Below are 72,089 nucleotides of genomic sequence, written 5' to 3'. Positions count from 1 at the left end.
AGAAAGTTCAAGAAGGACATGATCCATTCAACAAATCCTTTTAATAGGACAAAGGAATTATATAACCAAGAATCATGATTAAAATATTTCAATATCATAGATCAAGTCATGATTCGTGATTCATCATAAAGCAAATTAATTTTCAGGCATTTAAAGAATTTTTGAAACATAGAAGAATGATTAATTTAAGCATGTAATGTTTCAATCAAAATCAAGTCATGAATACCAATACTTTTATATTGTGAGTATCAATTCATGAATACCAAAAGATATTATTTGTGATTTCAATTTTGCAAGATCATGATTATGATTTAGACATAACTTATTCAAATCAAATCGTCAACTTGAAACTCATAATCAAGTCATTAAAATTAATTTCGAAATTCACAAAATTGTTGAATCTCGGATTTTGATGATGAAGTCAATTGTCATTTGTTGTCTAATCTATGTGTTGAGATAAGTGTGCAGGATTAACTACGATGAAAGATAGACAAGCAGCAGGAGTTGCGCCGGAGTCAAGTTCATGATCACGTTGGGAGTTCGAGAGTTCGACGGAAGTACGGACGGTCGTCGGAGGTTCTACGGGAACAGATCCGAGAAGTCCAGAAGCTTGCCAAGCGAAGCTCGTCGGAACTCGCCAAGTGGATCGTCGCAAAGTCCAGGAGTTTGCCGGAAGTCCGCAGAAGCATCACCGAGGGTTCATCGGATGATCGACGGAAGTTCGCCGGAAACTCGCCGGAAAAAGCAATTGACGTACCGAAGCAAAGCTGCAGAAATTGTCTTAGATTTAATCGTAGTTAGCACGGTGATTAAGTTAGAAATGGGAGGTGATCCCATTAGCTTAATCCTGGGGCAATTGGGCCCCTGAAGAACTCAAGTTGGGTCGAATGGTTCAACCCATTCGAACCCAAGAAGCTGTGGGAGGTGCAATCGCCCAGGCAGGGAGGTGCCACCGCCCAGGCTAAGTCTCCCAGCGAGACTGGGAGGTGCAACCGCCCAGGGCTCAGTCTCCAAGCGAGACTGGGCGGTGCAACCTCCTCTGTCAAGCGGTAGCACCGCCTGAGCTCAAGTTTCGAGCTCTGCCTGGTGATGCAATCACCGAGCTCAGTCTTCGAGCTCTGGAAGAGAAGTACGACCTCTCTGGCCAGGAGATGCACAGCCTAAGCTCAGTCTTCGAGCTCTGGCAGAGAGGTGCAACCACCTCTGGCAGAGAGGTGCAACCACCTCTGGCAGAAAGGGGCGATCACCTCTGGCAGAGAAGAGAAACTTCTCTGGTCAGGAGATGCACCGCCTGAGCTCGGTCTTCGAGCTCTGGCAGGAAGGTGCAACCACCCCTGACAGAGAAGGTGCAACCGTCTGAGCTCAGTCTTCGAGCTCTGCCAGGCGGTGCCACCTCTCCAGTCGAGAGGTGCAACCGCCTGAGCTCAGACTTCGAGCTCTGCCAGGCGGTGCCACCTCTCCAGTCGAGAGGTGCAACCGCCTGAGCTCAGACTTCGAGCTCTGCCAGGCGGTGCCACCTCTCCAGTCAAGAGGTGCAACCGCCTGATCCCGGAATTTCGGGATTTGATCGTTTTGAGCTCGAAATTTGAATTGGGTTGGGGCCTATAAATACCCCACCCATTCAGCACTGAAAAGAAACAGACCCACACCGAAATCTTGATCTTTTCTGTGATTCTAAGAGCTCAAAAGTGTTGTAAAGCCTTTAAGTCTCCTCCTTTTGTTCTTCAAGTTTTCAGTTGTAAAGTGAGGAGAGAAAGGTCTGTAAAGGTTGTCTCCTGAGCCTGTTAAAAGGAGAGAAACTATAAAAGGGCAGTTTGGCCTTCGCCCATTGAAGGAAGGCCCCTAGTTGACGTCGGCAACCTCGTCGGTGGAGGAAGCCAAAAGTGGAGTAGGTCAAGGCTGACCGAACCACTCTAAATCTCTGGTTTGCGTTTATTTTTGAGCACTTTATCATTACTGCAAACCTCCTCCATTACTACTGCTCTCTGCGCTTTCACGAACAAGTTCTAAGTGCTGTTCTTCCGAATCTGCATTCAGACGTAAATTCGTATTTTCGTACATTACAGTTTACGTTTACGTTTGATTCTGCAGAACTGTCTTCGGTGCTTTTACGAAAGAGTTTCTTTGCAGTTTACACTTACATTTTGATCCTATTGATAACTGCAAACTGTCCTCTACAATTTTACGAACGAGTTTCAACATTTAGACGTAAAACTGCATTTAGACGTAAATCGGCTTTCTTCTCACAATCATCAGTTCTCAGTTCACGTTTACGTCTTGATTTCAACTGCATACTGCTCTCTGCGAGTATACAAACGAGTTTCAAAGTTTAGACGTAAATCTGCGTCTAGACGTAAAACAGCGTTTAGACGTAAATCTGAGTTTAGACGTAAAATTGCGTTTAGACGTAAATCTGAGTTTAGACGTAAACTGCGCTTAGACGTAAAACTGCGCTTAGACGCAAACTGTGTTTAGACGCAAACTGCGCTTAGACGCAAACTGTGTTTAGACGCAAACTGCGCTTAGATGCAATCTGCGCTTAGACGCAAACTGCACTTAGATACAAACTGAGAATTAGCTTTTGCATCATAATAGTTTTTTTTTATTGAACGAACGCAGCTTTTGGTTTTTAATCGCTGTAAGATTTCCGCTGCACTAATTCACCCCCCCCCTCTTAGTGCTCTCGATCCTAACAATTGGTATCAGAGCCCGGTTAACTCTCAAAAGGATTAAAACCCAAGAGAGATGGCTTACGCCGGAAACCAAGAGGGCCATTCTATTACACGTCCACCCATGTTTAATGGGACGGACTACACCTACTGAAAAACCCGAATGAGGATCTTTCTTATTTCTATGGATTTTGAATTATGGAATCTTGTCGAGAATGGTTTTTCAAAGTCTTCTCTTCCAATGATCGATTGGAATGATTTGGAGAAGAAGGCTTTCGCTCTAAATGCAAAGGCTATGAATGCCTTATTTTGTGCACTCGATAAAAACGAGTTTAACCGTGTTTCAACTTGTGAAACTGCATTTGATATTTGGCACACACTCGAAGTGACCCATGAGGGCACAAGTAGAGTAAAAGAGTCAAAAATCAATTTGCTGTTACACTCTTTCGAACTCTTTCGGATGAAACCGAGTGAAACCATTGGCGACATGTTTACCCGTTTCACGGATGTCGTCAACGGTCTAAAAGGACTCGGAAAGAGCTTTTCGGATTTTGAGCTTGTTAGTAAGATACTAAGATCCCTTCCTAAGAGTTGGGATCCTAAAGTCACCGCTATTCAAGAGGCAAAAGATCTGCGAAATTTCCCTCTTGAAGAACTAATCGGGTCACTAATGACCTATGAAATGACTTGTAAAGCTCATGAAGAGCAAGAAGACATCCTTCCAAAGAACAGGAAGGATATGGCACTCAAAACGTCAGAATGCCACTTGAGAGAAAACTCAAGTGATGAGGACTGTGATGATGACTTGGCACTTCTAACAAGAAAGTTTAAAAAGTTCTTTAAAAGAAACAAGTTTAAGAATGATGCAAAAAATAAACTTGAACCCAAAAAGGACCAAGTGATCTGCTATGAATGCAAAAAGCCGGGACACTACAAAAGTGATTGTCCCCAAGTCAAGAAAAGAACAACAAAGAAGAAGGCGCTCCAAGCAACATGGGATGATTCGAGCGCATCTGAGGAAGAGGAGTCCAACACCGAGCAAGTTGCTCATTACGCCTTAATGGCCATCGAAGACGAGGTAACAAATTCAATAGATGCTGATTTATCTTTCGATGAATTATTAAATGCTTTCAATGACTTATTTGACGAATGCAAGAGTATAAGTAGAAAATATAAATTGCTGAAAAAGATGCATGATAGTCTTACTTGTGAGTTTGATAAGTTAAAAGTCGAACATCATGATAGTTTAAATTCATGTATCAAATGTCATGATTTAGAAACTATGCAAAAAGAAAACCTGCTACTCAAGGACACCTTGAAGAAATCCGAGGTTGGTAGCAAGTCATTAAACATGATCCTTGCAAACAAGAGTCGCATTCCAAAAAGGAGCGGGATTGGATTTGTGAGAAATCCTCACCAAAATCCAACCACCTTCATAAAAGGCTCCATCTTACATGTTCAACACCAAACCAAGTGCAACTTTTGTTGCAAATCTGGACACAAGACACATTGTTGTCCATTCAAGAAAATAAGTCCAAACAAATTAATTTGGGTTCCTAAAGGAACCATGATAAACTCTATGCAACATGATAGAAAATGTAGATCTATTTATGAGGCACCCAAAAGCAAATGGGTACCTAAACATCATCCTTTCTTGTAGAAAACTAAACAATCGCAAGCTAGGAGCAAGAAATGGTACCTTGATAGTGGATGCTCAAGGCATATGACCGGAGATCCATCTCAATTCTCTAAGCTCACTAGCATAGACGAAGGATATGTCACCTTCGGAGACAACAACAAGGGTAAAATCATTGGCAAAGGAACCATAGGTAACAAATCCAACCTCTCTATTGAAGATGTTTTACTAGTTGATGGTTTAAAACATAACCTCTTGAGCATTAGTCAATTATGTGATAAAGGATATATTATAAGATTTGAATCTAATGCTTGCATCATTGAAAAACCACACAAAAATATATCTATGATTGCATTAAAACAAAACAACGTATACACTATTGACATCAATGACTTATGTGATGAAATGTGCCTTGCCGTTATGAATGAGGATGCTTGGCTATGGCATAGAAGATTAGGTCATGCTAGCATGAAACTAATCACTCAAGTATCATCTAGAGAACTTGTAAGAGGAATTCCTCATATCAAGTTCATCAAAGATAATGTATGTGATGCTTGCCAATTAGGTAAGCAAATTAAGGGTAGCTTCAAAGCTAAGAATCAAATAAGCACCTCTAGGCCCTTACAATTGATCCATATGGACTTGTTCGGACCAATCTCTACATCGAGTCTAGGAGGTAGCAAATACGCCTTTGTCATTATTGATGACTATAGCAGATATACATGGACCTACTTCTTAAAACAGAAAAATGAATGCTTTAGATATTTTACCAAGTTTTGTAAACTTGTTCAAAATGAAAAGGGATCTATGATTTCGTCAATTAGAAGTGATCATGGTGGAGAATTTCAAAACCATGACTTCTAAGAATTCTGTGAACTCAACGGATATAACCATAATTTCTCTACTCCAAGAAATCCTCAACAAAATGGGGTAGTAGAAAGAAAAAATCGAAATTTACAAGAAATGGCAAGAACAATGTTGAATGAACATAGCCTACCCAAATATTTTTGGGCCGAAGCTGTAAACACTGCATGCTATATTTTAAATAGAGTCCTAGTAAGACCCTTACTCACCAAAACTCCTTATGAGTTATGGAATAACAAAAAACCCAATGTCTCATATTTCAAAGTCTTTGGGTGTAAGTGTTTTATCTTGAATGAAAAGGATAACTTAGGAAAATTCGATGCTAAATCTGATGAAGGAATCTTTCTTGGTTATTCTTCGGTTTCTAAAGCTTTTCGCATCTTCAATAAAAGAACCTTAATTATTGAAGAATCCATCCATGTTGTTTTCAATGAGATTTCAGAAATTAAGAAAAATGATCTTGATGATGATTTTGATTCCTTGAATTTAAACGAAACCCCGTCTCCAACTAGCAACTTGGATGCATCCACTTCCGAAACATCCTTACCCAAGGATTGGAAGTATATAGATGCTCATCCTAAGGAGCTAATCCTAGGAGACACATCAAAGGGGGTTCAAACACGATCTTCTTTTAAAAACTTTTGTGCCAACGCCGCCTTTCTCTCCCAAATTGAACCCAAATGTGTTGATGAAGCCATGAAAGATGATTCATGGATTATCGCAATGCAAGATGAATTAAATCAATTTGAGAGAAATGAGGTGTGGACGCTTGTTCCTAGGCCAAATGACCATTTAGTTATTGGTACTAAATGGGTCTTTAGAAACAAGCAAGATGAAAATGGTATCGTGGTTAGAAACAAGGCTAGATTAGTGGCCAAAGGTTTCAACCAAGAAGAAGGTATCGATTACGAAGAAACCTTCGCACCTGTGGCTCGATTGGAAGCCATAAGGATGCTCCTTGCCTACGCCAGTTCCAATAATTTTAAGTTATTTCAAATGGATGTTAAAAGCGCTTTTCTAAATGGTTTCATTTCCGAAGAAGTTTATGTTGAACAACCCCCTGGATTTGAAAATAATGGCTACCCTAATCATGTGTTTAGACTAACTAAAGCTCTCTATGGTTTAAAACAAGCCCCAAGGGCTTGGTATGAGAGACTTAGTTCTTTTCTCATTGAAAATAATTTCATAAAAGGCAAGGTTGATACTACATTGTTTATCAAGAATTTTGAAAATAATTTTCTCATTGTTCAGATTTATGTTGATGATATCATCTTTGGCTCTACAAATGAATCTCTTTGTGAATCGTTTGGTAAAACTATGAGTCTTGAATTCGAAATGAGCTTAATGGGAGAATTAACATTCTTCTTAGGTTTACAAATCAAACAACTAAGCAATGGCATCTTTATTAGTCAAACTAAATATGCCATGAATTTATTAAAAAGGTTTAACATGAACAACTCAAAGGCCAGTAACACTCCTATGAGCACCTCCACTAAATTAGAAATTGATGAAAGTGGAGAAAGCTTTGATCAAAAAACTTATAGGGGTATGATAGGAAGTTTACTTTACCTCACTGCAACCAGACCAGACATCATGTTCAGTGTAGGACTTTGTGCTAGATTTCAATCAAACCCTAAGATGTCTCATCTCAAAGCAGTTAAAAGAATATTTAGATATCTTAATGGTACCACAAATCTAGGATTATGGTACCCAAAATCAGAAAATTTTGAGTTAATTGCTTATGCTGATGCTGACTTTGCTGGGTGTAGATTAGATAGAAAAAGCACATCAGGATCATGTCAATTTTTAGGACATGCCCTTGTTTCCTGGTCATCAAAGAAACAAAACTCAGTTGCACTATCAACAACCGAAGCTGAATATATTGCAGCAAGTGCATGCTGTGCACAAGTTGTATGGATGAAAAATACCTTAGAAGATTATAAAGTTCATCTCAAAAATATTCCAATTAATTGTGATAACACAAGTGCAATATGCTTAACCAAAAATCCTATACAACACTCAAGAACAAAACATATTGATATTAGACATCACTTTATACGAGATCATGTCACCAATCATGACGTAACCATAGAATTCATTGATACTAAACATCAACTAGCTGACATTTTTACAAAACCTCTAAGTGAAGAACAATTTGATTTCATTAAAAGAGAGTTAGGAATGCTCATGTGTCCGAATAAATAAACTTGTTAGAATTATTTTTCGGACTATATTGAATGATCAGATCACATGAATGCCATTTTCTATGATTATATCTATAACAAAATCTTGTCCAAATGCATCTTAGTTGTTCGAATGCTATAAAACAGATTTATTCGTACACTTTCATGAAAAATGAGTTTTTTGAAATAAATCTGATAAAGTGATTCCTGAATATGTATGTCATTCTGTAATATCTTTACGGGTAAAATGAATTATAACAAAAGGGGGAAGAAGTTTTCAAAGCAATCTATGTAAAATCCCTCTATAAGCTTTCGTCTAAATTGGTCTTCCTTGTATAACAATGCTTTTTGTTGATGACAAAGGGGGAGAAATATATGAATTGATAAACACTGTGATTAGAAATACCTTGAGTGATGCTATAAATAATGTTTGCACAATGCCATCCTTGCATCACCAAGAGATATGTGAAACATGTGCTATAGTTTGCATTATGTCTTGAGTTGATATCCTATTTTGTGAAGTAAATGCAAACTTGCTAGAATGATAATATGTGTGCATCATGTAATAGTCCTTCGAGCTTTAAATGATAATGTTCAATTACATGATGAATAGTCACAAACACTATCATACAAACTTGATGATGAATGTCAAGCTTTGACATCATCCTTGAAGAGATACATCATGATAGGTATCATGATGGGAGTATTGATAAGTTTAACTGATCTAACTTATCAATACGTCTCTTGAATTCTTAGGTCTTGAATTCAAGGTTGACTTATCTCAACTATGGCATATAGACAGGGGGAGTTAAGGATAACTCCATTATCAATTGATTGTCATCATCAAAAAGGGGGAGATTGTTGAATCTCGGATTTTGATGATGAAGTCAATTGTCATTTGTTGTCTAATCTATGTGTTGAGATAAGTGTGCAGGATTAACTACGATGAAAGATAGACAAGCAGCAGGAGTTGCGCCGGAGTCAAGTTCATGATCACGTTGGGAGTTCGAGAGTTCGACGGAAGTACGGACGGTCGTCGGAGGTTCTGCGGGAACAGATCCGAGAAGTCCAGAAGCTTGCCAAGCGAAGCTCGTCGGAACTCGCCAAGTGGATCGTCGCAAAGTCCAGGAGTTTGCCGGAAGTCCGCAGAAGCATCACCGAGGGTTCATCGGATGATCGACGGAAGTTCGCCGGAAACTCGCCGGAAAAAGCAATTGACGTACCGAAGCAAAGCTGCAGAAATTGTCTTAGATTTAATCGTAGTTAGCACGGTGATTAAGTTAGAAATGGGAGGTGATCCCATTAGCTTAATCCTGGGGCAATTGGGCCCCTGAAGAACTCAAGTTGGGTCGAATGGTTCAACCCATTCGAACCCAAGAAGCTGTGGGAGGTGCAACCGCCCAGGCAGGGAGGTGCCACCGCCCAGGCTAAGTCTCCCAGCGAGACTGGGAGGTGCAACCGCTCCAGCCAGGCGGTGCAACCGCCCAGGGCTCAGTCTCCAAGCGAGACTGGGCGATGCAACCTCCTCTGTCAAGCGGTAGCACCGCCTGAGCTCAAGTTTCGAGCTCTGCCTGGTGATGCAATCACCGAGCTCAGTCTTCGAGCTCTGGAAGAGAAGTACGACCTCTCTGGCCAGGAGATGCACAGCCTAAGCTCAGTCTTCGAGCTCTGGCAGAGAGGTGCAACCACCTCTGGCAGAGAGGTGCAACCACCTCTGGCAGAAAGGGGCGATCACCTCTAGCAGAGAAGAGAAACTTCTCTGGTCAGGAGATGCACCGCCTGAGCTCGGTCTTCGAGCTCTGGCAGGAAGGTGCAACCACCCCTGACAGAGAAGGTGCAACCGTCTGAGCTCAGTCTTCGAGCTCTGCCAGGCGGTGCCACCTCTCCAGTCGAGAGGTGCAACCGCCTGAGCTCAGACTTCGAGCTCTGCCAGGCGGTGCCACCTCTCCAGTCAAGAGGTGCAACCGCCTGATCCCGGAATTTCGGGATTTGATCGTTTTGAGCTCGAAATTTGAATTGGGTTGGGGCCTATAAATACCCCACCCATTCAGCACTGAAAAGAAACAGACCCACACCGAAATCTTGATCTTTTCTGTGATTCTAAGAGCTCAAAAGTGTTGTAAAGCCTTTAAGTCTCCTCCTTCTGTTCTTCAAGTTTTCAGTTGTAAAGTGAGGAGAGAAAGGTCTGTAAAGGTTGTCTCCTGAGCCTGTTAAAAGGAGAGAAACTGTAAAAGGGCAGTTTGGCCTTCGCCCATTGAAGGAAGGCCCCTAGTTGACGTCGGCAACCTCGTCGGTGGAGGAAGCCAAAAGTGGAGTAGGTCAAGGCTGACCGAACCACTCTAAATCTCTGGTTTGCGTTTATTTTTGAGCACTTTATCATTACTGCAAACCTCCTCCATTACTACTGCTCTCTGCGCTTTCACGAACAAGTTCTAAGTGCTGTTCTTCCGAATCTGCATTCAGACGTAAATTCGTATTTTCGTACATTACAGTTTACGTTTATGTTTGATTCTGCAGAACTGTCTTCGGTGCTTTTACGAAAGAGTTTCTTTGCAGTTTACACTTACATTTTGATCCTATTGATAACTGCAAACTGTCCTCTACAATTTTACGAACGAGTTTCAACATTTAGACGTAAAACTGCATTTAGACGTAAATCGGCTTTCTTCTCACAATCATCAGTTCTCAGTTCACGTTTACGTCTTGATTTCAACTGCATACTGCTCTCTGCGAGTATACAAACGAGTTTCAAAGTTTAGACGTAAATCTGCGTCTAGACGTAAAACAGCGTTTAGACGTAAATCTGAGTTTAGACGTAAAACTGCGTTTAGACGTAAATCTGAGTTTAGACGTAAACTGCGCTTAGACGTAAAACTGCGCTTAGACGCAAACTGTGTTTAGACGCAAACTGCGCTTAGACGCAAACTGTGTTTAGACGCAAACTGCGCTTAGACGCAATCTGCGCTTAGACGCAAACTGCACTTAGATACAAACTGAGAATTAGCTTTTGCATCATAATAGTTTTTTTTTATTGAACGAACGCAGCTTTTGGTTTTTAATCGCTGTAAGATTTCCGCTGCACTAATTCACCCCCCCCCCTCTTAGTGCTCTCGATCCTAACAAAAATATCATGAAATCAAAAGACAAGTTGCATTTCATTTGAAGAACTCCTTTTTGATAAATGTAGGGAGCATAATGAACGATCTTGATTTATAAAGAGCTTCATGTTATAATTATCAAGATCATGATTTTAATAATTATTCTCTTTAGCAAAGAATCACAAAAGCACTTTATTTTTGCATAAGAAATCTCATTGTATTATGATTTATAAATTCTTTTTCTGCACATGAATCATAGGAGATATGTATGTGAAACAAATCTTTGCAAGCAAAGACACTATCATTCATATTTCAAGATGGAATTTATAAGCAGGAATCATTTCATCAAATCCATTTTAGAAAAATATTTTTCATAAGTGTATGAGAAAATCCGATTGTTAGGATACCAATTGTTAAGTGAATCCTAAAATGAAATTAGTACTTTCATGCATTCGGATAAGATTTTGCTATAGATTTTCAAGTTCAATTATGAAGATAAAACATGCTCATGATCATAAAAATTTATGTATCCAAAACATATAATTTCCAACATGTTATAGTGTAAAATCATCATGGCAATTAAGTGTTTTGAACATTGAATCAAGAATGTCCGAAAAATAATCTTAACACGTTCATGCATTCGAGCACATTTTTGCCATAGTTTTTCAAATATACTTATGAGAATAACACATGCTTATCATCGGCTTAAAATCTCATGCATAAAATTGTTAATCAAAATATTTAATTTCATCATTATGCATTTCTTCAAATCAAACATGATCTTTAATCAAAATTGAGAAATAACAATGGAAATCAACGTAATACACATGATTTCATATTTTCAATCAAGATCATTTTATTTGTTTATCATAAAATATGCAATATTATAATTTTTGAAATTACTTAGTATGATCATAATAATTTTTTTTCTTTTTTAACATGTAATTTTTAAGAAAATTAATTCTAAACTAAAAGAGAAAAATACATCATGAAAGCATCAAGTAATTTCAAAATAAATTAGGGGGATTTTGATTACCTCATCATTGTAGGCTGTTAAGGCATAGTTTGTCGCCTTGCTTTTGTTGACTTTCTCTTCTTCGGAGGAGCTCGATTCATCCCAATTTTTGTTCTTCTTCTTGCGTTTAAAGCAAGTAGTTCGATTCTTTTTGCTTTTTAATTTTCGTTTCATTTGTAGTTTAAGTTCACCATCACTTGAGCTTATGCTCGAGTGGTCTTCAAATGTTCTATGTCCCAAATCCTTCCTGTTCTTTGGAAGGTTGTTTTGTTCATCATTGTCCTCATCACTTGAGTCATCGCTCAAGTGGCATTCATTTGTCCAGAGTTCCAAATCCTTCTTGTTCTTTGGAAGGTGATTGTGTTCAACATGTTCATCATGTGCATTATGCACCATTTCATGAACCAATTAGTTCTTCAAGTGGTAAGTTGTTTAGGTTTTTAGCTTCTTGTATTGCAGTTACTTTTGAATCCCACTTCTTAGAAAGAGAACGCAAAATCTTGTTTACGAGTTCAAAGTCCGAAAAATATTTTCCAAGAGCTCTTAAACTATTGACGACATCCGTGAAATGGGTGTACATGTCACTTATAGTCTCGCTTGGTTGCATTCGAAAAAGCTCGAAATCATGCAATAAAAAGTTAACTTTCGAGTCTTTGACACTACTAGTTCCCTCGTGCGTGATTTCAAGTGTTCGCCAAATGTCAAAAGCTGTTTCGCACGTAGAAATCCGATTGAACTCATTTTTGTCCAAAGCGCAAAATAAGGCATTCATAGCCTTTGCGTTTAAAGAGAAATACTTCTCCAAATCCGACCATTCGTTCGTCGGTTTAGAGGGAAGTTGAAAACTGTTTTCAACGATATTCCATAAATCCAGATTTAGAGAAATCAAGAAAACTCTCATTCGAGTTTTCCAATAAGTATAGTCCAATTCGTTAAAGAACGGTGGACGAAAGACCGAAAAGCCCTCTTGAAGAGCCATTTCTCTCGGGCGTAAATCCGAAATGAGAAATACCCCGCTCTGATACCAATTGTTAGGATCGAGAGCACTAAGAGGGGGGGGGGGTGAATTAGTGCAGCGGAAATCTTTCAGCGATTAAAAACGAAAGCTGCGTTTGTTTGATAGAAACTATTTTGATGCAAAAGCCGATTCTAAGATTACTTATGATTGAGTACAGTTTACGTCTAAACACAGTTTTGCGTCTAAGCGTAGTTTGTGTCTAAATGCGAATTACGTCTAAGCGCAGTTTGCATCTAAGTGCAGTTTGCGTCTTAGGCTCAGATTGCGTCTAAGCGCAGTTTGCGTCTAAGCGCAGTTTGTGTCTAAGCGTAGATTGCGTCGAAGCTCAGATTGCGTCTAAGCGCAGTTTGCGTTTAAGCGCAGTTTGCGTCTTAAGCGCAGATTGTGTCTAAGCACAGTTTGCGTCTAAACATAATCAAGACATAAACGTAAACTGCAAAGAAACTTGTTCGCAGAAATCAGTTTGCAGTTATAAACAGAATCAAGACGTAAACGTAAACTGCAAAGAAACTCGTTCGCAGAAATCAGTTTGCAGTTATAAACAGAATCAAGATGTAAACGTAAACTGCAAAGAAACTCGTTCGTAAAAGCGCAGAAGACAGTTTACAGTTATAAATAGAATCAAAACGTAAGTGTAAACCGTAATGTAGAGATCGTACGAAAACACCGATTTACGTCTGAATGCATATTTGAAAAGAACAGAACTTAGAAACTTGTTCGTAAAAGCGCAGAGAGCAGTAGCTATGTAGGAGGTTTGCAGTAATGATAAAGTGCTCAAAATGAAAGCAAACCAGAGATTTAGAGTGGTTCGGTCAGTCTTGACCTACTCCACTTTTGGCTTCCTCCACCGACGAGGTCACCGACGTCAACTAGAAGCCTTCCTTCAATAGGCGAAGGCCAACTACCCTCTTACAGATTCACTCCTTTTGACGGGCTTAGGAGACAACCCATACAGAAGTTTTCTCTCCTCTCTTTACAACTCAAACTTGAAGAATAGAAAGAGGAGAACTAGCAGTTTTGAGCTCTAAGAAACACAGAAAGATAGCAAGATTTCGAGTGTGTGTTCTGTGCTTTCAGTGCTGAATGGGTGGGGTATTTATAGGCCCCAACCCAGTTCAAATTTGGAGCTCAAAACAATCAAATCCCGGAATTCCGGGATCAGGCGGTTGCACCTCCTGACTGGAGAGGTTGCACCGCCTGGCAGAGCTCGAGGACTGAGCCCAGGCGGTTGCACCTCTCTGTCAGGGGCGGTTGCACCTCCTGAGTCTGGCTCGGAGACTGAGCCCTAGGCGGTGCCACCTCTTGACTAAGGCGGTTGCACCTCTCTGCCAGAGCTCGAAGACTGAGCTCAAGCGATGCCACCTCTCTGTTAGGGAGGTTGCACCGCCCAGTCTTGCTCGAAGACTGAGCTCAGGTGGTGCCACCTCCTGCCTGGGGCGGTTGCACCGCCCAGCTTCGCTGGGAGATCCTCTCCTGGGCGGTGCCACCTCCAACCCTGGCGGTGCCACCTCTTTCACTATTTCAGCTCACTTGGTTTGGCTCCAAACTTGGTCCAAACCAGTCCGAACTTGGGCCTAATTGGCCCCTACTTGGGTTATAGGATTAACACCTAATCCTAACCCTAATTAACGTGCTAACTATGATTTTAAAGACATTTTCTAAGCTATTACAAAGTCCGCAAGTCAAGACTTCTTCTGGCGAGCTTTCGGCAAACTTCTGGCGATCTTCCGATGAACTCTCGGAAACCATTCTGCGGACTCCCGGCAAGCTCCTAGACTTCACGATTTGATCTTAGCGAGTTCCAACGAGCTTCTTCGGCAAGCTCCGATCTTTCTCGGCGAGCTCCGCGAACTTCCAACGAACCTTCCGGCGAGCTTCCGAAAATCCTTCGGCAAGCTCCCAACTCATTCTCGGCTAGTTCCGGTAGCATTCCCGATGAACCTTCGGACTTCCGTCGAACTCTCGAACTTGCAACAAATCCTTCGCGCTTGACTCCGACACTTTGTTTCGCTTTGTGTCTTCATCGTTATCATAGTTAATCCTGCACAATTAATGCAAAACTTCGATCGAGACAATTAATCCTAAGCAATTAACCAAGTTGTCCGGCATGTCATTGGTCCCTCGACGCTTCGTCCGATTCTTCGGCGCATCGTCCTTTCCTGCAGCCTATTGCCCAATCGGCCTGTTGATTCCGCAACTCCGATATCCTTGGCACAATACCCACTCTTCTTGGCCCGATGCCCGAGTCCACGGCCCAAAGCCTTCTTGTTGAATCTCGGATTTTGATGATGAAGTCAATTGTCATTTGTTGTCTAATCTATGTGTTGAGATAAGTGTGCAGGATTATCTACGATGAAAGTTAGACAAGCAGCAGGAGTTGCGCTGGAGTCAAGTTCATGATCACATTGGAAGTTCGAGAGTTCGACGGAAGTTCGGACGGTCGTCGGAGGTTCTGCGAGAACAGATCCGAGAAGTCCAGAAGACTTGCCAAGCGAAGCTCGTCGGAACTTGCCAAGTGGATCGTCACAAAGTCCAGGAGTTTGCCGGAAGTCCGCAGGAGCATCACCGAGGGTTCATCGGATGATCGACGGAAGTTCGCCGGAAACTCGCCAAAAGAAGCAATTGACGCGCAGAAGCAAAGCTGCAGAAATTGTCTTAGATTTAATCGTAGTTAGCACGTTGATTAAGTTGGAAAATGGGAGGTGATCCCATTGGCTTAATCTTGGGGCAATTGGGCCCTTGAAAGACTGAAATTGGGCCGAATGGAACTAACCATTCGGACCCTGATTGCACCAGGAGGTGCAACCGCCTAGGCCAGGAGGTGGCACCGCCTGGGCTAAGCCTCCCAGCGAGACTGGGTGGTGCAACCTCCCCAGCCGGGAGGTGGCACCGCCTGAGCTCAGTCTTCGAGCTAGACTGGGCGGTGCAACCTCCCTGACAGAGAGGTGGCACTGCCTGAGCTCAGTCTTCGAGCAAGACTGGGCGGTGCAACCTCCCTGGCAGAGAGGTGGCACCGCCTGAGCTCGGTCTCGAGCTCTGCCAGGCGGTGCAACCTCTCAAGTCAAGAGGTGCAACCGCCTGATCCCGGAATTCCGGGATTTGATCGTTTTGAGCTCGAAATTTGAATTGGGTTGGGGCCTATAAATACCCCACCCATTCAGCACTGAAAAGATATAGACCTACACCGAAATCTTGATCTTTTTTGTGATTCTAAGAGCTCAAAAGTGTTGTAAAGCCTTTAAGTCTCCTCCTTCTGTTCTTCAAGTTCTTGAGTTGTAAAGTGAGGAGAGAAAGCTCTGTAAAGGTTGTCTCCTGAGCCTGTCAAAAGGAGAGAAACTGTAAAAGGGCAGTTGGCCTTCGCCTATTGAAGGAAGGCCTCTAGTTGACGTCGGTGACCTCGTCGGTGGAGGAAGCCAAAAGTGGAGTAGGTCAAGACTGACCGAACCACTCTAAATCTCTGGTTTGCGTTTATTTTGAGCACTTTATCATTACTGCAAACCTCCTTCATAACTACTGCTTTCTGCGCTTTTACGAACAAGTTCTAAGTGCTGTTCTTTCAAAATCTGCATTCAGACGTAAATCGATGTTTTCGTACATTATAGTTTACGTTTACGTTTTGATTCTGCAAAACTGTCTTCTGCGTCTTCACGAACAAGTTTCTAAGTGCTGATCTTTCCAAATCTGTTTTCAGACGTAAACCAGTGTTTTCGTGCGATATTTACATTGCAGTTTACGTTTACGCCTTGATTCTGCAAAACTGTCTTCTGCGCTTTTACGAATGAGTTTCTAAGTTCAGATCTCTTTGAAACTGCATCTAGACGTAAAATTGCGTTTAGACGTAAAACTGTCCAAATTGTGTTTAGACGTTTTAGACGTAATCTGAGTTTAGACGTAAATCTACGTTTAGACGTAAATCTACGTTTAGACGTAAATCTGCGTTTAGACGTAAAACTACGTTTTAGACGTAAACTGAGTTTGGACGTAAATCTGCGTTTAGACGTAAATCTATGTTTAAACGTAAATCTGCGTTTAGACGTAAAACTACGTTTAGATGCAAACTGCATTTAAACGTAAATTATGTTTAGACGTAAACTACGTTTAGACGTAAACTGCACTTAATCATAAGTTATCTTAGAATCGGATTTTGCTTCAAAATTGATTTTTACCGAACGAACGCAGCTTTTGTTTTTAATCGCTAAAAGATTTCCGCTGCACTAATTCACCCCCCCCCCCCCTCTTAGTGCTCTCGATCCTAACAATTAGTATCAGAGCAAGGTTAACTCTCTAACAAATTAAAACCCAAAGAGATATGGCATATGCCGGAAACCAAGAGGGGCATTCTATTACTCGTCCACCCATGTTCAGTGGGACGGACTACACCTACTGGAAGACCCGAATGAGGATCTTTCTTATTTCTATAGATTTTGAACTGTGGAACCTTGTCGAAAATGGTTTTTCAAAGTCTTCTCTTCCAATGATCGATTGGAATGAATTGGAGAAGAAGGCTTTCGCTCTTAATGCAAAGGCTATGAATGCCTTATTTTGTGCACTTGACAAAAATGAGTTCAACCGTGTTTCAACTTGTGAAACTGCATTTGATATTTGGCACACACTCGAAGTGACCCATGAGGGCACAAGTAGAGTAAAGGAGTCAAAAATCAATTTGCTGTTACATTCTTTCGAACTTTTTCGGATGAAACCGAGTGAAACCATTGGCGACATGTTTACCCGTTTCACGGATGTTGTTAACGGTCTAAAAGGACTCGGAAAGAGCTTTTCGGATTTTGAGCTTGTTAATAAGATACTAAGATCCCTTCCTAAGAGTTGGGATCCTAAAGTCACGGCTATTCAAGAGGCAAAAGATCTGCGAAATTTCCCTCTTGAAGAATTAATCGGGTCATTAATGACCTACGAAATGACTTGTAAAGCTCATGAAGAGCAAGAAGACATCCTTCCAAAGAACAGGAAGGATATGGCACTCAAAACTTCTGAAGATCACTTGAGAGAAAACTCAAGTGATGAGGACTGTGACGACAACTTGGCACTTCTAACTAGAAAATTTAAAAAATTCATTAAAAGAAACAAGTTTAAGAATGATACTAAAAATAAACTTGAACCCAAGAAGGATCAAGTTATTTGCTATGAGTGCAAAAAGCCGGGACACTACAAGAGTGATTGTCCCCAAGCCAAAAAGAGAACAATAAAGAAGAAAGCACTCAAGGCAACATGGGATGATTCGAGCGCATCTGAGGAAGAGGAGTCCAACACCGAGCAAGTTGCTCATTACGCCTTAATGGCTATTGGAGAGGAGAAACCCACACCATCCCAAGCTAGGAGCAAGAGATGGTATCTTGATAGTGGATGCTCAAGGCATATGACCGGAGATCCATCTCAATTCTCTAAGCTCTCTAGCATAGATGAAGGCTATGTTACCTTCGGAGACAACAACAAGGGTAAAATCATTGGCAAAGGAACCATAGGTAACAAATCCAACTTTTTTATTGAAGATGTCTTGTTAGTTGATGGTTTAAAACATAACCTCTTGAGCATTAGTCAATTATGTGATAAAGGATACATTGTCAAATTCGAATCCAATGCTTGTATTATTGAAAAACCCCATAAAAACATGTCTATGATTGCATTAAAACAAAATAACGTATACACTATTGACATCAATGACTTGTGTAATGAAATGTGTTTTTCAGTTTTAAATGAAGATGCTTGGCTATGGCATAGAAGATTAGGTCATGCTAGCATGAAACTAATCACTCAAATATCATCTAAAGAACTTGTAAGAGGAATTCCTCATATCAAGTTCATCAAAGATAATGTATGTGATGCTTGCCAATTAGGTAAACAGATTAAGGGTAGTTTCAAGACTAAAAATCAAATAAGCACCTCTAGGCCCATACAATTGATCCATATGGACTTGTTTGGACCAATCTCTTCATCAAGTCTAGGAGGTAGCAAATATGCCTTTGTCATTGTTGATGACTATAGCAGATATACATGGACCTACTTCTTAAAACAAAAAAATGAATTCTTTAGATATTTTACCAAGTTCTGTAAACTTGTTCAAAATGAGAAAGGTTCTATGATTTCGTCAATAAGAAGCGATCATGGTGGAGAATTTCAAAACCACGATTTCCAAGAATTCTGTGAACTCAATGGATATAACCATAATTTCTCTACTCCAAGAAATCCTCAACAAAATGGGGTAGTAGAAAGAAAAAATCGAAATCTACAAGAAATGGCAAGAACCATGTTGAATGAACACAGCCTACCCAAATACTTTTGGGCCGAAGCCGTAAACACTACATGCTATATTTTGAATAGAGTACTAGTAAGACCCTTACTCACCAAAACTCCTTATGAGTTATGGAATAACAAAAAACCCAATGTTTCATATTTTAAAGTCTTTGGGTGTAAGTGTTTTATCTTAAATGAAAAGGATAACTTAGGAAAATTTGATGCTAAATCCGATGAAGGAATCTTTCTTGGTTATTCTTCGGTTTCTAAAGCTTTTCGTATCTTCAATAAAAGAACCTTAATTATTGAAGAATCCATTCATGTTGTTTTTAATGAGATTTCCGAAATTAAGAAAAATGATCTTGATGATGATGTTAATTTTGATTCCTTAAACTTAAATGAAACCCCTTCTCCAACTAGCAACTTGAATGCATCCACTTCCGAAACATCCGTACCCAAGGATTGGAAGTATGTAGATGCTCATCCTAAGGAGCTAATATTAGGAGACACATCAAAGGGGGTTCAAACACGATCTTCTTTTAAAAATTTTTGTGCCAACGCCGCTTTTCTCTCCCAAATTGAACCCAAATGCGTTGATGAAGCCATGAAAGATGATTCATGGATTATCGCAATGCAAGATGAATTGAATCAGTTTGAGAGAAATGAGGTGTGGACGCTTGTTCCTAGGCCAAATGACCATTTAGTAATTAGTACTATATGGGTTTTTAGAAACAAGCAAGATGAAAATGGTATCGTGGTTAGAAACAAGGCTAGATTAGTGGCCAAAGGTTTCAACCAAGAAGAAGGTATCGATTACAAAGAAACCTTCGCACCTGTGGCTCGATTGGAAGCCATAAGGATGCTCCTTGCCTACGCTAGTAGTAATAATTTTAAGTTATTTCAAATGGACGTTAAAAGCGCTTTTTTAAATGGCTTTATTTCCGAAGAAGTTTATGTTGAACAACCTCCTGGATTTGAAAATAATAGCCTCCCTAATCATGTGTTCAGATTAACTAAAGCTCTCTATGGTTTAAAACAAGCCCCAAGGGCTTGGTATGAGAGACTTAGTTCTTTTCTTATCAAAAATAACTTCACAAAAGGCAAGGTTGATACTACATTATTTATCAAGAATTTTGAAAATAATTTTCTTATTGTTCAGATTTATGTTGATGATATTATCTTTGGCTCTACAAATGAATCTCTTTGTGAATCTTTTGCCAAAACTATGAGTCTTGAATTTGAAATGAGCTTAATGGGAGAATTAACATTCTTCTTAGGTTTACAAATCAAACAACTAAGCAATGGCATCTTTATTAGTCAAACTAAATATGCCATGAGTGTATTAAAAAGGTTCAATATGAACAACTCAAAGGCTAGTAACACTCCTATGAGCACCTCCACTAAGTTAGAAATTCATGAAAGTGGAGAAAGCTTTGATCAAAAAACTTATAGGGGTATGATAGGAAGTTTACTTTACCTCACTGCAACCAGACCAAACATCATGTTCAGTGTAGGACTTTGTGCTAGATTTCAATCAAACCCTAAGATATCTCATCTCAAAGCAGTTAAAAGAATATTTAGATATCTTAATGGTACCACAAATCTAGGATTATGGTACCCAAAATCAGAGAATTTTGAGTTAATTGCTTATGCTGATGCAGACTTTGCTGGTTGTAGATTAGATAGAAAAAGCACATCAGGATCATGTCAATTCTTAGGACATGCCCTTGTTTCCTGGTCATCAAAGAAACAAAACTCGGTTGCACTATCAACAACCGAAGCTGAATATATTGCAGCAAGTGCATGCTGTGCACAAGTTGTATGGATGAAAAACACTTTAGAAGATTACAAAGTTAATCTTAAAGATATTCCCATTAAATATGATAACACGAGTGCAATTTGCTTAACCAAGAATCCAATACAACATTCAAGAACAAAACATATTGATATTAGACATCACTTTATACGAGATCATGTCACTAATCATGACGTAACCATAGAATTCATTGACACTAAACATCAACTAGTTGACATTTTTACAAAACCTCTAAGTGAAGAACAATTTGATTTCATAAGAAGAGAATTAGGAATGTTGATATGTCCGAATAGATAAACTTGCTAAAATTATTTTTCGGATTATATTGCATCACTTGATTGCCATGTTTCTATGTGAAAATCTGCAACAAAATCTTGTCCGAATGCATCTTATTTATTCGAATGGTATAAAACAGATTTTCTCGTACACTTTCATGAATAAATTTGATGAAGTGATATGTATGTACTCCAAAATTCCTCTATAAGCTTTTAAAGCAATCTTTATAAAGGGGGAAGAAGTTTTTAAAGCAATCTTTATAAAGGGGGAAGAAGTTTTTAAAGCAATCTACGAAAAATTCCTCTATAAGCTTGCTAATATTTATTTCCTGGTATCATAATTACTATGCTTTTTGTTGATGACAAAGGGGGAGAAATATATGAATTGATAAACATGGCTATGATTATGCCATCCTTGCATCATCAAAAAATATATGAACATATGAACATGTGCTGAAGTTTGCATTATGCCCTAAATTGATCATGTGAAGAAAATGCAAAACTTGCTAGAATACTTCAAATGTGTGCATCATGTAATAGTGTTTCACAGCTTTATATGATAATGTTTAAACTACATGATGAATAGTTATAAACACAATCATACAAACTTGTTGATGTATGTCAAGCCTTGACATCATCTTTGAAGAGATACATCATGATGAGTATCATGATGGGAGTATTGATAAGTTTAACTGATCTAACTTATCAATACGTCACTTGAATTCTTAGGTCTTGAATTCAAGATTGACTTATCTCAACTATGGCATATAGACAGGGGGAGTTAAGGATAACTCAATTATCAATTGATTGTCATCATCAAAAAGGGGGAGATTGTTGAATCTCGGATTTTGATGATAAAGTCAATTGTCATTTGTTGTCTAATCTATTTGTTGAGATAAGTGTGCAGGATTATCTACGATGAAAGTTAGACAAGCAGCAGGAGTTGCGCCGGAGTCAAGTTCATGATCACATTAGAAGTTCGAGAGTTCGACGAAAGTTCGGACGGTCGTCGGAGGTTCTGCGAGAACAGATCCGAGAAGTCCAAAAGACTTGCCAAGCGAAGCTCGTCGGAACTTGCCAAGTGGATCGTCGCAAAATCCAGGAGTTTGCCGGAAGTCCGCAGGAGCATCACCGAGGGTTCATCGGATGATCGACGGAAGTTCGCCGGAAACTCACCGGAAGAAGTGATTGACGCACCGAAGCAAAACTGCAGAAATTGTCTTAGATTTAATCGTAGTTAGCACATTGATTAAGTTGGAAAATGGGAGGTGATCCCATTGGCTTAATCTTGGGGCAATTGGGCCCCTGAAAGACTGAAATTGGGCCGAATGGAACTAACCATTCGGACCCTGATTGCACCAGGAGGTGCAACCGCCTAGGCCAGGAGGTGGCACCGCCTGGGCTAAGCCTCCCAGCGAGACTGGGCGGTGCAACCTCCCCAGCCGGGAGGTGGCACCGCCTGAGCTCAGTCTTCGAGCTAGACTGGGCGGTGCAACCTCCCTGACAGAGAGGTGGCACCGCCTGAGCTCAGTCTTCGAGCAAGACTGGGCGGTGCAACCTCCCTGGTAGAGAGGTGGCACCGCCTGAGCTCGGTCTTCGAGCTCTGCCAGGCGGTGCAACCTCTCTAGTCAAGAGGTGCAACCGCTTGATCCCGGAATTCCGGGATTTGATTGTTTTGAGCTCGAAATTTGAATTGGGTTGGGGCCTATAAATACCCCACCCATTCAGCACTGAAAAGATACAGACCTACACCGAAATCTTGATCTTTTCTGTGATTCTAAGAGCTTAAAAGTGTTGTAAAGCCTTTAAGTCTCCTCCTTCTGTTCTTCAAGTTCTTGAGTTGTAAAGTGAGGAGAAAAAGGTCTGTAAAGGTTGTCTCCTGAGCCTGTCAAAAGGAGAGAAACTGTAAAAGGGCAGTTGGCCTTCGCCTATTGAAGGAAGGCCTCTAGTTGACGTCGGTGACCTCGTCGGTGGAGGAAGCCAAAAGTGGAGTAGGTCAAGACTGACCGAACCACTCTAAATCTCTGGTTTGCGTTTATTTTGAGCACTTTATCATTACTGCAAACCTCCTTCATAACTACTGCTTTCTGCGCTTCTACGAACAAGTTCTAAGTGCTATTCTTTCAGAATCTGCATTCATACGTAAATCGGTGTTTTCGTACATTATAGTTTACGTTTACGTTTTGATTCTGCAAAACTGTCTTCTGCATCTTCACGAACAAGTTTCTAAGTGCTGATCTTTCCAAATCTGTTTTCAGACGTAAACCAATGTTTTCGTGCGATATTTACATTGCAGTTTACGTTTACGCCTTGATTCTGCAAAACTGTCTTCTGCGCTTTTATGAACGAGTTTCTAAGTTCAGATCTCTTTGAAACTACGTCTAGACGTAAAATTATGTTTAGACGTAAAACTGTCCAAACTATGTTTAGACATTTTAGACGTAATCTGAGTTTAGACGTAAATCTGCGTTTAGACGTAAATCTGCGTTTAGACGTAAATCTGCGTTTAGACGTAAAACTACATTTTAGACGTAAACTGAGTTTGGACGTAAATCTGCGTTTAGACGTAAAACTGCGTTTAGACGCAAACTGCATTTAAACGTAAATTGTGTTTAGACGTAAACTGCACTTAATCATAAGTTATCTTAGAATCGGATTTTGCTTCAAAACTGATTTTTATCGAACGAACGCAGCTTTTGTTTTTAATCGCTAAAAGATTTCCGCTGCACTAATTCACCCCCCCCCCTCTTAGTACTCTCGATCCTAACACTTCTGTCGATACGTCGACCGATCCACCGGCCCGACGTCCAATCTTCTGACATGTTCCTCCGGCATAACATGATTTTCCTGCTTTAATTGTCTCATCCTGATCGAGGCATCCTGCGTCACTCAAAACGCAGATTAAATCATAAACATATATCAAGTAGTTTCATCATCAAAATATGAGATTCAACAATCTCCCCCTTTTTGATGATGACAACCACTTGATGACGGAGTTAAACTTAACTCCCGGAGTTTAAACAAACTCCCCCTATCAATATGCCATATTGATAGAACCTTGAATTCAAACTGAATTCAAGTCATTGCAATATTCATCATGAATACTTGCAACACGTCAACATGAACATATGCATAAACTTATGCATCACATGTCATGTCATCAACATACTTTCATCAACATACTTCTCCCCCTTTGTCATCAACAAAAAGGAGAAGTATCACAATCAAGTGTTTGTGATATTGGTTCAACTTATTGCATGAAAAACATAATATCAAGTTTTATCATCATGCAATTTTGCTAGAAAATATAGCAAGTGTTGAATCATGCTTAGAATATTCAAGCTATCAAGTTTTAGATATGCAAGTTTTATAGCATACAAGATAGCACTTGGTATGAAAATTAGAGATGTTCAAGATAGCAAGTTCTACATCATGCAAGCTAGCAAATTAGAGATGTTCAAGAAGGCAACTCTTGCTTCTTGAAATATGAAAATTTTGTCCACTTTGCTAGATGCGCAAGTTAGCATGTTTTGCTTCTTGAGATAGGCAAGATAGCACCTTTGTTCTTTTTGTTTCTTAAGATGTTCAAGATAGCAATTTCTTCTCTTTTGAGAAGTGAAAATTTGCTTTCTTCTTGAATTGTGCATGCAAGTTATCTCCTCCTTAGTCATTGTCAAAAAGAAGGGAAAATCCTTTCTGTCAATTTCTAAATCATACAAAGGTGAGTAATCATTTTTATTTCAAAATTCCATAATTGAGATAAACCTTGAATTCAAATCAAGGCAATTTTAATCAAGGTTCATATCATATGCAATACATTACGTAGAAAGCATAAGTATTGCATGCATCATTTTAGCAACAAATCGTAGCATTTCATCACATGGTAAGATATCATCAAGTAGAATTACGATGCAAGTTCTTGAAATCTTAACATGATGAAAATTCAAATATGGCACTTATAGTATCAATTCATATATTTCTCCCCCTTTATCATCAACAAAAGGAGAAGTAGCTCTAGCTATTTTAAAATATATGCAAGTTTTTATAACATGAAGCTATATTTTCATCACAACATATAAGCACAAAAGCATAGCAAAATTCTTAGGTTCAATCATGGCAATTCAACACTTGCTTCATGTGCAAGATTGCACTTGCTTTTCTTTGCATGTTCTAACTAGCAAAAAGCTTTATCCCCTTTGTTTTTGTCGAAAAGAAGGGAGAAATCAATGGCCAAAAATTTTTAATTATTATACAGGCCATATTACAAAATCTTGTCATGATATCAAGAAAGTTCAAGAAGGACATGATCCATTCAACAAATCCTTTTAATAGGGCAAAGGAATTATATAACCAAGAATCATGATTAAAATATTTCAATATCATAGATCAAGTCATGATTCGTGATTCATCATAAAGCAAATTAATTTTCAGTCATCACATAAGGCATTTAAAGAATTTTTGAAACATAGAAGAATGATTAATTTAAGCATGTAATGTTTCAATCAAAATCAAGTCATGAATACCAATACTTTTATATTGTGAGTATCAATTCATGAATACCAAAAGATATTATTTGTGATTTCAATTTTGCAAGATCATGATTATGATTTAGACATAACTTATTCAAATCAAATCGTCAACTTGAAACTCATAATCAAGTCATTAAAATTAATTTCGAAATTCACAAAATATCATGAAATCAAAAGACAAGTTGCATTTCATTTGAAGAACTCCTTTTTGATAAATGTAGGGAGCATAATGAACGATCTTGATTTATAAAGAGCTTCATGTTATAATTATCAAGATCATGATTTTAATAATTATTCTCTTTAGCAAAGAATCACAAAAGCACTTTATTTTTGCATAAGAAATCTCATTGTATTATGATTTATAAATTCTTTTTCTGCACATGAATCATAGGAGATATGTATGTGAAACAAATCTTTGCAAGCAAAGACACTATCATTCATATTTCAAGATGAAATTTATAAGCAGGAATCATTTCATCAAATCCATTTTAGAAAAATATTTTTCATAAGTGTATGAGAAAATCCGATTGTTAGGATACCAATTGTTAAGTGAATCCTAAAATGAAATTAGTACTTTCATGCATTCGGATAAGATTTTGCTATAGATTTTCAAGTTCAATTATGAAGATAAAACATGCTCATGATCATAAAAATTTATGTATCCAAAACATATAATTTCCAACATGTTATAGTGTAAAATCATCATGGCAATTAAGTATTTTGAACATTGAATCAAGAATGTCCGAAAAATAATCTTAACACGTTCATGCATTCGAGCACATTTTTGCCATAGTTTTTCAAATATACTTATGAGAATAACACATGCTTATCATCGGCTTAAAATCTCATGCATAAAATTGTTAATCAAAATATTTAATTTCATCATTATGCATTTCTTCAAATCAAACATGATCTTTAATCAAAATCGAGAAATAACAATGGAAATCAACGTAATACACATGATTTCATATTTTCAATCAAGATCATTTTATTTGTTTATCATAAAATATGTAATATTATCATTTTCGAAATTACTTAGTATGATCATAATAATTTTTTTTCTTTTTTAACATGTAATTTTTAAGAAAATTAATTCTAAACTAAAAGAGAAAAATACATCATGAAAGCATCAAGTAATTTCAAAATAAATTAGGGGGATTTCGATTACCTCATCATTGTAGGCTGTTAAGGCATAGTTTGTCGCCTTGCTTTTGTTGACTTTCTCTTCTTCGGAGGAGCTCGATTCATCCCAATTTTTGTTCTTCTTCTTGCGTTTAAAGCAAGTAGTTCGATTCTTTTTGCTTTTTAATTTTCGTTTCATTTGTAGTTTAAGTTCACCATCACTTGAGCTTATACTCGAGTGGTCTTCAAATGTTCTATGTCCCAATTCCTTCCTGTTCTTTGGAAGGTTGTTTTGTTCATCATTGTCCTCATCACTTGAGTCATCGCTCAAGTAGCATTCATTTGTCCAGAGTTCCAAATCCTTCTTGTTCTTTGGAAGGTGATTGTGTTCAACATGTTCATCATGTGCATTGTGCACCATTTCATATGTCATCAATGAACCAATTAGTTCTTCAAGTGGTAAGTTGTTTAGATTTTTAGCTTCTTGTATTGCAGTTACTTTTGAATCCCACTTCTTAGAAAGAGAACGCAAAATCTTGTTTACGAGTTCAAAGTCCGAAAAATATTTTCCAAGAGCTCTTAAACTATTGACGACATCCGTGAAACGGGTGTACATGTCGCTTATAGTCTCGCTTGGTTGCATTCGAAAAAGCTCGAAATCATGCAATAAAAAGTTAACTTTCGAGTCTTTGATACTACTAGTTCCCTCGTGCGTGATTTCAAGTGTTCGCCAAATGTCAAAAGCTGTTTCGCACGTAGAAATCCGATTGAACTCATTTTTGTCCAAAGCGCAAAATAAGGCATTAATAGCCTTTGCGTTTAAAGAGAAATACTTCTTCTCCAAATCCGACCATTCGTTCGTCGGTTTAGAGGGAAGTTGAAAACTGTTTTCAACGATATTCCATAAATCCAGATTTAGAGAAATCAAGAAAACTCTCATTCGAGTTTTCCAATAAGTATAGTCCAATCCGTTAAAGAACGGTGGACGAAAGACCGAAAAGCCCTCTTGAAGAGCCATTTCTCTCGGGTGTAAATCCGAAATGAGAAATACCCCGCTCTGATACCAATTGTTAGGATCGAGAGCACTAAGAGGGGGGGGGGTGAATTAGTGCAGCGGAAATCTTTCAGCGATTAAAAACGAAAGCTGCGTTTGTTTGATAGAAACTATTTTGATGCAAAAGCCGATTCTAAGATTACTTATGATTGAGTACAGTTTACGTCTAAACACAGTTTTGCGTCTAAGCGTAGTTTGTGTCTAAATGCAGATTGCGTCTAAGCGCAGTTTGCATCTAAGTGCAGTTTGCGTCTTAGGCTCAGATTGCGTCTAAGCGCAGTTTGCGTCTAAGCGCAGTTTGCGTCTAAGCGTAGATTGCGTCGAAGCTCAGATTGCGTCTAAGCGCAGTTTGCGTTTAAGCGCAGTTTGCGTCTTAAGCGCAGATTGCGTCTAAGCGCAGTTTGCGTCTAAATAGAATCAAGACGTAAATGTAAACTGCAAAGAAACTTGTTCGCAGAAATCAGTTTGCAGTTATAAACAGAATCAAGACGTAAACGTAAACTACAAAGAAACTCGTTCGCAGAAATCAGTTTGCAGTTATAAACAGAATCAAGACGTAAACGTAAACTGCAAAGAAACTCGTTCGTAAAAGCGCAGAAGACAGTTTACAGTTATAAATAGAATCAAAACGTAAGTGTAAACCGCAATGTAGAGATCGTACGAAAACACCGATTTACGTCTGAATGCAGATTTGAAAAGAACAGAACTTAGAAACTTATTCGTAAAAGCGCAGAGAGCAGTAGCTATGTAGGAGGTTTGCAGTAATGATAAAGTGCTCAAAATGAAAGCAAACCAGAGATTTAGAGTGGTTCGGTCAGTCTTGACCTACTCCACTTTTGGCTTCCTCCACCGACGAGGTCACCGACGTCAACTAGAAGCCTTCCTTCAATAGGCGAAGGCCAACTACCCTCTTACAGATTCACTCCTTTTGACGGGCTTAGGAGACAACCCTTACAGAAGTTTTCTCTCCTCTCTTTACAACTCAAACTTGAAGAATAGAAAGAGGAGAACTAGTAGTTTTGAGCTCTAAGAAACACAGAAAGATAGCAAGATTTCGAGTGTGTGTTCTGTGCTTTCAGTGCTGAATGGGTGGGGTATTTATAGGCCCCAACCCAGTTCAAATTTGGAGCTCAAAACGATCAAATCCCGAAATTCCGGGATCAGGCGGTTGCACCTCCTGACTGGAGAGGTTGCACCGCCTGGCAGAGCTCGAGGACTGAGCCCAGGCGGTTGCACCTCTCTGTCAGGGGTGGTTGCACCTCCTGAGTTTGGCTCGGAGACTGAGCCCCAGGCGGTGCCACCTCTTGACTGAGGCGGTTGCACCTCTCTACCAAAGCTCGAAGACTGAGCTCAAGCGGTGCCACCTCTCTGTCAGGGAGGTTGCACCGCCCAGTCTTGCTCGAAGACTGAGCTCAGGCGGTGCCACCTCCTGCCTGGGGCGGTTGCACCGCCCAGCTTTGCTGGGAGATCCTCTCCTGGGCGGTGCCACCTCCAACCCTGGCGGTGCCACCTCTTTCACTATTTCAGCTCACTTGGTTTGGCTCCAAACTTGGTCCAAACCAGTCCGAACTTGGGCCTAATTGGCCCCTACTTGGGTTATAGGATTAACACCTAATCCTAACCCTAATTAACGTGCTAACTATGATTTTAAAGACATTTTCTAAGCTATTACAAAGTCCGCAAGTCAAGACTTCTTCTAGCGAGCTTTCGACAAACTTCCGGCGGTCTTCCGATGAACTCTCGGAAACCATTCTGCGGACTCCCGGCAAGCTCCTAGACTTCACGATTTGATCTTAGCGAGTTCCAACGAGCTTCTTCGGCAAGCTCCGATCTTTCTCGGTGAGCTCCGCGAACTTCCAACGAACCTTCCGGCGAGCTTCCGAAAATCCTTCGGCAAGCTCCCAACTCATTCTCGGCTAGTTCCGGTAGCATTCCCGATGAACCTTCGGACTTCCGTCGAACTCTCGAACTTGCAACAAATCCTTCGCACTTGACTCCGACACTTTGTTTCGCTTTATGTCTTCATCGTTATCATAGTTAATCCTGCACAATTAAAGCAAAACTTCGATCGAGACAATTAATCCTAAGCAATTAACCAAGTTGTCCGGCATGTCATTGGTCCCTCGACGCTTCGTCCGATTCTTCGGCGCATCGTCCTTTCCTGCAGCGTATTGCCCAATCGACCTGTTGACTCCGCAACTCCGATATCCTTGGCACAATACCCGCTCTTCTTGGCCCGATGCCCGAGTCCACGGCCCGAAGCCTTCTATCGATACGTCGACCGATCCACCGGCCCGATGTCCAATCTTCTGACATGTTCCTCCGGCACAACATGATTTTCTTGCTTTAATTGTCTCATCCTGATCGAGGCATCCTGCGTCACTCAAAACGCAGATTAAATCATAAACATATATCAAGTAGTTTCATCATCAAAATACGAGATTCAACAACCGTTACTTTCGAATCCCAATTTTTATCAAATAATTGTAAAATTTTATTCACAAGTTCAAGATTCGAAAAACTTTTATCAAAAGCTTTTATACTATTGATGACATCCGTAAAACGGGTGTACATATCTCCAATAGTCTCACTTGGTTTCATTCGAAATAATTCAAAATCATGCATTAAAAGATTGACTTTAGAATATTTTACTCTACTCGTGCCTTCCTGTGTGATTTCAAGTGTATGCCAAATATCGAAAGCTGTTTCGCACATAGAAATTCGATTGAATTATTTTTGTCTAATGCACAAAATAGAGCATTCATAGCTCTAGAATTTAAAGAAAAAGTCTTCTTCTCCAAATCATTCCAATGGTTCATTGGAAGAGAAGACATTTGAAAATTATTTTCAATGATATTCCATAACTTTAAATCCATAGAAAGCAAGAAAACTCTCATTCGAATTTGTCAATAAGTGTAGTCCGTCCCATTGAATATGGGAGGATGAACGATGGAAAAACCCTCTTGAAATCCGAAAAGAACCATTTCTCTTGGGTGTTAAACCAAATGAGAAATCACGAGGCTCTGATACCAATTGTTAGGAATGAGTTGGCACTAAGAGGGGGGGTGAATTAGTGTAGCGGTAAAAACATTGGTTTCATAAAATCTTCGTATGATTAAAACCGATCTCGAAAGGTGTTTAACTTTAAAACATTTGCAAGAATGTAATTAGCAAAGTAAGTAAATCAGTTTGCAATATGATAATTAAAAGCAGAACAAGAATGCAAACCGATTTATAGTGGTTTGTTTATCGTGATCTACAGCCACTCCACCGATTCCTCTTCCGTCGAGGCCACCGGCATCTACTATCGGTCTTCCTTCAATAGGCAAAGACCAACCACCTTTTACACCCCTCTTCTCTTTTTCACAGGTTTAGGAGACAACCTTTATAAGCACTCACTCCTCCTAAACAAAATTCTAAGCTTAGACTAGAGGAGGGGATCTCTCAAGTGATTGCTATAGCATTTTTTCACTTTTAAGCTCTCTATGCTTGTATGTGTTAACCAAGGATGAGAGGGGTATTTATAGGCCTTAAGTTGATTCAAACTTGGAGCCTAAAAATGTCTCATCCCGGGTCTTCGGGATACTAGCGGTACCACTGCCATTGCTAGTCTGACACTAGGCGATACCATCACTTGACATCTTGACACTAGGCAGCACTACTGCCCAATCTGGCGGTACCACTGCATGACAGTCTCTCAAAGACTGTGTCTAGGCAGTACCATCGCCCAGACTAGTGGTACCATCGCCTAACATAGTTTCGGAGAGTGTACCATGATGGTTTCACCTATTTGGTCACTGTTTGAGCCTTCCACTTTACCCAACACAAGCCAAACATGGGTCACTGAATGGGGCTTTCTCTTAGCCCAAAATAGCCCTATTTTGGGCCTAATTGGCCCCTAATTGAGTTGACTTAAATATATTCTAAACCGACTCAATTAGACTCTAAACTAACTCGATCTATACATAATTGATTATAAGCAAATCCTTGTTGTCTGACATGTCATTGGTTCATCCGGTGCTTCATCCGATCCTTTGACGCATCGTCCTCTCCTTCGGTGTATTGCTCAATCAGCATGTTATCTTCTCGCAACATCTGATCTTCTTGGCATAATGTCCGATCTTCTTGGCTCGATGCCCGAATTCACGGCCAAAAGCCTTCTGCCGATACGTCGACCGATCCTCCCGCCCGACATCCAATCTTTTGACATGTTTGCTCCGGCCTAACGTCCAATTCCTCTTGCTTTAATCGATTTACCTCTTCTGATCGAAGCTAGTCTTGTGTCATTCAAATACACATAAGATAAACACTATCAATTAGTTTCATCATCAAAATCCGAGATTCAACAAGAAAAACTAGGCTACATCGTTTGGAAACAAGGTCACTCAAACGTACAGTAGATAAACACTATAAATCTGGTTTGTTTTTACTTTATACTTTTCATTCATATTGCAAACTGATTTACTTGCTCACTACTCTTACAAACTTTTTCAAGTTAAACATCTTTCCGATACGGGCTTTATTGAATGAGTTTTTTAAATCGACGTAATTTTACGAAAGCACTAATTCACCCCCCCTCCCTCTTAGTGCCGATACAATCCTAATAGTTGGTATCAGAGCCAAGTTTTTCTCGATTGGTTTAATACCCAAGAGAGATTAAATAGCTTTTGCTGGCAATCAAGAGTATTACTCTATCACTCATCCTCCTATGTTCAATGAGACAGACTATAAATATTGAAAAACACAAATGAGAGTTTTCTTGCTTTCTATGGATTTCAATTTATTGAATGTCGTTAAACTTGGTTTTCAATCACCATTTAAACCTATGAATGAATGGAATGATTTTGAGAAAAAATCATTTTCGTTAAATGCTAACGCTATGAATACTTTGTTTTGTGCTTTAGACAAAAATGAATTTAATCATATTTCGACTTGTGAAACTACACACGATATTTGGCATACACTTGAAATTACTTAAGAATGCATAATTAGAGTAAAAGAATCTAAGATAAATATCTCGATGCACAGTTTTGAATTGTTTCAAATGAAACCAAGCGAAGCAATTGGTGACATGTACACCTGTTTTACGGATGTCATTAATGGTTTGAAAGCTCTCAATGTTTTATAAATCTTGAACTTGTTAATAAAATTTTACGATCTCTTCCTAAAAATTGGGATCCAAAAGTAAATACTATTCAAAAAGCAAAGGACTTGAACTATTTTCCTCTTGAAGAACTCATAGGGTCATTAGTGACCTATGAAATGACTTGTATGACACATGACAAATATGAGAACAACCTTCTAAAGAACATGAAGGATATGACACTTAGGACAAAAAAACTTCTTTGTTGGTTGCCTCCTCATCTTCGGATGCACTCGAATCGTCCCAAGTAGCTTTTAGCGCTTTCTTCTTCTCGGTTGCTTCTTCTTCACTTAGGGACATTCACTTTTGAAGTGCCCCGGCTTCTTGTATTCATAGCAAATTATTTGGTCCTTTTTAAGTTCATTTTTGTTTTTAATATCATGTTTAGTTTTGTTCTTTTTTATGAATTTTTTAAATTTTCTTATTAGAAGTGCCAAGTCATCATCATCATCATCATCATCATCATCATCATCACTTGAGTTTTCTCTCAAGTGGTCTTCTTGAGTTCTAAGTGTCAAATCCTTCCTGTTCTTTGGAAGGTTGTTACCAAGTTCTTCATGTGCATTGCACGTCATTTCATAAGTCATCAAAGATCCGATAAGTTCTTCGAGTGGGAAGTTGTTCAAATCCTTAGCTTCTTGAATTGCAGTTACTTTAGAATCCTAACTCTTTGGAAGAGATCTTAATATCTTGTTAATAAGTTCAAAATTATAAAAACTTTTACTAAGTGCTTTTAAACCATTGACGACATTCATAAACCGGGTGTACATGTCTCCAATGGTCTCGCTTGGTTTCATGCGAAATAATTCATAACTATGAACCAAAAGATTGATTTTTGACTCCTTAACCCTACTCGTGCCTTCGTGTGTGATTTCAAGTGTATGCCAAATGTCATAAGTCATTTCACAAATAGAAACTCAATTGAATTCATTTTTATCCAATACACAAAACAAAGCATTCATAGCTTCGGCATTCAAAGAGAAAGTCTTCTTCTCCAAATCATTCCAATCATTCATTAGAAGAGAAGACTTTTGAAATCCGTTTTCGACAATATTCTATAACTCGAAATCCATAGAAATCAAAAAAATCCTCATTCTAGTTTTCCAATAAGTGTAGTCCATTTCATTGAACATAGGAGGACGTGTGATAGAATGATCCTCATTATTGCTAGCAAAAGCTATCTCTCGGGTTTTAAACCAAATTGAGAGTAACCTTGCTATGATACCAATTGTTAGGATTAATACGGCACTAAGAGGAGGGGGTGAATTAGTGTAGCGATAAAATTTTTTCTTTCGATATAATCATTTCGACAAAGCTTGTATCAGAAAGTAATGAAAATAATGACTTAGAGTAAATGCAAAGTATAGAGTGCAGCTAACTAGTGAAAGAAAGCAGTAAGGAAAGAATACACCGGATTTATAGTGGTTCCATCGTTGTGACCTACGTTCACTTCTGATTCCTCCTCCGTTGAGGTCACCAACGTCCACTAATGGTCTTACTTCAGTATGCGAAGACCAACCACCTTCTTACAAAGGTTTCTCCTTTTCACCGGTTTAGGAGACAACCCTCACACCTCTTCTCTAATGATTACAAAGCTGAACAAAAAGGAGGAGGACTCTTAGCTCTTTTTACAACACTTTTACACCCCAATACTTAGAGATTTTTTCATACTTTATTATAGCCTTTGTTACCCTTTTATGCAGAAAGGAGTGGGGTATTTATAGGCCCCAAAGTTTTCAGAATTTGAGTCAAAAAGTATCTCTTTCCGGATTTCCGGGGTACTGGCGATACCACCACCAAATACTCTAACAATGGACGGTACCACTGCCTAGTCTAGCGGTACTACTATGTGATAGAGCCTCAGAGATTGGGCTCTGGCGGTACCATCTCCAACCCCAAGCGGTGCCACTACTTGGCAAGGCTCTAAGTGGTCGAGTGGGCCTTCCATCAGGCCCAACTCAGCCCTGTTTTGGGCCCAGTTGGCCCCTAACTGAGTTAGTGAGATTACCTCTCAATCCTAACTCAATTATGGTTCTAACTACAACAATTAAGGCATTAACTAAGCAATCTTTGTCCAGTATGTCAATCATTTCTCCGACAAAGTCTCGACGAACTTCCAATGAACTTTTCGCCATGCTTTTGGCGAACTCTCAATGAACTCTTAGCGAACTCCCGACGAACTCTCAGCGAGCTTCCGACGAACACTTGGCGAGCTTTTGATGAACTCCCGACGAACTCTCGACGAGCTTCCAGCACATCGTTCGAATCTTCGACAGATCATCCAATCTTTGACTCCGGCCCAATATCTGCTTTATGTCTTATCCATTATCATAATTAATCCTGTAACACTTATCTCAACATATGGATTAGATCATTTCTCAATTGATTTTATTATCAAAATCCAAGATTCAATGGAGCCCCCCTACGAGGAACCCGAGGCATGCCTCTGGGGGAGCGGGGGGGGTGTGTGTGTGAAAATGATAGAGAATATTTCGGTATCACCTCACAATGACAGCCGACAACCACCTCGGAATTAACGTGGTGTTTTAGAGTTGACATGGCACACATGTGCGATATAACCTCAAAGTGACGTAGTGGACTCTGGAATGACACACAATCGTGCCCGAGATCGTACAAAGCAGCCCCACACAGCACAGAACTAGAATAGTCAACCCATGCCATCCGGGATAGACAAACTAGCCGCCTTGAGTGTTGGCGATCATTAACAACCTGTGTGCAACTAACCCTCGGGGAGAGGTATAAATGCCAACCCCTTGGCCAATGCCAAGAGAGCAGATCTCGAACACTCAACACTACCACAAAAAACTGACTTAAGCTTTAAAAGGGTCGAGTCAAGAATCCCCTTCCTAGTATTGACCTGTTGTACAAGGACCCAATGCTAGAGGCAATCCTAACTTCTCAGGCCAACCCAGGAGACACTCATCTGTCACGGACAAACTTCGAAACAGGATGTTTGATGTAATGCTTATGTATGTCCGTGTCTTTTGGTATGTTCATGCTTTGTACAACATGTAGAGGGACGGCCGAAGGCTTAATAGTCCCATTTAGCAGGGTTGGTGGCCGCTTTAGGCTTGTAAATAAAGGTTGTGCATATGGACACTTGTGAGAGATTTTCGGTCTGTAATGGACCATTTTAACCCTTCGTTGTACAACTGTTCAGAGCTTATAAAGTCTGTTTGTAATTTGCATTGTCTATGAAGTGTTTCCTGGAATGTTTGCTTGTGGATCCCGAATGAGGCGTTTTCTCTAACTCGTTCTCTCTTTTGTGGGTCCTAAGGGACCATGGGAAGCTTCAGGGAGGCTGACCTTTATGGACGGACACACAAGGGTACCGCACGACTTAGGCAAAACTAGCTAAGTCTGTGACAGATGGTATTAGAGCGGGACAAGCACTCATAGAAACACTTAGCATGTAAACGTGGGGGACCTAGCGGGGCTGTGTTGAGGACAGTCAACACACTTGCGACCGTTTGGGGGAAAACGAGCATGGAGATGTAGGGAAAAGAATCGCTCGAAGGAGCGGGCATCTGAGATTAGCATTTAGAGGAATGGCCAACCCTTCGCGTAAGAGGCACCACGAGAACAGGCAAGCTTGGAAGAATGTGGAGCGCACAAAGGGTGGGATGGTTGAGTTTGAGCTATGGCTCAATATTGACCACAATACTTGATGGTGCTCAAGGCAAGCGATGCGCTTGGTAAAGAATGAGACCATGCAAGGTGGAATGAGTTGCTCAGCGACCGAAAGATTTGTGCAAACCTCACAGAGGTGAGGCGAATTGCTAACTCAAAGAATTTGGTACTCATACATAGGCTTGTATGCGGACGATGGAATATTCACGGTCATCCCAAGGCGACCGAAACTCGACGCCATGGAGCATTGAAACTTTCTCTTCGGCATGTGAAGGATACGTCCGTAGGAGGCTAAAGTATGCAATGAGTTCAGCATGTTGCTAGGCCTTGAATGGTGCAGCGGGGGCTGTATTGACGTAGAGTCGTAATCTAGCAAGTGCGTTTGTAGGGATAAGTCCAAGGGCATGGTGGTCTCCGAAATGAAGAGAGATGTTGCTTCAACAGGACAATTATTCAGGAGGGATAAGTCCCGGCTCTCCAGAGGGAGAATCATGTGAGACGGACCTCACATGTTGAGGAGGAGTACCTCAACAAACAATAACTCCACGAAGCTCAATGGACCGAGCAAGCGGCGAGGAGTCATCGCATACTCTCGCTTGAGAGAATGCATTGGTGGATGCATTGCGAGATCAAGTGGGGGAGCGACCCAAAGCAACACAAATGAAGGCACACTTAGAGTCGATATGAAGATCGGACTCAAGGGAGGGCTGACCCGTGGAATGGTGGGCACGAGGGCCACCATCAACTCAATGCAAAAACGAGGAGCGGAGCAACTTGGATGTAACTTGGTAAAGTACCCAAGCTACATGAAGGGAGCCAGCATAGAAGAGGGAACATGGAGCGGAGGCACAATGCTTTCCTTGGACAGAGGTCAAGGACATGAACTCTTGCAGAGGCAAGAGCAGGATCATGTTGTTCCATGGGTCCTTCATTCTGACACAGCAGACTCATCTTACATAGTGCCCAAAGACGAAGGGAGCTTCTGGGCACATGCACCTTATCTCGGAAAAACATTTGATGGAGGAACTAAGGCAACTCAATTTGCGGAGGCGAAGTTGGGTTCATAAGGCCTTAGCACGGGGCAAGAGGATGCAAAGGCGGGTACTCTTGAAGAATATGCCATAGTGTTGTCATTCAAGTTGTCATGAAGGAAGGGGTGCCAGCGAAGATTGTGCTGGTAGGGGCAGAGGCCTAGGATCCAGATAATGGTGCACTAATTGCGACAAAGTCGGGGGACTTTGGGAGCTATTAGGCAACAGACTGTCCTAGAGTGGTGCTTCATCTAGGTGTGACCCAAGAGTGGGTGGATGAAGGTCAATTGCCAAAGGAGCGAACAAAATCAAAGGTAGAAGAGACCCTGCGATGTATTGGCAGAGGCCACACATGGAGGGATCACAATTCAAGTTCATCCCACAAGGATTAGAATGCAATGGAGATGTCACCAGGAGGCGACATAATGCAGCGGATTGTGGTGGAACAGTTCATGGCAATATGATACACACGACACAGTCCCGTGAGGGACTAGATCATACGGAGGTATGATCGAGAGCTACTAGAAGCTCCACTTCTGTGAACAACACGACGGTAAGAAGGGCTGTAGATTCAAGGAGTGAAGGCCATGGTACCGTATAGGCAGGTCTTCTATGCGTGCATCGAATTTTACATCAGATGAAAGCCTTGGTCATCAACATATGGGGGCTGTGTTCCACCAATGGAAAAAGTTCGAATGCAAGTACCAGTAAGTCTCATGGGAGGGACTTGATCATGCAAAGGTATGATCAAAGCAGTTGGAGAGTTGGACTACTCCAGAGCTCATATTCGCTTGAGGGAGCCCGGCAAGTTGGAGGACAAGGTCGAGTAAGCGAACGTTGCTACCAAGGAAGCTAAGGAGAACGGAATCGGTGCAAACTCTACAACGTGATGGCAGAGGCCATGCATGGGAGTTGTAGTTTGTCTTTCCATCGACCAAAGGGAGCTGTTTGGAGAACACAGAGGTGTTGAAGTAGGGGGTCGAAAGGGGCAAGGAAGCGATGACGAGTCCAGAGGGACTTAGTTACCCAAAATAAAGCATCAGTTAGAATAGAGGTGGACTTGGAGGAGTGCCACAGAGGCATATCTACTGATTGTGAAGAAAAGGGATATAGATGCGAGGCGACGGAGAGTACTGCCATGGGCATGGCAGCACCATGGTACCGTAGAGGTGGGACTTGGTCGTAAAAGGGATCCCTTGCTCTCATAGAGGGAGAGCGCTTGGTCGTAAAAGGGACCGAGGAGGTGGAGCATGCAGAGGCAATCTCCAAGTACCGAGACAAGGCTGAAGGGCAGAGGCCAAGGAACTTCGTAAGACCGGTGTCAACGAGCTTTTTATCAAGATAGCTGAAAGTGAAGGACTTCGGGGCAAGCAAGAGTGCATGACTAAGGAACGAAGCAGGCAGTACGCGGTGCTATACATTTGCTACTCAGTGGAGTAGGCGGCAGGGTTGATGGAGAAGATGGTACAATCCCAGAGGTGACCAAACCTATGAGAGAATCACTCCAAGTTGGGGTGAAAACTTCCTACATTCCAGAAGTTCGATGGCATTGAGAAGGTGAATCAAAGTAACTAACTCAATGCAAGGAGTGCAAACACTTCAAGTGCTTCAGAAGTGTGAGCAAAGAGCAGGCGAAGGCCAGTAACTAGCTCGATGCATGGAGTACAACCTCAAGGAGGCGGGTGAAGTCAAGTAACCTTTGCCTTCTCAACTCTTAAGAGAATGGGTGAAACTAAGTACCCTAATTTACTTATCTATCCAGCAAAGGAGCTCTGCACATGTTCAAAGACCCTTCGAAGATAATGGAAGACAATAGTTGTCAAATCCTCACCAACGGTGATCAGTGCTACTGAGAGTAGATTGTTCACTTCATTTCCCAACGAAATACCAATTGAAAGTGGAAGTGATGCGAACCTACTTGGAAGTGACAACTAAGTTAAAGAAGAGTCAATGGACAAATTTTGTGGAGAAAGGACCCAAAACTTCAGAAGTTTACGAGATGATGCTCGTTAAAGCTCCAACAAGCATCCACCCAGTTTAAGCAACATGAGGCATTCGAGAGACTAGCGTAGTAAGGATGGTCTTTTCCTTCATCTGGAGGATCCACAAGAACCAACAGGGATCAATACAACTCAGTCAACCCCACACTAAAGTCAGAGTCATTGGCGAGTTGAAGCAGCATAGCGGATCAAAGGTTTGACTACTCCAAAACAGTAGCGGAGAGTAGCTTGGAGCTAGGAGGCACATTGCAACTGGAGCAAAAGATTGAAGACTCAATAAAGGCAAGGAGTTGCAGTGTCAGCAAAGGCTTCGACGAAGACGTCGAAGGAATAAGTGAGGGAGAATGTCACGAACAAACTTCGGAACAGGATGTTTGATGTAATGCTTATGTATGTCCGTGTCTTTTGGTATGTTCATGCTTTGTACAGTATGTAGAGGGACGGCCAAAGGCTTAATAGTCTCATTTTAGTAGGGTTGGTGGCCGCTTTAGACTTGTAAATAAAGGTTGTGTCATGTGGACACTTGTGAGAGATTTTTGATTTGTAATGGACCATTTTAACCCTTTGTTGTGCAACTGTTCAGAGCTTGTAAAGTCTGTTTGTAATTTACATTGTCTATGAAGTGTTTCCTGGAATGTTTGTTTGTGGATCTCGAATGAGACGTTTTCTCTAACCCATTCTCTCTTTTGTGGGTCCTAAGGGACCGTGGGAGGCTTCTTGGAGATTGAACTTTGCGGACGGATACGCAAGGGTACCACACGACTTAGGCAAAACCAGCTAAGTCCGTGACACATCGCCGCTCTGACCTTACCCTCATCTCTACCTCGGAATGCCCATACAGATGCCCTAGCATGATCAAGATCGAACTAAGCCGTGCCGACTCCCAAGCTACGACATAAAGGATTACAACAGTATGAACCTTTACTAACTTAAGCATTAGAAAACCTTTGTTGGATATGTTATGATGTAATTTTTTGAAATAATCTTGAACTGAATCTCCAAACCTTCAGCATCTTAACATGAGATGAAGTCGGAAGCAGATCTCGGTGCTACGAATCTCATCCATATGTCGAACAATTAGAATCTAAATATATATTTCTAGATGATTATGAAGATAAATTTATCATACCATAGAAATGAGTATACTAGCAGAATATTATATTATATGGTGAAAGATGGATTCTGATACCTGTGGAAATCCAAGTGACTTGTAAATGGACTGTTGCATGAGGCAGTCTTTAATATGGAGTCTCAGAAGAATCAATATATATAGTCGCATACATAAAAGCAAAAGAAACTTTTCTTTGATTTAAACCCAATCACCAGAGAATACAGTATGCTTATGGTAGAATAGCTTCAATAAAAACTGGGAAATGATGGTGGAATACAGCAGATGTTTCCAATAGCAGTATCTTTAGCCGATTCAGAGAATATGCATGACAAGTCTATATGACTTCAACTCAGCCTCATCTTTAGAATGCTAGATGAGCCTCGCTAACTTCAGATTTTGATTGAACACATGTCAACGCCAACCAATGAAAACCTTAACTCCTTTTATGCAGCCTGAGTTATCTTAATCCACTGCTGTGGTTTAATTTACCTAATTTAGTATGATAAGCAAGGTGTATTCACATCAACCAAGATCTACAAATGTTCCTGGAAGCATTGAGATTAGAGGAATGGCTTGCATCCAGCAGTACATTTAAGAATGAAACTTAAGTCTGCTAGGAAAATAAAAGAGGCATTAGTCTTAGAAGAAGACCCAAAAAATGCATTTTCTCTGCCCATGCTTCTCATGTGTTAATTTTATTTACAGTACAATACAACAGAAGGCAGAGAGAAAAATTAATGTTCTGAAGACCAAATAATATGCATGCCAGAAATTATGATACTCTACATGGTATATGATAGAAAAAAGTCGATTACTTACTGCAAGAAATCCCTGATTGGTTCAAGGGATCCAATTCCACAAAATTAGACTTCAAATATATGTTCTTCCAAGTCAGGTTGCCTTCCCTCCAAGTATTTTGGTTTGTATGGTGCTCTCGAGTAATGAAAGTGAGAGTTCAGCTTTCAGAGCTTGCTGATTGTCTACCTTGTTCACAAAGTACTGTTCAATCCACGGAACTTATATTTGTCATGTACTCTCTCAGCATTTTCAGACCACCATGCTTCTGCTTGCTGCTCTCCAAATCTTCTCCTACTGCAAAGAAATGATCACCATCAGCATACAATTTCAGAGGTAACAACACATGTAACATATGATAAATTCCTGCATTAGGTCAATTTATATGAAGATGGTAAATGCAGATTACATCATCATTACCAATAACTTGCTCGATTACCTGAAACGGACTCTCTTTAGTTCTCTAGTTCCATCACGAAGGGCAATTAGAGTTATGTATACACCAGGTTCAAACTGTTCTATCCACTCAGCCTCTACTTGATTGCTGTCTGAATTGGGGCTGTCAAGATCTTCTGATCTGGTGATAGTTACTGGCATTTCTCCATTACCATTGTGTTCGACATTTGAAAGATCTTCCAAATAGTTGGAGCATGTAACTGCATGATTCCAAAAGTATGTGCTATTCTTAGTAGTTCCAGAAGTTCCTCTTGCTGCATGGTTTTGCTCTGATAATTCATCTTTAGATGATGAATGGAAACCTGGTGCATTGCTATCCAGACAATCACTTGTGCCATTGCTTGAAAGGTTTCCAAAACTTGAATCAGATTGCTGAATTGCATGTGAATCGGTAGAACCATTTGACAGATGCATCAATTTTATTGGATCAGTGTCATAGACTCCTTGAGGAAGCCTCTTTGCCATTTCTTTCAACTATCAACCAAAAAAAAAAAAGATTCTCATTTGGCATAATTTTCTTGCAAAAAGCAACAACCAAGAACCCAATTAATATTTTGGTGCATCAGAATGTGATCATTAGAAAATGAAAAAAATAATGTTACAGGGTCCAGCTTAGTCAAGTTCAATCAGGCATTATTATAAAGGCACAAAAACTGGGCACCAGAAATGGAAGTATGAGTAGCAGCTGCTAGCCTGCCACACCATTTATCTTGAAGAACCAGTGCTTTGAAATCTAGACATGCTAAAGCATGCTCACTAGTTTGTCTCAAGAAAAAATGTTTTAATTCCAAGCATAGAAAAATTCGAGTCTAAGACAAACATAGCACACAGCCACATGCACATTTAAAGAATAGACTGCAAGAAAATGTCTCAATGTTCCCGAGCATACATTTTGAAAGTCATTCAAGTCTTACCAGAAAATGAACATAACATCAAGAAAGACTTACCTGTGCTGTCAGTGATTTTATAACTTCTTTCGCGGCTTTGGACTTCGCAGATTCCTCCATAGCAAGTGTTGTGGCTTCTTGAGCTTTCTTTTCAGATTTCTCCAGCTGAAATTCTAGACGCTCACAGCGTTGCCTTAGATTATCCACCTAGTCAATATGCATCATAATGCATAAGAAATTTTGCTGATAACTGATGTTTAACTAAGTTAAAGAGGGACAGAATACCTCAGAATGAAACCTAAGAAGTTCTTGATTCAGAAGATCATTGGTTTTCTTCAGATTATCTGAGAAGCTTTTGGAGAAAGAAAGACCTGCCATTGTGGGAGTTGGCGTTGTAGAGCGTGGAGGACTAGGCTTTCTTGAAAAAGGTGAAACAGCTCTAGAACGATTTGTAGACTTAACTGCTGGCCTAGGAACTGCTTGATGCACATCTGTGCTAGCATTAAAAGCAATGCTTTTCAGCTGTAAAACTGAAGGAACTTGAGGAGATTGAGTCACGGACGAGGAGTTAGAATTCTTCCCTTCTATGGATACTTTACTATCGAAATTGTTGACCAGATCTAAATTACTAGAAGGCAAAGCCTTGGATAAGCTTGTATCCAGTCTATCAAGCCTGTCTTTGCTCTCACCAGATATACGGGGCTTCATAATTTTCTTGCTAATAAATCCACCAGAGTCAAAACTATTAGTCAACTTTACATAGCATGTATCACATACACGATATGGTTTCCCAGGATTAGGAGACAATGCTGCTCTCAGAGCCTTTCTTGAACTGCACTGATGGCAATGTACAAGCCCACAATTGTAACAGTTGTGCTTTTTCCTAGTGAATCCGAATGCCTGTCTACAAGCTGAGCACTGGGACTGCTCTGTACCTGATACCCATTTATGCTGACATATGGCAGCAGTGAAGCTTGAGCCACAGGAGATATGTTTGACATGTCTGTCCTTCAGAGCTTCAACCATTTTAGGTGTTTTACGATCTTCAAGATCTCCATGGCCCAGTCTTCCATTTGCTCCTCTTCCCCATGTGTAAACTTCACCTCTGGCTGTCAAGACTGCAACATGATATGAACCAGAAGCAACCTCTACAACAGATTCACCAAGGAGCTTATCTTCTACCATGCATGGAAGCCTTCCGTCAGAATGGGGATTACCAAGCTGACCATATACTGTACTTCCCATGGTAAAAACATGTCCTGAAGTGGTTAGGCCAACTGTAAGACTATGACCACAAGCCAATTTGTGAAAATTGAAATCAATCAATGATGATACACAGGTAGGCTCAAGCTGGGGTTCTTTATCACCATGGCCAAGGCGATGCTTGTCTCCATCACCCCAAGTGAATAATTTTCCAGATGATGCACTGGATTGTGTCACGATAACTTCTACCACAGCTGCAGTATGCCACACCCCACATGAGACAGCCATTGTCTTCAATCCCGTAAGTGATTCTACTTCCCTGGGGTGTAAAAGGCTTTCTCGATTTCCATGGCCTAAGACACCAAATGTTCCATCGCCGAATGAGAATAACTGCCCTGTTGTAGTAATTAAAGCTGTATGCCATACACCACAAGAAACATAAGAAACTTGAAGACCTTCCAGTATTCCTGACACTCTTTTGGGCATCCAGTGACACACATCCGTACCATGACCAAGAAGACCAGCATTATAGGAGCCATCTCCCCAAGTATAGAGTTCACCAGACATGGTAACAGCGCAGGTATGGAACTCCCCACAAGCGACAAAATCAACATTAGAAGCTGCTAATGATTCCACAAGGCGAGGGTTAACAGTATCAGCAGCAACTCCATGACCAAGGCGTCCGCCAGATTCTTCACCCCAAGTGAATACTTCTCCCTGTCTGGTAACAAGGGCAGCATGCCTCACTCCACAGGCCACATGATGAATGTCCAACACTAAATTGGACTCCAGGGATTTTGGTAGGAGGACATCTGTCCTTGTACTAGAAGGATTACTATTTCTATCAGCACTAACTCTGGCAGAAATATCAGAGATGACTTCACCCCAAACATAGACATCGCCGGAAGCATCGAAGTCCTCCGGTGCAGAACCATGACTGGATGTACTAGGAACACTAGAAGTGCTAATTCTAATTCCATCTGAAGAAGCTCCTTTTGTGTGCATATTTGACACATCTGATCTTTCAGAATATACTGGATATTCAAACGATTGGATTTTCTGCAAACCACACGAAGTTAGTCTGCCCTCAGAAGTATCTAAGGTGGGACCAATAGAATGATTGCTTATATTATCTGATGCAAATTCTCTGCCATCCTGAAAAACGAAATTTGCAAGCGACCGAAACCCATAAGAATGATGTTATATCTTTAGTTGAAAATATTCATTTGTTAAAAAACAAATAGTCAGATAGATCACCGAACTAAATTTCAGAATAAAATTAACAGAGGAGATGACATTGTCATCATCATATATTGGGAAAAGTTTTGCTCATGAAAGAACACACAAAATAATCCCAACATGCAGTGACTACAGGCTCTCATTTACAATCACGTAGAACCATGTCATAATGTTCCCATTATCAGCCACCCTACAAACTGGACATACAAATTCAAAAAAACCAAGAAATACTATATTTCAACCATGGCTATCGAAGAGGCGATAACTCGCTTCAGGCTGACAGCTTCCAGATATAAAACATGACAAATTCTTAATTGGATGGTTAATTCTAGGTGCTTTTAAAAAAAATGTTTTCTGAAACGTTGAAGTCATAGATAAACTAGTTGTGTCATATATTACATATGTGAAAACTTAAAATTCCAAATGTATCATCCAGAAGCTTAGGTTCTAGATCTATGCGCCTATCAGGTGAATACATGTGATACAAGTCTGCACATGTACTGTCAAAACAAGCATGAATAAAATATATCTTTTGACAAGGAATATAAAATATTGAAATTTCATGTTTTACCATGGTAAACAAGCAATTTCAGACTTCTGCATGAACATATGTGCAAATATGACCTTCAATATCGAAATTAGAATAACAAGTATTCAGGCATAAAGGAACTACTTACTCTTGTACAGATTCATACTTCATGTGCTTCTAAACAAGCAAATTCCTTGTGTAAATCTGACACAGAAGCGATACTGTACACAATGAATTTATTAGCATTATTCTTTCAAGACTACTCCTTCATATAACATATAGGACAGATTATAGCCAAGCTTTATTAACAGATATTGTTTCATTTCTCTGGTGTTGTGAAACAAGGCATGATCCAGTGAGCATGGAGATGGCCCACAACCACCTCCAAGTCTGACTTTGCTAATGTGTTACATTTTGCTAAAATTTGTCATGAAAACTTCATGAAGAGGGAAATATCATCAAACTAGTAGCAGATAAACCAACAAAGAAAATATACAAGTTGGTCACTTTCATGTTATACGAGTCAAGGAAGTCAATTTCAATTGATTCGGATTGTATCGGCTGGTATTTACAGGTTCAAGCCCGAACCAAGAAGACCACCCTATTTTGGTGGCCCAATCTGATCTAATTAAAAAAAAATTAAAACTCCTTCAAGTAAGACTCATGAATGCGGAGCCCTTTTCTATCTCTCACAGAGCCCACCACTATGTTTACCTATGTGTTGTCTACCACCGTCTCCTCTTCTTCCTTTCTCTTTCTCCTCCTTTTCCTCTACCGTCTCCTCTTCGTCCTTCCTCTCCCCATCCTTCCTCCTTTTCCTCCACTGCCTTCTATTCTTCCTCCTTCCTCCTCCTATTCTTCCTTCCTCTTCTTCTTTTTTCTCTTTAGTACATATCGTTGTACAATATTGGTATATACAAGGTTCGTCGTACCGTACCGTACCAGCGTTTCGACTCGTGCTCGGTACGGTACGGTACGGGTGTACCGAGCGGTACACCGAGGTGTACCGAGCACTGTAGCCCTGCTACAGTGCGCTACAGTGTTGCTGTAGCACTGCTACAGTGCGGACCGGTACAAGGCGGTCCACGTACCGACAACTTGTCAGACCGGTACGTACCACCCGTACCGGGCGGTACAGCTCGGTACGGCAAACCCTGGGTATATAGGTACCAGTTGGTATGTATCGGTCTAGGCAGGGACCAATATAGTAACTCGGTATGAAATTGCAATCCTTGAAACCAGTATAAGGCAATTACATGAAATGCCAACTTAACTTAATTAAAGAAACACTAAGTTTATGCTTAGATAATTCTAACAAAAAAATAGGTATCATATTAATCTATATAGACAAAATTCTAAATGGTTGTGTGATGTTACAAGATAATAGCATGTTCACTAAAAGACTATTTGCTAACCATAAAAGTACCCATGAGAAAACACCAGAAAAATGATCTAATAGCATAAAAGATTTACATCATTATAGAGGCCATTACTCCATCCATCTATTTTTGGTCGTCCATATTGTCCTGCAGAAATTAATGTCTTTAATCCAGAAAACCAAACTTCCACTTCAACCTTATCCTTGCAAATCTGTACACAAGAATCAGATTCAGCACAAACAGATCATGACAAGATAAGAACACACAAATATTAGAAGAAACTTCGGATGTGCTTACTAGATCAAGAGACCTTTTGCCATCATTATAAATAAGTGAAAAAGACAGATAATCTTTATCTGGGCGTGGATATCGCTGAAAAACAGACTGTAGGTAGAAGATACATAGTCAATTTAGAGTAAAGTGGTTGCATATTGAATTGCAAACAAAACAACAAAGCTTGGAATTTTGTCATAGCAGCATAAATTAAACCCTTCACATTAAAAAGAGAATAAACATGAAGATGATCTCACAGTTCTTTGTCCTGAAATAATCCTTGAAACAGAGGCCAACTTCAATGTTCTCTCACCACTAGTAGAAAACCAAATTAATGTTGATTCATCCTGTGACACCAATTGAAAATTAAGTCTAATTTTCAGAGACATCATAAACTCATATGTTCACTTGAAAGTTTAATAATGACAATTTGCAAATTAGCTTGCATTTCAATATTCAAATAATGAAATGTTATATGACCAGCATATTATATTCATGAGGATATCTTCCAGCCATCATACAATAAAATTTTAAGCTGATTAATCAGAAAAAAAAATGCTTGTAACAAACTCACATTGGATAGTCTGAATAGATAGAACTTTGGCTTTCCTTTACGACCATATTTAAGTAATTGTGTGCCCTTTTTTAAAGCAACCAGTATCTACAAAGCAGAAAAAGAAAATAGTTAAAACAACGAGCAGTTACATGTCATATCTGAAATTTTCAGTAACATAAACAAAATGAAATAATATTTCATTATTTGTTTAGTTGAGACTGAGATGCATATAAGATAGGAAGAAATGTGTTATCTAATAACTTTATTTTTCTAAACGAAACTAAAACAAACTATTGGATATCAGATCAAGATTAATATTATGAGAAACTTACATTGGCCTGTCAGATATCACCAGCATATGACACAAATGAAGTAGCACTTAAATTACGTCCCCCAAACAGATATAACCAGGATATGAGACAGATGAACTCAAAATTAATAATGATATACACTCACTTCATAAATTATTTTGAGAAGGCTGACCTATGCATAAATATATATGTATAAGTATTATGTAATGAGAATATTTTTTGAAGTATTAAAAGGGAAAAAACCAACAACTTTACAAAGATTTAATAGAAATATGAACTGAAAAGCTACAATGGAGTCATTCATAATCATTACTACCTTATCCCATTATCTTCCAAACAATTTGCATAGGCCAAAAGTATATTTCCTTTTTTTTTGCTTTGCAAAGAAGTCTCTTTTTTCTTTTTTAATTGTCTTCTGTTGCTATTATACTATATTAAAGTTACTTTTTCTTTATGCATAAATAATATATATTATAGTTTATCTGTTCAACTTCTTTTCATGCATTTGCCACTAAGGTACAGTTCACCGTTCATGTTCTTACTCCTTTACTTATTTCTTCATATTATTTCCACTTTATGCATAAAGAAAGTCATCTCAAAGTTTATATATTAGGCTTCCATTTCATGTGTTTGCCATTAAGGTACAAAACTTTCTTTATGTTCTTACTCTTAAATTGCAAGGTATATCCACTTTGCATTCATTTCTCAATGTTATGACATGGTCTTTCTCCTGGTAAAATTAAGTTAGACCAGATAACCATTTCTTTAGTGCAAAACATTGAAACAAACTGTAAAAAATGACACTTAGTTTTCTTACAATCTTTCTTCATGTCTTTTTTTATTTAAATCACTTGAACTAAATATATTTTCATGCTATCCAAATGAATTAGTTTGCTTTAGTTCTTTCTTGTCATAAAATTAATCATGTGATATTACCAAATGACTTAAACCTAGTAGGAAACTTAACTAACACATGAAATCAAGAATGGTATTTACTGGACACCAAAAGAGAGTCCCACTAACAAAAGAACATATTGTCAATCTTCCTCTAAACCCAACACCAAACTATTGTCTTGCTACCTATACCCCTTAGATCAATATTTTTCACTAATTAACATTAAATTGACAAACTTTAACAATTAAAACAACAATACTGGTCACAAGTTTCTTAATATGGTATAAATATGACATAGTGGATGGGTAAGACATACATTTTGTGGGTTTTTTGGCCTCGAATGGATATTTATTCTGTAATACCAACTTGAGAAATTTCAATCATCATTTCTATTTTTACAATCTCCATTATCAAAATGTGTAATAGCCTTAATATCAAAGAAAAAAAGTTAAAGTAAGGTCTACAATGACTTCATGACAAACACATGTTTTAAATTTTTTGCATGTATTTAAAAAATTAATTAAATTAATTTTCAAATTTTTGTGAGGTAATGTTGTATGTGTATAAAAGTTCAAATATTTAACATCAAAGTTGCTTGCTTGCCAAGTCCAAGAGGAAACCAAACCTCTCGAGTATAGGCCCTCTTCTCTTACATCCATGTCATTCTTCTCTCCTCTTGAAGCCCCAGATTTTCAATCAATGAATGCATCTGGGGTTCCCCTCCGTTGCCCTATAGTAGGCAACCTTTAGAGTCTCTCTAGTTCTTCTCAACTCTAATCTTAGACATGTCATATTGTCACGTACAAACTTCTAAACAGGATGTTTGATATAATGTTTATGTATGTCCGTGTCTTTTGGTATGTCCATGCTTTGCACAGTATGTAAAGGGACGACCGAAGGCTTAATAGTCCTATTTTAGTTGGGTTTGATAGCCGCTTTAGGCTTGTAAATAAAGGTTGTGTCATGTGGACATTTGTGAGAGATTTTCGATCTGTAGTGGACCATTTTGACCCTTTATTGTGCAACTATTCAGAGCTTATAAAGTGTGTTTGTAATTTGCATTGTCTATGAAGTGTTTCCTGGATTGTTTGCTTGTGGATCCCGAGTAAGGCGCTTTCTCTAACCCGTTTTCTCTTTTGTAGGTCCTAAGGGACCATGAGAGGCTTCAGGGAAGCTGACCTTTGCAGACGAACACGCAAGGGTGCCGCACGACTTAAGCAAAACCAACTAAGTCCGTGACAATATGTTCCCTTCACAAAAGCCTATTCTCTTCTCCAATTTAATGTATTGTCATTAGTCCATTGTATCATGAACTGATCGAACTCCTTTATACTTATTTATCATAGCATTTGTAGAAACATGAGAAATTTATCTCCAAAAACACCTTATTTATATTTTATAGTTTAGATTTGTATTATCTTCGCTATTTTCAAAATTGTTTACTGATATTCTTTACATTCTATATGCTAACTGAAATACAAGGAAAATCCATATTTTTGCTACAGCATATATGGCTGAGCAATATATTTTTCTATATCATTCGAGGCAAGATATTAGCCATATAAGATTTCTTTTGGTATCTAACTTTACCGTCTTGATTTTTTCCAATTCATGAAACAAGTATATTATATAGGCTATGTTGTCTTATTCTCATCTACATTCATGTCTACCAAATAAAAGTGGATATAAAAATTTAGTGTGTCTAATGTATTCCCATATCAAAATTTCATGTTATGGATGTTATGTCTTGCTCCATAGAAAGACATGCATTATTAGCTCCCTTTTTAAGTTGTGAATCACATATGTCATCTGCATATCCTTGTTATGGCCTATTGCACTGTTTGAGAAAGTGGTCTACTTGGCTTTTCAAATTATTGATCAAATGTATTTAAGGAAAATGCCAATTCAGCTATATTAGTAGCTAAGTCCAGTTGATAAGCAATGGTCCTGACATGTTAATTTTAAAATTTTAGAAGGAAAGACACCACTTTGTATATATGCTAAGCTACTGATAAAATATCCATGAGAAAGCCGACGCTAATTCACCACATCAGTAACCAAGGGCGGGTGATAGGCAATGGTCCTAATATGCCCATGTAAGCATAAAAACTATAATTATACTACTGTTATGTGAAAAAATTTAATGCCAAAATCTAAATCAAATAACGATAGATCAAGATCAAGATTACGTACATTTCGATGTCATTCATAAAACATTTATCTGATCTGCAAATGCATCGTCATCGGATTCAAAAGTTACAGTGATGTTAACATGCAAGGAGAACTACACTCACATTCTCCTCTCTTTCTATCCTTCACAGGACCATTATAAACAATAGAATAGGGACTAAGGGAGATTAAGAATAGATTTGCAATCTCAATATCTGGTGTTTCATCCCTAAGAGGTCTTGTCCTTTTATAGGTAAGAGCAGAGGGTCTAATATGGTAATTAGGAGAGTCCCTCTCATCAAGGTTATCTCCTAAGGAATGCTACCATGATTGAACTCCATTTTAATTAGCCGATAATTGTAATCAAAATCCAATCAGATATATAATATATCTTATCTAATTAGATAAGGCCACATAATATAACATCCACCCACTTGCCCCATTAATTGGTAAGATATAAAAGAAATTCAAAATTAAAATAAATAAAATAATATTTTATTTAAAAATAATTTTATCTAATTGAATTCTGAAATTTTTGAAAAGTATTTTATACATGGTCATGAATTTTAAGACAAGCCAATAAGTACAATAATGCTATATTAAAATTTAACTACCAATGCGAGTCATAGCGATTATATGTCATTAATGTCATACTCCCTTCTATGTACCACAACATTATTAGTCTCTCCTATTGTAGTACATAATGACCCCTATAATTTATCTTGTCAAGACAATCCTGTTATCACATTCAAGGTTTACCATACCGAGGTGTATCACTTGGTACAGGCAGTACGTATCGATCCAACAAGGGACCGATATGCGAACCGTCCTATACGGGGCAATACACATTACATGACCCCATATCGTGTGATACAAGGTCTGTACCAATTGGTAATAGATGAAATCCGATCGTTACCGACCTGTACTAGTTGGTAACGGTCATATTTTGACCATTACCAATCAAGGGTTGAGATTGGCCTGTTTCAAATAATCTATTTAATCGTTTGAACTAGAGGAAAGGGTTTCCCCCCCTCTTTCAACTCATGTCACTCCAACTTTTCAATTCCCTTAAACTCTTTCTCACTCATATCTCTCTCTCATTCTCACATTTTCACTCTCTTAAACTTAACAAAACTGTTATTTATAGATTTAATCAAATTTAGGAGGATTAAGAAGAATAACACTTTAATAAAGAGGAATTAGAGACACCCAATCGTCACACTCATCCGCCAGCATGCAAAGGTAACGACAAAGGAGAAGGTAGTAGCATCAGTCACACTATTGGAAAAAATCAAGTCAGGTGACGAGACACCTTCTTGATCACATTCAATAACTTGCTCGATCCGAAGACATAGCAGCAATGTAGACAATAGTGCCTCGATCGATGATGGCGGCGACGCCAAGGAGTCGATAGTCCCGTCTACACAATTTGAGGGTGGTGCATGGACTAAGCAGTAGTATTTTATACATGCCACCTAATATTCAAATCATAGTGTTCGACGAGATACTAGTCAAGTTTATACATAAAAGGGAAAGAGGAAGGCAGGGAATGATTTTGAGCAGATGTGATAGAGCCTATGACGTAGACACATAGCGAAGCTCATCGTATTCATAGTCATTGTATTATGGAGATTCTTACGACCAATAATAGTACAGTAATGATCATCTTCTCTTAGCAGTAGTACGATGATCGATCTTATTATACAGAGCAGTAGATCAATGGCGAAAGTAGAAGTTCTGATATTTTCTATGCTCTACACCAATATATGTTATAATCGTCCTTGCCTCAAGAGCCACCTCAAACGATCAAACTACAACCATCACCACATTGATGCACCAACGACATATAGTATATCAGCATACTATGTCGTGGGATCAATTTCAGAATTGGGTCCTACAAATATATCAAATTGATATATAGATATATATGATTGAGGACCCCAATCCACCGCCCATGGAGTCTCATTGTTCTTTTTGGTGATAGAACCAAGTATATCCATCAATTGATTACTTGATTCATTTGAATCTTAAAGTTTAAATTATTTAAAAAATAACCTAACAATTCAAATCATTTCTTTATAGATAATTCAATATTAATATAAGGATGGTCCGGAACATACCAAGGCTACTCCTCAAAGCCCAAAAAATATGTCACTACTCTTTCTTAATTTAGATTATTTTTGCTAAAATTATACTAAATTTATATTTATTTCTAACTTAAAAACCTTAATCTATTTTTTTTTTAATTTTAGAAATTTTTGAAGCTATTTTCGATTATTTTTTTGTGCCATCAGTATGCCCCGCTATTCCAACATATAATACGTCGATATACCTCGGTGCGTACCGTATCGACGATTGGTCGACACACTAGTATAGACTCATAAGACGAACCTTGATCATATTCAATTATAATATGCATAAACATAAATATAAATAAGATAGCAAAAATAAATAATTATAATTAAACATAAAATATAAATAATTTTATGGTTTACTCACAAACCTCATTCTAAGAACATATTCTTTAAATACTTTAGATCGTAAAACTTTAGTAAATATATCAGCGGTCATCAAGGTAGTGCTTAGGTTTACAATTGACACTTGTTTCTGAACTCTTTCTCAAACCACCAAGTGTTTTATCTCGATATGCTTAGAAGCACTAGAGTACTTGCTATTCTTAACGGCCTAACAATTGAATCGATCACATCAATTGTAAACAATTGAATTATCATAAACTGTTATCGTATTATCATAAAATAACCTCAACGGCCTAACAATTGAATCGATCACATTAAATCATGATATAAAATTGTATAACCATAAAACTTGATTTGTGATCTCAAAGTATGCCACAAACTCAGCTTCAATTGTTGATGAATGAATAAGTGGTTGCTTTGCACTTTTCTAAAAACTTACCTTTCAGCTAATATGAATATAAATTCTAAAGTGGACTTCCTACCATCGAAGCAATTTGTAAAATCAACATCTGAATATCCCATTACTTCAAGCTGATCTAATTTCCTGTATGTAAGCATATAATCTTTCATCCCCCTATAGATATCTCATCACTATCTTTGCAGCTTTCCAATATTTCATTCCTAGGTTGCTCTGGTATTTATCTAGTATTCTAACTACAAAACTGATATCAGGTCTCATACAGATTTAAGCATATAATAGACTTCCAACTACGCATGCATAAGGAATATCCTTCATTTGATTCCTTTTTAAGTCATTCTTAAGACATTGCTTTGACTAAATCTTTCACCTTTGTTAATAGGTGTATCATTAGTTGAACAAAGTTGTATACTAAATCTCTCCAAGACTCGATCTATATATCATTTCTAAGATAGTCCTAGGCTCCTAGCAATCCTTGAGATCTATTTTTGAATATCTTAATGCCAATAATATAAGCTACCTCATTCATATCAGCCATCTTAAAATTCTTGGTAAAAAATATCTTGGTTTCATGCAGTAAACCAAGATCACTACTAGCAAACAAAATATCATTCATATATAAGATCAATATAATAAACTTGCTCTCACTAACATTCAAATATATACATTGATCAACAGCATTTTTCTTAAATTCAAAAGAAGTAATAGTATCATGAAACTTTATATATTATTGTGTGGAAGCTTATTTAAGGTCATAAATAGATTTCCTAAATTTACAAGCCCAACTTTCCTTTCTCTTTTCTACAAATCCTTCAAATTATTTTATGTAGATTCCCTCATTTAGATCCTTATTCAGAAATGTTATTTTTACATCCATCTAATATAACATAAGTTCATAATGAGCTATTAATGTCAGAACAATCCTAAGCAAGTCCTTTTTATAAACTAAAGAAAAAGTCTCATTATAGTCGATACCTTCTTTATGAGAAAAACCTTTAGCCATAAGTCTAACTTTATATAGTCCAATATTGCCCCTTGAGTTATATTTTGTCTTAAAGACCCATTTGCAATCGACACTTTTATAGTTATTCGGAATTTTAACGAGTTCTCAAACATCATTCTGATCCATTGATTTTAACTTTACTTTCATCGCATCATACCACTTTTTTAAATCGTTGTTTTTCATGGCTTGTGAAAACGATAAGGGGTCTCTTTTGATTCCTATGTCACAATCATATTTTTATAGATATATTACATAATCATCATAAATGGCAAGTCTTCTTTTCTTTTGAGATCCTGTTAAAATTATCGGTTGTGATTGTTTAATAGGATCATTAGCGATAACATCAACATCATATGGGAGTTCATCATTGTTATTTTGTTGTTCACCATAATCAATCCGTTTAGTGATTTGAGGAACAATAATCTCTCGAATAGAAAATGATAAAAGAGTATCAACCTGTATCTCCTTTATATCAAAATTAATCTTTTGAGATTTTTCACAACTACTGATTTCGACATTTTTTAGTAATCTTGTATTACCATATTTTACTATGTTTGTACTTATGATTAGAACAATAAAATTTGTATCCCTTGGATTTTTCTATATAACCAATAAAATACCCAGAACTATAATTCTTGAATCCAATTTCTTTTTATGTCAATTGACGACACTTATCTCTGAAGGACAATCTCAAATATGTAGATATCTCAAATTGGGTTTCCTACCGGTCCATAACGCAAATGGAGTTAATAGAACCGACTTACTAGGAACCATATTCAAGAAATACATAGTTATCCTAAGAGCTTCACCATATATTGACTTAAGTACAAAGGAATAACTCATCATGCTCATAATCATGTCAATAAAAGTATGATTTCGCCTTTAAGCAATGTTATTTTATAGTGGCACACCTGGTAAAGCATATTGAGTACAAATACCTCGTTTTTTTAGAAATCTAGTAAAAGGACCAAGATTTTGATCGAACTAGTAAAAGGATCAGAATTATGATCGGACTCATCATATTTACCATAAAATTCACCACCCTTGTCAAATTTGATAATTTTGATTTTTCTATCTAATTGTCTCTCGACTTCATTTATGTATACCTTAAGAGTGTCAATAACTTAAGAATTTTCATATATTAGATATGTCATATGAGAAAACTATAAAAGAAAACCATAATTTATATTTTTTTCTTTTTTAAATTCCGTATGGAACTATGAATTAAACCAATCGACCCAAAATTAGGCTAAATATTAGCCTCATTAAGTATATCAAAATTAAAGTTGATCAAAGTCAAAAATTGATTAAAAATTGACTTTCTCTATATTCGATCAAAACGTGATTGATCGAATCTAAATATAGTCAAATAGTCAAAATACAATCAGGATCAAATCCAATCAAAACATTTGATTAAAATAAATCAAATTAGTCAATTTTATAATTGAGGACACAAATAATAAATATTTAATTTCTGAAAGGTAAAATTATAATTTGATTGGGATATATAATGGAAATATATGATTTCTAAAAGGCAAAATTTGGGGACATAGATTGGAATTAAAAGGATTCATAATGGCAAAACTATAATTTTAATGGGTGAAATCCTATGTTTTTTCTTTCTTTTCTTTTCTTTTCTTCTCAACCGCTGCTTTATAAGGCATACAGCCGTCGTAGTGTGTGACTGTCCATTGCTTGTGCGTCACCTACGACCTTCGTAATGTGCAACGAGCGTCACACGGCCAACTTGCGACCCCACCAATGGTCACACCATCGCGCCCACGCGTGACTATGCTCACTACGTGTGGGTTCCTCACCGACAAAACACCTCCGTGGTCATGCGCCGCTGACCATCGTCTATTGGATTGCAACGACCGACCCCACTAGTCACCATGGTTGTTCTTGTCCACCGCACAACCGCTAGGAACTGTGGCCTTTGGCATCTAATTGACACTGGCTGTGGCAAGTAAATGTCATTGCAGTGGCAAGTAAATGTCATCACAATGGCATTGTTGTTGTCACTAATCGAAGGCAGCGTTGTTGCCACCACAACCGTCATAGGCAATGGCACTACTACAACCGCCGGTTAAAGGCAACGTCGCAACCATCACACAACTACAATCGTCGCAAGCAGTGGCATTACTACGTGTGCAGTTGCTTGCGACCAAGGCAGGCCGACCGTCGTAAGGCTACTGCACACAGGCAACCGTGTATGCGACCGCCGTCGATTTTGCACCCCACTACGCTTTTGCTACATATAGTAGCACCTGTATGCAATTGTTGATTGCGAGTGGACTAGCGACCACCGAAAGCCGCCGCCCTCAACAATACTATCGCCAACAGCAAGATATCAACGGTAGTCCATCGATCCAACACGAGGAACCTCACATCGCCCGTAAGCAGGCAACGGGATGGACGAGATAAGAAAGCAGATCAACAACACAGACGGATTGTTCAAGCATCGTACAATCAAAACCGAACAACACCTTTTCACAAACGAATGGTGCTAATAAATAAATCTAAATATAAAACAGATTTGATATACTTTTACAATCTAAGGTATTTGATTTCAAAACATGGCTCTGATGTCAATTATAAGTATGAAAACTATAATTATACTACTGTTATGCGAAAATCTTTAATGTTAGAATCGAAATCAAATAATGATAGATCAAGATTGAGATTATGTACATTTCAATGTCATTCGAAAAACCTTTATCTGATTTGCAAACGAACCATCGTTGGATCCAAAAGCTACAACAATGCTGATATGCAAGAAGAGCTAGACTCTTCTTCTGCTCTCTTCCTATCCTTTACAGGACCGCCATGGGCAATGAAATAGGGACTAAGAGATATTGAGAACAGATATGTAATCTTAATATCTAATGTTTCATCCCTAAGAGGTCATGTCCTTTTATAAGCGAGAGCAGAGGGCATAGGATGGTAATCAGGAGAGTCCCTCTCATCAAGGTTATCTCCTAAGGAATCATATCATAATTGGACTTCCTTTTGTTTGATCGATAACAATGATCAGAATCCAATTACATCTATAATTTATCTTATCTAATTAGATAGGGCTACATAATTTAATAACCCATACTCAGATTTTATCAGAAGGTCACTGCTTTCTGATGTGAATTTATGGGTGATTATTTTTATTAGAAAGTAAAGGTCAATTTAACTATATTAGCACCCAGTCAAAGTTGGAAGGCAGTGGTCCTACCTTGCCGGTTCTCACAGGAAAGCCATTGCATTTTTCTGTCACACCTATAAAATTCATTTCAAATTTCTTTCATCATTCAACAATGAACCAACATACTTCCTATTCACTATTTTCACGCATTCTTCCATGCTAACTGGTTCATGTCAATTCCAGCACTCTGCTCAACAACTGCCCTAATCTATGCTATACTACATCTTGACAAAATATACGTACATCTCCCTCCTCGGAACCTTTTCTGATGAAGAAAGACTGAAGCTATCTCTTTCTACCTATTCCTGTAATCAGAAATCCTCAGACACTCCCAATAACATCCCCAATTCTTCACTTACTGGAAAATAGCATTTATACAAGAAGAAGATCCATGGACATCGACAAAAAAATTCGTGAGTTCGTAAGAGAAACAAACACAACTATCTTCATAGCCTGTAATCTCTTCACTCCACCCACAAAATTCAACATGGGAAAGCAAACAAAAAAAAAACTACTTTGAGCTACAGAAACCATCGAACATGAAAAATAGATCCAATAATCTGATGAGAAGAAGAATCTGTGAGAAAGAACAAAGCCCGTTACCTTGTCGATGTCCCGGTCAGCGCTTCCAGTACCAATGAGATCTGCCATTCCATGTGAGTGCGGTCGCCGCGCCGCCGCTGAACCCGATCCTCCGGGACCTCCGGCCGTCATCCATGGCGGATTCCCCGCCGAACTCTCATCGATCTCCACGCGCAAAAAGAACGACTCTTCTCCAAACCCTAAGATTTACTTCTCCCGAAACGATATGAGATCGAGAGGAGAAGACGATTTCTCTCACACAAGCGACGGGCGGGTTTTAATTGGGAGCGAAAGACAGTGGTGTTTCGACCGCGGGGGCGGAGCGGGACGGTACGGACGCCGCGGTTGTGAGAGGAGGAAGGTGGTCAGGAGACTGCCACCGGGGGAATCGAAGAGAGGAGATAGAGGAAGGGCGAACGGAGGCGGAGAACGGGAGTCAAAGGCGACGACGCGCTGCTTGTAAGTAAAGGTATGGGAGGAGTAAGATTGTGTCGGGGTAGAGTCACCGAGGTGGCGGTAAGGAAACGGTGAATGGGACGGGGGCCGTTGAAGAAACAGAGGATGACGTGGCGTTAGGAACAGTAGGTGAGCGGACAGAGGCCTGCGTCGGAATTCTTTTAAGTGGTTTTTTCGTATATTTCTATATGGCCTCAAAATGTATTTATTTATATACATATACGTATGCAATAACACATGAATGAAACATAATTCTCGTCAATTAATGACACTGGTGGCTTGCCCATTGGCATGATCATCTTCATCTTCCTTAGGATTCAAAGTCTTTAATATGGTAAGGGCCCCAAAAATCAAGTTTCTGATGGAAATTATTGACTTCCTCTGAGAAACTTATCCCTTGGCAATAAAAGTTAGTCAGGTTGGCACAATTCTGGTCACCCTTATGCAATTAAATAGTCACATCAAAATACAAAGTTTGTCAGTTCACAAGCTATTTCTTGATAGCATATGTATGATCATTTACCATACTTATTTTACACGTACAATATTTAAAATAACAGAACCAAAAGACTTTGGCATTTAAATTGTCCAACAACTCAGGTGATTATCAACAATAATGGAATTAACACCTACACAACCCGACAATTTGTTAGGTTCCACCGAGCCTTATGGGCCCGACATGTTAGTTGCATAACCTATCCTATAATGACGCTTATTGAATGAATGTTCACTCATCTCGACACGTTATAATAATGGGTTTTTGATCTCAACATAGGTTAATTCGTAATTATCGATGATTCGATGAATATTTATATAGTTGAATAAAAATAGATGATTTTATATAATTATTTCATGGATTAACTTCTTACTTATATTTTGATGATTAATTAAATTTATTATAAAAAATCTTAAGTACATCCATTACACCATCTGTCAATGTCAAATTATATTTTTATCTTTCGAATATTATGATTTTACTAATTTAAATATGAGAGGAATTTTATTAGGTATATCCTGATACTGCTTTTGCAAAAACACCTATAGATGGAATCTCTCATCACTTTTAACATCGGATTTATGACTAGCTGAAACGTTGGATCCGGATTAGTTTAAATCCTGATGTATCTCACAATTACAACAATTACAACATGAAGTAACACATGTTGAGAGTGAGTTAGAACCTTATTCAATTTCAACCTGTAGAGAAATCAATACGTTCAATTTCACAGGGCCGGAGGGAGAGAGAGAGAGAGAGAGAGAGAGATATGGGATGCATGCTATGGGTTCCCGGAGGCAGCCTCGTGGAAGGTGCCACCTTTAAGTTGCAATCCAGTGGGCAATAATATTCTGTGACTTCCCCAAAGTTGGACGTGGATGACGACCACAGAGGGAAAAGCAAAAGTGAAGTGGAAGAGACGAGATCTCCATCTCACGTACTTTAGCTTCTCACATGTCTGGTCCCCTTTCTCTTTTATCTTCTGTGTGTCGGAAAAGAAGGAAAGACGAGAAGAGAGAAAGGAACCCGTCGCGGTGGCGCTAAGCTTCGTGTCTACCCTGTCTCCTCCGAAGCGAAGCGGCTCGGTGCTCGAAACAAAAGGAGATGTGCAGCGAGCGACAGCGAGGCGGTGGTGAAGGGTTGGTGTGGGCGGTGCGCAGGACGAGGGAGAACGGGCGAGGACCGACGTGACTGTCGTTTGACCCTTTGCTGCGAGCAATGCATGGTCATAATACTGGTGTTATTATTCTGAGAAGCTCTCATTTATTATTAACAATTTTTATTATTTATAATTCTTTTAAAAAATAAATACTGGTGTTATTATGCTATTATTTATACTGGTGTTATTATGTTTTCTGTCATCCATCGTTAGCGTCGACACTATCCTTTGAGGAGAAATAAGAAAAGGAAAGGAAAGATGAAAAATAAGAGGAGAAAAAAAAAAAGTAAAAGATAGTTTTAAAATAATAATAAAAAATTAATAAAATAATAAATAATAAATAAGAGATTATAAATAGTAATATTTTTATTCTTATCATCCTAAGGGTGAAGAGACGGAAAAACGAAGAAAAGAGAAAGACATCATGAAATATCATGTGATTAAGAAGCTCAAAGCCAGCAAAACTATATCAATAATACTCGATAGATTATAAGAACAAAAGTTGTGAAATATTATGCCCTGATCACATATTTCAAAGCGAGCGAGACTATATTGATAATATTGGTTGACTAATAAAAATATCAATATTTGTAAAATATCATACTCTGATCACGAATCTCAAAGGGAGCAAGACTAACTATAACAACAACATTTGCAATCCTTTGGTTGCTCATTAATATTCACAAATGATCTTTTTATTTTCTCAAAAACTAATATATCATACTTTGCAGAGACTCATGATTGATATATAGTATAATAAGTCTCTTTATTTATTGCACGATGCCAGCAGGATATCCAAGTCATATGTATTACCATAAGAAGCCCTTATCAGATCTACTTATCAAATTTCTAAGTGTTCCACTGATCAATAAAAAGAATAAAATTATAATAAGAAGTGATTAAGTCGAAAGAACTTGAGAAAGATGGGAGGTGACAATGAAGATGCTAATTCATCTTTCATCGTGATTTAATTTACTTTTCGATTAGTTTAGATAATAATTTAATAAACTAGATAAGTAAGTATAAAATAACTAAGTAAAGAAAAATAAGAAGGATTATAAAGCTCACTTTTGAGTGGAAGGATAAAAAAGAAATATGTCAAGAGTTAATTCTAAACAAATCATACAATTAAGATATTGGATCAATTTTAATCCTTGAGTTGATATATTACTTAAGCCTTGAGAGAACATTTTTCCTATAAACAACTCTTAAAAGGATACAATGTTCTTAATGTTCTTGGCCTTGAATGATGAAATAGTGATTGATCACGAAGATGTGACACGTAGGGCGGTGGTTATCAACATGGGCTATATTGATGATGATTAGTTGTTGATTTTATTGCTCCTTTTCAGTAGTGGTGTTTTGTGATAGTGTTAATGTTGTTATAATGATTGAAGATTGAGAAAGGTGGAGAGAAGAGAAAGGAAAAAAAAAAAAAAGATATGAGAGAGTTTCTCACCCTTAAAGGTTTCTCTTCGTTTAGGCATCATATGGTATCTATAATATTTTTATAAAAATAAATCTCCCTTGAATGGTTGTCATATGTCTTTTTTTATAATAGTGGTAGATAAGGATCAAGCATAAAACGGATTCAATAATCCGTCGACTCAATACCATCTTTTAAATAAAAGTTTTGGTGAAACAAAGAACTATCTAAGAAAAATTAAGCATAAAATTGAAAAAAACTTATTTTTTTTAAAGTCAAAGTGCTAACTACAATACTTGAAATAATGAAATAAAAGGCATAATAAAAAGCTTATAAATGCATAAGAAAGCATGTTGTCTTTAGACAACAGTTGGGTGCTCTTTGTTGTTTTCGTCTTACTATTCGTTTTGATTTTCTCCATCTCTCTTATTATTAGAACCTCCTCCTAAGGCTTGAACAATATGTTTTTGAAATTTCTTGTAGTAGATAATAAAGCTTTGATGTGGGGTTTTAGCTGTTCGAACCGAAAGAAAAAGGCTACATTAGGAAGGATGGGTTGTACCATACAAAATTATTTTCTTCTCTCTTCTCCTCTCTTCTCTTCTCTATTCTGGGATTGAAATAGCTAAGGCTGACTAAACTCATATCGGGGCTTCTTGGTTTTCTTTAGATAGAAGTACACCTCTTGTTTTATAGAGAGAGAGAGAGGTGTCTTAAGTCCTTAAAATTTAAGAACTTTTCTTATGAGTATAGCAATTAGGATTTCTCTTATAGGTCTTTCCTTGTAGGACACACACATCTACTACTTTTCTTATAGGACAACTGTACCCCATTGCTTAGTAGATGCCCCTATTTGGGTGAGAACAATCCTAATTCGAGTCATATTGAATCTTGGATTGAGGTAAGTGGGTTGTTGTAATATACTCTTGGCTAAATAGGGTTTTAAGACTTCAAGAGGCACTTCAATAGTACTTGACCAATTTGGTTGAAAGTTGTTGAGATCGTCCTTGTTCACGGTTCCCCTAATTGGGACATTAACATTCCGTTGAATCTTGTACAGTGGTTTCTTCTCTCTGTTAGGATCGGAGCGGCACTAAAAGGGGGGAGTGAATTAGTGCAGCGGTGAAATGCGATAAACTTTTCACGATTTAAACACTTTTCGGAAACTTCGTACGATAAAAGCAACGTTTTCATTTAAAACCATTTCGATTGCGTTTTAACTGAAGAGATAAGTAAAACGGAGACAAAGCAGTATAGCATTAAAGTGCAAATGGTTTGCAGTAATATAAATGACAATAAGTAAATGCAAACCAGAGATTACGCCGATTTTATAGTGGTTCGGTCAAATGACCTACATCCACTTGCGAGGCCCCTCTTCGATGAGGCTCCCACCTTCCACTAGCAAATCTCTTGAAATGGAAGGGTAAATACCCCTCTTACAACTTTTACAAGTGGTTCACTCTCTTATAGATTTTCAGCAAGAAAGAAGGAGGTGAACACTAGCAAATTGAAAACAAGACTAGCAAAGACTTTTCTAAGACTTTTCTCTTAATCACTTGCTGCTCAAGAAGTTGTATTCTCAATTGAGACTTGAGGGGTATTTATAGGCCTCAAGAGGATTCAAATTTGGGCTCCAAAAATTTGAATTCTCTTATGTTCCCGATGCTGGCGGTGCCACCGCCCAGTGCTCGGGTGCTGGGCGATGCAACCGCCCAGCCCAGGAGGTGTCACCGCCCAGCTCTCGGGTGCTGGGTGGTGCCACCGCCCAGCCTAGGCGGTGCCATCGCCTAGGCCAATTTAGCTCACTGGTTGGGCTCCAAACTTGGCCCAAACTAGTCCGAACTCGGGCCCAATTGGCCCCCACTTGGGTTATAAGATTAACACCTAATCCTAACCCTAATTAACATGCTAACTACGAATTTAAAGACATTTTCTAAGCTATTACAAAGTTCGTAAGTCAAGACTTTTTCCGGCGAGCTTCCGGGGAACTTCCGACGGTTTTCCGATAAACTCTCGAAAACCATTCTGCGGACTCCCGGCAAGCTCCTAGACTTCACGATTTGATCTTGACGAGTTCCAACGAGCTTCTTCGGCAAGCTCCGATCTTTCTCGGGGAGCTCCGCGAACTTCCAACGAACCTTCCGGCGAGCTTCCGAAAATCCCTTCGGCAAGCTCCCTACTCATTCTCGGCTAGTTCCGGCAGCATTCCCGACAAACCTTCGAACTTCCGTCGAACTCTTGAACTCACAATGAATCCTTCGTGCTTGACTCCGACACTTTGTTTTGCTTTATGTCTTCGTCGTTATCGTAGTTAATCCTGCACACACAAGCTAAAATTCTACTCCGATCTAGACAATTATTACAACGCGAATTGACATTCTGTTGCCCAGCACGTCATTGGTTGACACTTCGTCCGATTCTTCGGTGCATCGTCCTCTCTTGCAGCTTGTTGCCCAATCGGCGGTTGACCTCCGCAACCCCGATATCCTTGGCGTAATTTCGCTCTCCTTGGCCCGATGCCCAACGTCCGAAGCCTTCTGCCGTCCAATATCTTGATGTGATCTCCTCCGGTGCAATGTCAATTCCTCCTGCGTTAACTGTCTAATCCTGATCGAGTAGACCTGCATCACTCAAAATGCAGTTAAACATAAACATAATTATCAATTGGTTTCATCATCAAAATACGAGATTCAACAATCTCCCCCTTTTTGATGATGACAACCAATTGATGACGGAGTTAAACTTGACTCCCGGAGTTTAAATAAACTCCCCCTATCAATATGCCATATTGATAGAACCTTGAATTCAAACTTGAATTCAAACTGAATTCAAGTCATTGCAATATTCATCATGAATACTTGCAACATGTCATTATGAACTCATGCATAGACTTATGCATATCATGTCATCAACATACTTCTCCCCCTTTGTCATCAACAAAAAGGAGAAGTACAACTCATTGCATGAAAAACATAATATTAAGTTTTATCATGATGCAATTTTGAAGCTAGAAAATTTAGCAAGTAATGCATCATGCTTAGGACATTCAAGCTATCAAGTTTTAGATATGCAAGTTTTACAGCATATAAGATAGCACTTTTGGTAATGTTCAAGATAGTAAGTTCTACATCATGCAAGCTAGTAATATTGAGATGTTCAAGAAAGCAACTCTTGATGCAATTGTGTTTGTAATATAAGTTCAACTCATTGCATGAAAAACATAATATTAAGTTTTATCATGATGCAATTTTGAAGCTAGAAAATTTAGCAAGTAATGCATCATGCTTAGGACATTCAAGCTATCAAGTTTTAGATATGCAAGTTTTACAGCATATAAGATAGCACTTTTGGTAATGTTCAAGATAGTAAGTTCTACATCATGCAAGCTAGTAATATTGAGATGTTCAAGAAAGCAACTCTTGCTTCTTGAAATATGCAAATTTGTCAAGTTTTGCTAGATGTGCAAGTTAGCATTTTTTCCTCTTAAGATAGGCAAGATAGCACATTTGCTTCTTTTGAGATAGCAACTTTTTGCTTCTCTTTAGACTACAAGCTAGCAATTTTTACGATATGTAAGTTTCACAATATACAAGCTAGCAAAAATTTCGAAAGCAAATGCAAGATAGCTTTCTTGTGTAAGCTCATAATTCTTGCTTCCTATTGCAATGTGCAAGTTGCAAGTTTTGCTTCTTGAGACAGGCAAGATAGCACTTTTACAATTTTTGTTCCTTAAGATAGGCAAGCTTGTGATGTTCAAAATAACAAGCTCTTTCTTCTAGAAGTGTCATTTTTGCTTTCTTTGCAAAGTGTAAGCTAGCAAAATATTTGAAAAAGTGATCAAGTTTTGCAACATACAAGCTAGCAAAAATGCCAAACTAGCAAGAGATAATGTTTTACATGAGGCAAGCAAACAATTTGGCAAATGTTACATTTGCATCTTCTCTTTTGAGAAGTGCAATTTTTGCTTTCATCTTGAATTGTGCAAGCTAGTTAGTTTGCCTCTTTTCATGATGTTCACGCTAGAAATTCTTGCTCCCTCTTTGTCATTGTCAAAAAGAAGGGAAGACCCTTATATCAATTTTCATATTATGACAAAGGTAAGTATCATTCTTATTTGTGCATCATTATATATTCAAATTAAAACATACACAATTTCAATAACCTTATTTTTCATGCACGATACCGAAAAATAAATCAATCATCATTAATAAGCATATCATACATGATACTCAAACATTAAAATTTTTAAGCATTTATCAACATGTTGATCATGATACCAAACATTCATCATTTAAAGCATTCATGATACACATCATATGCAATAAATACATTATGTACATTATTATCATAAGTATTGCATACATCATTTTAACTTTATGAATATTTCATCATTGCATGCATTATACCAAAACATTTCAAGCCATGCAAGCCATAAATACAAAGAAATCATGTCATGAAGGATAAAATCATTTGAATACTAAAAGACATGATTCATATAGTAAATATCTTCTTTAAATAAAATATCAAGAAAAATCATAGGAGTACAAAGAAGAGATCTTGTTTTAAAAGAAAAATCAAGTAATAACTCCAAGAACTCACAAGGAAAAATCATGATTCATTTAGAAAATCTCCTCTCAAGAGAATAGCAAGTAAAATCGTAGAAGATCGATTAATGAGAAATTTTGATTTATAATAAAATCTCATGTATCGAATGTCGAGAAATCAAAATGATGATTTATATAAAAAATATCACAAGTTATATTCAAGAGAAAAATTATCATTCATTTTCAACTTATTCAATTTGTCACGTCAATATTTCTTAGATATGCATGATACCAAAACATGGTTTTAAATCTTTAACATATAACATGCATAAATTGAAAGGAGAAGGGAAGAATTCAAACGTACAAAGATTTCAACCATCTCATAAACAAATGTAAGACCAAGTCATGAATCCAAAATTCCATGAATCAAAATGATCATCAAAGGTAATCTCATGTTATTCCAAGAAATCAATATTATGATTTTGATAAAACTCATTTCAAATTTAAATCATCAAAATCATCAAAATATCAACATTACTTTCAAGAGATTCAAAATGGTATACATAGATTTATCATAATAAACATCAAGATCAATAGGATAGAGAAAAATAATTTTTCAAGGAAAAAATATTTTCCTCTTTTTAGTTGTTTCAATTCATATGATTTTATTTCACTTATACCAAATAAAAACATGTATAATGTTTAAAACCGAAAGTGTAAGATTTATTATAACAAAGATTAATAAGGCACTTTCATTATGGTAAAAATCAATAATCCATAAATCACAAGATTCATATGCATAATTTCAAAATTTATTAAGCATGATCATTATGCATGACACTAAAACATGGTTTCAAAATGTTTAATATTTTCATTACATCATTATGCAATGGTTTCATTGAACATAATTTTGAATGATTCTTATAGATAACTAAAACTTCTTTAGTTTTAATTTATGTGATTGACTTTATATTAGCATGCTCAAGTTTTGTTCTTATGTCAAAAACATACATCATATTTGAAAACCAAAGACAAGGTTTTTAAAAAAAAATCATCAAGCCTTCCATATAAAAACCATGCATCATCATTGAAGGTTAATATGGAAATCATCAAAATACACATTCTTGCTTCTCAAGCACATATATATGATTATTTAAATCTAACATTTTATTCTATTAACATAAAACATACAATTTTCAAGAAAAATAATTATTCAAAAGAAAAGAGAAAATGCATCATGGAAAACATCAAGTAATTTCAAAATAATTCAAGAGAGTTGAGTTACTTACCTTGTAGTCGAAGCCCGTCAAAACCCAATTCGCCGTTTCACCTTTGGAAGTTCTTGATTCATCCTTGGTTGCCTTCCTCTTCTTTGGCCTCTTCCTCCGTTCAAGTTCATTATTTATTTTAGATTTTTGTTTAATAAACTTATTAAGATTTAGTGTTCGAAATTCAAGTTCATCATTGTCCTCATCACTTGAGTCATTGCTCAAGTGGTATCCATTTGTCCGGAGTTCCAAATCTTTCCTGTTCTTTGGAAGGTGATTTTGTTCATCATGTGCATTGTGCACCATTTCATATGTCATCAACAAACCAATTAGTTCTTCAAGTGGAAAAATATTTAAATCTTTTGTTTCTTGTATTGTGGTTATTTTAGAATCCCACCTTTTTGGAAGGGATCTTAAGATCTTGCTTACGAGATCAAAATTCGAAAAAGATTTACCAAGAACTCTTAGATTATTGACGACATCCGTGAAACGGGTGTACATGTCGCCTATAGTCTCGCTTGGTTGCATTTGAAAAAGCTCAAAATCATGCAATAAAATGTTAACTTTCGAGTCTTTGACTCTACTAGTTCCCTCGTGTGTGATTTCAAGTGTTCAGCAAATATCGAAAGCCGTTTCGCACGTAGAAATCCGATTGAACTCATTTTTGTCCAAAGCGCAAAATAAGGCAATCATAGCCTTTGCGTTTAAAGAAAAATATTTCTTCTCCAAATCCGACCATTCGTTCATCGGTTTAGAGGGAAGTTGAAAACTATTTTCAACGATATTCCAGAAATCCAAATTCATAGAAATCAAGAAAACTCTCATTCGAGTTTTCCAATAAGTGTAGTCCAATCCGTTAAACAACGGTAGACAAAAAACCGATAAGCCCTCTTGAAAGCCATGAAGAGCCATTTCTCTCGGGTGTAAATCCGAAATGAGAAATACCAGGCTCTAATACCAATTGTTAGGATCGGAGCGGCACTAAGAGGGGGGGGTGAATTAGTGCAGCGGTGAAGTGTGATAAACTTTTCACGATTTAAACACTTTTCGGAAACTTCGTACGATAAAAGCAACGTTTTCGTTTAAAACCGTTTCGAATGCGTTTTAACTGATTTAACTAAAGAGATAAGTAAGACGGAGACAAAGCAGTATAGCATTAAAGTGCAAATGGTTTGCAGTAATATAAATGACAATAAGTAAATGCAAACCAGAGATTACGCCGATTTTATAGTGGTTCGGTCAAATGACCTACATCCACTTGCGAGGCCCCTCTTCGATGAGGCTCCCACCTTCCACTAGCAAATCTCTTGAAAGGGAAGGGTAAATACCCCTCTTACAACTTTTACAAGTGGTTCACTCTCTTACATATTTTCAGCAAGAAAGAAGGAGGTGAACACTAGCAAATTGAAAACAAGACTAGCAAAGACTCTTCTAAGACTTTTCTCTTAATCACTTGCTGCTCAAGAAGTTGTATTCTCAGCTGAGACTTGAGGGGTATTTATAGGCCTCAAGAGGATTCAAATTTGGGCTCCAAAAATTTGAATTCTCTTATGTTCCCGATGCTGGCGGTGCTACCGCCTAGGCCAATTCAGCTCACTGGTTGGGCTCCAAACTTGGCCCAAACCAGTCCGAACTCGGGCCCAATTGGCCCCTACTTAGGTTATAAGATTAACACCTAATCCTAACCCTAATTAACATGCTAACTACGAATTTAAAGACATTTTCTAAGCTATTACAAAGTTCGTAAGTCAAGACTTTTTCCGGCGAGCTTCCGGCGAACTTCCGACAGTTTTCCAATAAACTCTCGGAAACCATTCTGCGGACTCCTGGCAAGCTCCTAAACTTCACGATTTGATCTTGACGAGTTCCAATGAGCTTCTTCGGCAAGCTCCGATCTTTCTCGGCGAGCTCCGCGAACTTCCAACGAACCTTCCGGCGAGCTTCCGAAAATCCCTTCGGCAAGCTCCCTACTCATTCTCGGCTAGTTCCGGCAGCATTCCCGACAAACCTTCGGACTTCCGTCGAACTCTTGAACTTGCAATGAATCCTTCGTGCTTGACTCCGACACTTTGTTTTGCTTTATGTCTTCGTCGTTATCGTAGTTAATCCTGCACACACAAGCTAAAATTCTACTCCGATCTAGACAATTATTACAATGCGAATTGACATTCTGTTGCCCGGCACGTCATTGGTTGGCGCTTCGTCCGATTCTTCGGTGCATCGTCCTCTCTTGCAGCTTGTTGCCCAATCGGCGGTTGACCTCTGCAACCCCGATATCCTTGGCATAATTTCTCTCTCCTTGGCCCGATGTTCGACGTCCGAAGCCTTCTGCCGTCCAATATCTTGATGTGATCTCCTCCGGCGCAACGTCAATTCCTCCTGCGTTAACTGTCTAATCCTGATCAAGTAGACCTGCATCACTCAAAATGCAGTTAAACATAAACATAATTATCAATTGGTTTCATCATCAAAATACGAGATTCAACACTCTCTTCGTCTGTAGATTTGAGATTTTCCTTTGGTCCATTGATGTGGTCGGCATTGCAATGCTCAACCATGTCATATACACATGCTGTGTTGATAGAGTTTTCCTTATTATCGTTACCATTGACTCAAGAGTTTTTTTAGACTTATTGGGGCTTTAAGGTTACTATTGCCCCTTTTGATTTTCCTCCTCTTTTATCTTATTGGAAGAATACTTTAGTTCTTTACATGTCGAAAAAAGGGCCATGAGATTTTCATAAATCTCATATTTTAATGATAAAATCAATTGATGAGTTTATTAGACTAATATATTTTTGAGATAATTGATAGAAAAAATACTTCAATAATGGACTTGGATAACTAAAAGACCAACTATCGAGTAGGAGAGTTGGATCTTACATTGAGAAATTATCGTGCCAAAAATTAGACATTGAGTCGAAGGATTAGTTGATGTGTTGAATATTGGACTTTGTTCTATAAGTTCAGACATCATGCTGAAAGAATCAGATATTACATCGAAAGATTGGATGTTGTGGGAAAGTCAACATGCCGATAGAATGGGTGATATGCTGAAAGAAATGGCAATGTGTTGAAGGTTTAGACGAAGTGTTAAAAGATCGAATGATATGTTGGAAGAGTGTTCAACATACCGAAAGCTTCGTAAATATGTCAGATATATAGATGATTTGTTAAAGTCTTGATCAAGGTCATTTTAGGATAATCTAAGTTAGTATTCGATCTAAACAATACCAACTTATCAAGAAAGCCATTGAGATTGAAGCTTGGCTGAATTGGATCTATTATAATGCCAAACTAGTGGTCTAAAGTAGGTTTGAGCAATTGTTCCATTAGGCCGAAGCGATAGTACCGTCTAAGTCAATCGACAAGCACTATTTGTGCTTGTTAACCTATGGCGGTGGTGGTAGTACCATTTAAAATTCAAATTTTACAATGATAGTACCATTGGAGTCTAGAATTGTAGCATCAAAAGTTACGATAGTAGTATTGCCTAGTGTTAGAGTAGTATATGTTGGGAAACCTTAGGGAGGCATCACATGCATAGTGGAAGAACGGAAAACAAAACTAGTTCCCAAAGATTTAATATCGGATCGTCATGTGAAGATTGGTATATGAAAAATCGTAAAACTGAAAACCACATAACACGTGTAAGATAATTTACTTAGGGGAGATCATATATCCCCCAAAAATATGGATCCAATTGTCTAGATAAAGGAGGTTAGATGTCCTCCTATCTAGTGGTGATCCATATGATAGATGAAGCGGTAATGCTCCTCCTTTTGCATTGTGAATCCTCATAATCTTTGCGCACCACCTCATAACAAAGATCAAGAACGGTCGACCCCTTCTTGCTGTCCTCTTGCAGCACCAAGAGGGCTATCGACTAAGGAGGAGAGGGAGGGAGGAGT

At 38.4% G+C, this 72,089-nt stretch overlaps 1 protein-coding gene across 2 annotated transcripts; it reads right to left on the bottom strand.

Moving 5' to 3' along the window:
• Positions 1 to 40,996: 40,996 nt before the first annotated feature.
• Positions 40,997 to 59,312, bottom strand: LOC103973552 (PH, RCC1 and FYVE domains-containing protein 1). 2 transcript variants are annotated; one of them, XM_009388159.3, is made up of 9 exons: positions 58,851 to 59,312; positions 47,800 to 47,886; positions 47,483 to 47,572; positions 47,250 to 47,336; positions 47,047 to 47,163; positions 42,888 to 44,960; positions 42,663 to 42,809; positions 41,699 to 42,189; positions 40,997 to 41,556 (listed from the first exon to the last, which is right to left on the bottom strand). In XM_009388159.3, exons 1-9 carry the CDS (start codon positions 58,959 to 58,961, stop codon positions 41,454 to 41,456), a joined length of 3,306 nt encoding a protein of 1,101 aa, XP_009386434.2. In that variant the 5' UTR covers positions 58,962 to 59,312; the 3' UTR covers positions 40,997 to 41,453. The 2 variants fall into 2 exon arrangements, with proteins under 2 accessions (XP_009386434.2, XP_064992842.1); XM_065136770.1 differs by having other exon boundaries at positions 40,997 to 41,553.
• Between the last annotated feature and the right edge of the window lie 12,777 nt (positions 59,313 to 72,089).

The sequence above is a fragment of the Musa acuminata genome, chromosome BXJ3-1 (assembly GCF_036884655.1).
Source record: "Musa acuminata AAA Group cultivar baxijiao chromosome BXJ3-1, Cavendish_Baxijiao_AAA, whole genome shotgun sequence".
NCBI lineage: Eukaryota > Viridiplantae > Streptophyta > Magnoliopsida > Zingiberales > Musaceae > Musa > Musa acuminata.
The sequence above is the reverse complement of the archived record's forward strand: the minus strand, read 5'-3'. Positions and strand labels throughout refer to the sequence as shown.

What these genes read in the sequence shown, in the direction of transcription:
- LOC103973552 (XM_009388159.3), bottom strand. Translation starts at nt 58,961, where the DNA reads ATGACGGCCGGAGGTCCCGGAGGATCGGGTTCAGCGGCGGCGCGGCGA. An exon ending in TAAAATCACTGACAGCACAG is followed by an intron (nt 42,190 to 42,662) that starts GTAAGTCTTTCT and finishes TTTGGTTGATAG; the next exon opens with TTGAAAGAAATGGCAAAGAG. An exon ending in CTAAAGAGAGTCCGTTTCAG is followed by an intron (nt 41,557 to 41,698) that starts GTAATCGAGCAA and finishes ATTTCTTTGCAG; the next exon opens with TAGGAGAAGATTTGGAGAGC.